General features: G+C 37.5%; 4 protein-coding genes across 4 annotated transcripts; all 4 read left to right on the top strand.

Annotated features, from left to right (window-relative positions):
• Window positions 1-3,496: 3,496 nt before the first annotated feature.
• On the top strand, window positions 3,497-5,678 carry LOC148594402 (protocadherin-23-like). The gene is made up of 2 exons (XM_088526488.1): window positions 3,497-3,625; window positions 4,770-5,678. The coding sequence occupies exons 1-2, from the start codon at window positions 3,560-3,562 to the stop codon at window positions 5,676-5,678; spliced, it is 975 nt and encodes a 324-aa protein (XP_088382614.1). The 5' UTR covers window positions 3,497-3,559.
• A 1,009-nt stretch (window positions 5,679-6,687) lies between these two features.
• Window positions 6,688-12,001, top strand: LOC148594401 (protocadherin-23-like). The gene is made up of 3 exons (XM_088526585.1): window positions 6,688-6,933; window positions 11,320-11,454; window positions 11,683-12,001. The coding sequence occupies exons 1-3, from the start codon at window positions 6,756-6,758 to the stop codon at window positions 11,898-11,900; spliced, it is 531 nt and encodes a 176-aa protein (XP_088382711.1). The 5' UTR covers window positions 6,688-6,755; the 3' UTR covers window positions 11,901-12,001.
• Window positions 12,002-13,118: 1,117 nt separating this feature from the next.
• LOC104566011 (protocadherin-23) lies at window positions 13,119-23,150 on the top strand. Its single transcript, XM_088526487.1, has 5 exons — window positions 13,119-13,989; window positions 19,169-19,279; window positions 20,770-20,981; window positions 22,485-22,636; window positions 23,147-23,150. The coding sequence occupies exons 1-5, from the start codon at window positions 13,119-13,121 to the stop codon at window positions 23,148-23,150; spliced, it is 1,350 nt and encodes a 449-aa protein (XP_088382613.1).
• Window positions 23,151-24,388: 1,238 nt separating this feature from the next.
• LOC148594400 (protocadherin-23-like) lies at window positions 24,389-32,804 on the top strand. Its single transcript, XM_088526486.1, has 5 exons — window positions 24,389-24,459; window positions 25,031-25,194; window positions 26,172-26,458; window positions 28,567-28,705; window positions 30,162-32,804. Exons 1-5 carry the CDS (start codon window positions 24,389-24,391, stop codon window positions 32,783-32,785), a joined length of 3,285 nt encoding a protein of 1,094 aa, XP_088382612.1. The 3' UTR covers window positions 32,786-32,804.
• Window positions 32,805-63,089: the final 30,285 nt, after the last annotated feature.

The following is a 63,089-nucleotide window of genomic DNA, read 5'->3' as shown; positions in this document are numbered from 1 at the left end:
TTCACTGTAGGGCCTCAGAGGGGCATAAGTAAGAGTTCAAATTATTAAATGAGTAGCTACTCAAAACATGACTGATGTTTTAAGTGGTGTCTCTAGAAAGGACAAAAGGATAAAAGCAAAAACAGCAGCGAAAGCTCTAAAAGAATGTTCCCAAACTCTGAATTAGATATTTTCCTGATAAACAAATCCAGAAACAGCTCAGCTTCTCTGACACTGATTGTTGTTGTTGTTGTTAGTTGGCTCACAGCCTTGAACATCTGGTCTTCTGTTTCATGGTGAAGTTCTTGCCTGGTTTATATTTAAATAATATTTTCCAGTCTTGGGATGTTGTTCAGTACTAAAACTTAAAGAAGAAATATGATCTGATTTACAGTCATATTTGTTAAACACAGACATCAGGTTAATTGGAGGGGTATATGCAGACCAGTGCCCTTTTCAACGATTCAGGGACTGCTGCAAGATCAAGAGCGAAGAGTATCAGTGTCAGCTGTTCAGCTTGTAAACGCCACAGGGACCTCAGTCACTGGGTAATTTTCAGTGTTCTCGAGACCTTAATGAGACTCCCAGATTAAAATATTAGGCTATTATTTAGGAGGCCTAATGATTATTGCCCCCAAATTATGTAAAGGAAACATCTGGGAAAGAACCCTGAGATTTACAAAAAAGATACATTTTAGCCTTCAAAGTAGAAGTGTTTTCTTCTAAATCCTCCTCCCGGTCCCAAGAAAATCAAAGCAAGTCATCCTTTTAACATTCTTGTGCATGAAGATTCTTGATCACATGGTCATACCTCTGCTTTATTATCATTGCTGAAGAATAACTGGAATCAGGAGGTAGTGAATCCCTCCCCGTATGTATTATCTCTTAATAATGCTGGTGATTTACTTGGCCTTCTTTACAATTGTCAGTAGGTTACTGCAACATTTATAGCAAAATTGAATCTGTATTCATAGTGCATCATAAACTATTGCTTCGTATGTTAAGGTTAGCAGTGGCAAAGTACAGACTTTTATAGTTATGTTTGAAATGGTCCTGTGGATGCATTAGAACTTGAAAGCCACCATGGCACGAGGAGAATAGTTTGCACTGCTGAGACACAGAAATTGGCCAGGGTTGTGTGCTTGTGGGTGGACAAGTAAAAAGCCAGTTTTTGTTCTCTAGAGTGATCTACAAGTATAAATTAAGGAAGATTACTAGATATGAAGAGGGCTGTATTTCTACAGCAGTCCTGTGATATTCAAACACTTTGAGAACCATGGAACTGTCTTCCTCTTTTTAATTAAAAAAAACACTTTTTTTTCTTTTCTTTTTTTTTTCTCCTCAGCATCATCAATTATATTTAACCTGAAAGGAGAACAAGATGACTAAGACTCTTAAGTATCTTGAAATATAGATAAGATATAGTCCTTCAGAAAATTAGTTAAAAATAGTTAACTAAAAATATCTGAGGCCACTGGTGTTTGGGAAAAATCTAGTGTTCATTTGTGTCTAGGTGTCTAGGTTTCTAAGATAGCCAGCCTGGATTATGGATCTCTGGAAGACTTGAATGGTTCCGCTGAGTTTCATGACCACAATGTGTGGTGTTTCTTAGGCCATCTTTTCATCTGAAATTACAGTTTATGTCATTGTGTTCTGAGTCTTTATGCTAAGACCTGCTACCTGTCCTCAGTCACTACTGAGGCAAGGGTGAATCTTTACAACCTGTGTCTCAGATTGCAGTTATATACTGGCAGTGTTTTTGCTTTCTATTTTATGGTTCAGTTTGGTAACTGCAACTGCATTTTAGTAGAAAAATAAAGGAAATGCTTTTCATGCAATCTATGCACTCCAGTTTATTTTTTTCTTGCTAGTTCTCAGTATTTCTTATTTTAAATGTTAGTTTTAGTAGAATGTTAAAAATACATTCATATAATTCATATTGTGTGTTCATGTCTCCTTTGATGTTTTGTTGAGCTGAGGATAGAAGCAGAACAAAATGCAGAACAAAATATCTGTGGCTGCTGTTGAGACCTAAAACAGAAAAGTAACCAAAAGCTATTTATAAAAACATTAATAAAGCAGCATTAATATTTTTATGCATTCATGAGAAAATGCAGAATAAGGGACTGTAATATTCAATACTTTTGTCTCTATATTTTGTTTTTAATTGTTGGCAATTTCCTTGTTATAATCCAGATTTCAAGAGTCAATCCAGAACGGACTTAAGGCATATGAAAAATCTATAGTCACTCAAAAATAATCAGAAACTATATTGGATAAAACTCCTATATGTTGATGGTGAAAACCCTGTTTTCTAACTAGCCTTCTCAATTTTGGATAACTTTTTCAGGTGCAGATTTTTTACTGAAACAATTAAAGTAATTGGTTATACAAATTAACACTTATATGTGCAGCTAACTAATTTACATGTGCAGATTTGGAGAACATAAACAGTGTCATGCTCACTTAGGTGCCTATGGAAATACAGTTCTTTATGGGTGTTTTGTGTACTACATATGTGTTGAATTTATTTTTACCACAGTGGTTTATTGGAATAGCAGCTGTTATGCTACATGACTTTATTTGACCCACTAGCACACCTTGTTAAAAATTCATGTGGCAAAAATCTCTTTGCACAGTATTTTAAGAGAGGAGTAGTTGTGACAATTTTTATTTTTTCAGTTTCTAATGGTGTATATTCGGTAACAGATTTTTGCCCATTTTACTGAAAATTGGGAAGTCACAAATAACACTTACTGTTCTGTAGTGTATTTTTTCTCTGCGGCTCTGGAATAAATGTGATATGATATGCCTGCTAGTTGTAATTTTAGTGAGTAGTAATTTTAGTTTTATTAACAGTGTGATCAATCCTTAGCACAAGATGAAAGCCTAGTTTCTAATATTCACACATTCACATCATCACAAGCTTTAACCCTTCCTCCAGTTAATTTCCTGTGCAGAACAAGTGCAGGGCTCCGTCACTGCAATTACACTGTGTTAAGAGTAGATCAGTTTTGTTGCTGTGTCCTAGTCTGGAAGGGTACTGAGCCAGGCTTGTCTCTAGAATAAATTACTTGTCTTTTCATACCAGTTTAAACATTAAGCCTTAATTCTCTCTCTGGCCCTTCCTGTCAACTCATGTTGGAGATAGAGGTAGGAGTCCTGCAGTGTCTTCTTCCCCGCCTTATGCACAGACCACCGATGTGAATAACTTGGTACCAAAGCAAGCAGCTGCCTTGGTGCTCTATAGATTTTTCCTCTATAGCTTTTTAATTCTACACTAAGCAGGTCATAATTATTAGGCACTGATGAAGGGAGAACAAGGGATCCAGATGAGCCTGAGAGCCAAATGAGTCGGTTTCTTTTCCTACTGGTCCTGCTCTTTTTTTGCTCATTAATAACAATAATGCCTCCATACTGTGGAGGCATTAGGCAAGCTTGAGATGCATTTGGCATCTCTAATAACTGATACCCATTTTTTCCCATAGAAGAGGGTACAGGGTACTTTGAGATTGACATAATCAGCGGAGAGCTAAGAACAACTCAATCCCTGTCATATGCTGAGAGATCAAATTACAGAATGGTGGTCACAGCCAAGGACCAAGGAATGCCTTCACTTCAAGGACATGCTGCTGTGTGCATCCAGGTATTTGTTTGTTTTGTGCAGATACAAAAATTATGGTAGATCCTTAGTTTCTTTAAAACACAAGCTGAAAGTAAGCTGAAGAAAGGAAATGTTGAAAAGTATAAGCATATCATGTCCTTATAATTTTCTTTAGCCACTTGTTTTAGTGAAAAAATCAGAGGGTAAACTCGGTTTTGATTTGTTTTGAATGCACAACAACGTTAGGGGTCATCCTGCAAATACACAATATTTGCACTTCTGTAGGAAGTGGTCATGAAAACTGGAAGAGAGGGAAAATATTAAAGTAGACGGAATGAAAAGCACATAGAGAGGGGCTGAAAATAGGAGAAAGAAGATAAAAAACACGGCTCTCAGAATAGATATTTTTTTCTCTACTACATAACTCCCTTTTTCTGAATTGCCTCTCTGTAAACCGCCATAAGGATATCTCATTCCTTGGTGCTGGTTTACATAGGGTTGCTGTGCATGTGAGTGTGAGATCCAGTGTGTGCTTTTTCTGCAGCCAGCCATCTGCTGTTCAGCACACTACAGTGGATCCATTTTGCTAAGGCCTTCTCTGTACACCTTTATTGCAGGCTTACTATCTCTGAAACTGCTACGTTCATATCACTGAATTTTAGGTAGTTTGGAAAAAGTGCTTATATCAACACAAGGCAAATGCAGTTCAAACTGAATAAGATTCAAATTAAAACATTCATTTAGAATGTTACAAATTATTTAATGATTAAAACAACCATCAACAAAATCAACTACTTGTTCAGTTTGGCTAATACAAATAATGTACCATAAATTCTGTGTTAAATCTCCTTCTATGAGCCCTGTGATGGTGTTGTATGCAAAAAAAAGAGTTGAAGAGAGATAGCACTGCTGGAGACTTCTGTCTGTGGATGCCTGAGATTCAGAGTGGGAGACAACTTCATACTTTTTTTTTTCTCTCTAATGTGGGAATAAAAGAATAATGAGTTTACTTGTTAATTCTTACAGAGCATGTTGAGTTTGTTTATTTGCTTTAAGATATAATTAGAATAGTTATTTAATCACAAATAAATAAATGATTGAAGCCTCAGTTAAGGGAAAATTATTTGCATTACAGTATTCCTAATAACAATGGGAAATCACTGCAGTCTTTGTGGTTTTGTTTCAGGTAATCCCACTTCTCAAAGGTGGATCTGCCTTCTCTCAAGACTTCAAGCACTTTGTCATACCTGAAAATTTTAAGCCAGCACAAGTACTGAGTTTTATAAAGTTGTCTGATAATCATCTGATAAACAATAAGAAACTGCATTATAGTATTGCTGAGGAAGATGATGTTCATTTTGAAATAGATAGCTTGACAGGAGATATTTTTCTTTCCAATGAACTTGACTATGAAACAGCTTCACACTTTCTTTTGCAAGTAACTATAAAGGATTATGAGAATACTCCTCCACAGAATACCACTGTTTTCCTAAGTATTGATGTAGAAGATCAAAATGACCATTCTCCACATTTTCAAGATGATTTTGTAGTGATTGGCATAGAGGAAAATGTACCTGTTGGCACTCTGGTGTACACATTCAACGCAAAAGATGGAGATGGCAGTTTTCTGAACAGTAAAATAAAATATTCCATGGAAACGAATAGCTTGGGTGAAAATCCATTTCTTATTCATCCTTCGTATGGCACGTTGATCACAGCATTTCCACTTGACAGAGAGATTACTTGCTCTGTGATTCTTACAGTGTCTGCAATAGACCAGGCAATAAATTTGACTGATCGCAAACTTGATTCCCTGACTGCAAAAATTGTTGTTTTAGATATCAATGACAACAGTCCTATTTTTACATCTTCCCCTCTTTCCTATGTCATGGAAAATGTGGAAGCAGGCTTCCTTGTTCACCGCATAGTTGCAAGGGATCCAGATGAAGGAAAAAACGGACAAGTAACATATCATATTCTTTCAGGCAATGAAAACGAAACATTTATATTGGATAAGGTCACAGGTACTGTAACTTCTACTCTCTATAATTTGTCATGCTACACTTACTATGGTAGTATCTGGAAGTGTGTATAATGCAGTATTGAATTGGGATATTTCATTAATATTTGTCTACTGTCCTCCAGATTAGTTATCTTGGGTAGCGTACTGTGTGCCCATGGCAGTGCTGCTTTCACTATGGAAGCTCAGTGAAAGTTAGCCCAGAAGTGTCTGCATGGCTCTGTACTGTGCAGTATAGATGTACTGAGGTGTCTTCCAATGGTGAAATAATGTGGGAGAAATGGGTGTGCTGCAAAATTGTTCCTTTTTTTTGCAGTATTTACTTAAAATATATATACACATTTATGTTAGCATATAGATATATGTATATATGCTAGGAAACACAAAATCAATATCAAAGGATTGTTTTGTCTGGAAACAAAATTGTCTGTGGAGATTCTAAGTGTTGATTAAATTTCATTCTTTAGGCCTCTCAAATTCCTTGACTCCTGATTGAGTTCGTTAGCTATTTTACCATCAGGACAAGAATGCAAATCTTTTTATAATATTTGCAATTTTATTTGGTTTTCTTTTAATTCCATTGTATGATACTGCTGTCTGTGGTTTGGTCTGTAGAGCTTCTAATTGTAAAACTGATTTCCAAAACAAGACCTATATTATTTCTCTAGTAATAAAGGTAAAAGTGTAAAACATCACGAATACCTCTTCCTGTAGATACAGATTCACAGCAAGAGTAGAGTGAGAGTATCTTCTACCTGTAGCAGATCATTTGACAACATTTGATTTGCAAGTGGGTATATTGTGAATCATTGCTCCATATTTGCAAAGTCCTCTGGGGAAAGAATTAAATAGAAAGAAATCTCTCTTAGAATTTAGCTTGTATGGTTCATGAATTCCAATTTCCCCTACTGTCAAAATGAATATTTCTTGGCTAATTAGGGAGGAAGAGGTAATGACTGATGCCAAGATGTGGAAGCCTTGTAGCAGCAGCACAATGTGCACCATGGTGCTTGGACCTGTGAATGCTGGAACACCTGGGATCCTAACCTTGAGTAGAATGCTTTGTTAATGCTCCCATTGTTTATAATAGGACTGCTATCTACGTCACTGCTTTTGGACCGTGAGACTCAAGAACGCTACAATTTGGCAATTATGGCTCTTGATGATGGCATCCCAGCTCTCTCCGCAACTCAGATTCTCACTGTAGTTGTTCTTGATGTGAATGATGAGAGACCAATATTTCTGAAGCAAATTTATGAAACTGCAGTTTGTGAAAACCAAGATCCAGGGGAGTTTGTCGTAATGGTAGAAGCTGTGGATAGAGATTCAGGTAATTTCAGTTCTTTTGCTGTTAACTTAATTATGGACATAATAGAACAATCAAGTCTTGCTGCCCTAATGTTCTAATATGCAGCCATTGGATTGTTCCTGAGGTAGTGTATGAGTCCAAGTTTCAAAACATGTCTCAGATTTTCAACTGTTTTTCAAAGCTTAGAGGTCTTCTGCCTTGTGCACTGCGTGCTTAGATGATGCAGAGCAGTACAGCATATTCTAGGTTTCATGTGAAAATACTCTCAATACTCTCATATTTAATGTAGCTACAATACTGTTGTTATAAACGAGCAAGCAATGTTCAGCTCATTGAAAGTTAGTATTTTAAATGTATTGTTTCTCTCAGTCAAAATATTTTATTTAAATAGTTTACTAGAGATCTGTGCTTTATGAGAGAATTTGCATATATGCAGTAATCTTTTCTGACCAGAGAGGGGCACTGTCATCCAAGGTTTTCTAGGTAGTTCAGCTGTAAAGGAATCCTAGAATCCACTCTCGCTTGTAAATATTGTTTTACATACGTTAAAAAGTGAATGCATTGTTTTTTCAAAGTTATGCAAAAGAGATGAGGAAGAAGCATGGTTCATATTTTCATTAAATCAGAGGTAATGTATAAACATTATACATTTTTATACATTTGTTATATAACAGAACGTTGCCTTCAGTTTTTCAATTACCTGTCCTTTTGAAATATCTAAAATACATATGGTGTTATAGGTAGTGTATGTATTGGAGAGGATCTTAACTTCAGTAATATTAAGCACAGTGTGTACAACTGGTGTAACATGAAACAGGTATATAGAATCTGTGGTCTGCAGTAATAATAAAAACTGAAAAGAGAATTGAGTATTAATACTTACTGTGATTGACACAAAATTTATCTCAGCTAAGTCAATGACTACCGTATGTACATTTTCTGCACATTTTTAGAATAGCTTAGGGCTGTGCTATCAAAAAAGTAGATCTTGTTAGGAAAATAATCTTCACTGTCCAGTAAAATTTCCTATTTTAATATACAGCTTGTATTGATTGCAAAAGACTGATATAGGATGCACAGCTCAACAGAGTTGCTACACAGAAAAGACATTTGCCCACAAATATGTAAAATATTTAGAAAATAAAAATGGGTGGGTAGCCCTGTCTGGGGCTGAGGCCTGAAAATCTTCATGACAGCTGAGCAGTGTTACTATTTACCCTTGTACCTCACTCTTCCAAGTATTTTCTTTCTTTTGTAGATCACATTATGACAAGGAAGGCAAAATATTTCATATAAAAATCTGCAGGTTGGTAGAGAGAAGAAATAAGAATTTGTTTGAATTCCTCTCCCTTCTTTCTCCATCCCTTGTATTTATTTATTACATATCTTGTGGGAAATACAGCAGAAAGGAAATTTTAGGAGCAATTAGGAGGAGAGAGCAGGAGTGACTTGGCAGGATAGAGAAGGGCATTCCAAGCATGAGAGGTGGCAGTGATTCTAGCCAGTGTGCGGCTCACTGAGCAGCCCCTTTGGGCTGGAATAGTATTGTGGCTGATAGTTCCTTCCTTTTCTCTCTTTTTTTCCCCCCTTATTTTTTTTTTCCTAATTTTGCCTACTTTTCTGTAACTGCAGTCGTTCTGTTCGAGCTTTTTCTCACATTTAAATGTTTTGGCCTGAGGTTGTATATAAATTACAGCAGTATTATTTTCAACAAATATTGAAAGTGATACATTTTAAGATGATGGGTGTTTATAGCAGACATATAAACATAATGCTACTCATATTTTTGAGAGTTTTTTTTTAATTAAGACACTCCTCTCATGCTGTTCTTATTTTTTCATCACAATTTTTACATTTTTTTTTAACTTTTTAAAATGCACTTTGGATCCCAGTAATATTTGCATGGTCTCAGTAGAGGGCTTTCTTCCCTTCATTGCCTTTTTTTTTTTTTTTTTCTCCTTATTTCTTGTGTTCCTTGACTGACCACAGGGAGGAATTATTTTTACTGACAGTTGCAGCCATCATCATCGTTTAATTTATTTGCCTACCATATGTATTTCCTATGAAGGGAAGAAGGAAGGCAAGCAGTTGTAATCTATTTTGCGTTTGAGCAAAGCGTTAAGATTGCTGCCACTTTAAAAGGTCTTCTGTAGAAATCGCTGCTATTCTTTCTGCCTGCAATGACTGACTTTCACACAGATATCCATGAAACATCCTGTTCCAATTGCTCCACCCACACCTTACTACAGTTGCACTTATTATAACTCTGCCTCGGCTTACTTTCAGTCTTCCAGCCATGGATGGGAGCTTTTCACCTGCCCAAAGGCAACTGTGCAATGCAAATCTATGCAAGTGTGTAACACAAGTAAACGCTGGGAACAAATATAAATAAAAAACAAAGGTATCCACGAAATATTTAAGTTAGGTCAAGGATCTGATTTGAGATGTCTCTTTGCAGAAGAGAATGAACGAAGCTTTTAAGCTGCGGCTGTTCTTGTTTCTCATTCTTTCTGGAGCATTATCTGTCATTCTGTCTGGAGCTGAATAGATAATTTAGAAGGGACTTATTTCAGCCCCCCAAAGGTAACTAGCACTATTTTTCAATAAACCAGCAGGCCAAATTAAGTGTAAACATGTTAGTTCCTATGCCAGACTCGTGGTTTGTGGAGTCATCCCTCTCCTCTCTTGGGCAGGGTAAGGTGTGCACTTCTTAGACATACACTCCTAGCAGCCGAATATGAGAAAGGAAGCAGTAAATGCTTGATAAATGTAATTAGTGTCACATAGCTGTGTGAATTAAGGGTTAAAAGGGTTAAAAGTTTTCACTTTAACACTGCGTGAATAGTCAAACTTTATGGCACCTGTGGGTTTGTTCAGCGCTGGCTGTAAAGTGCCCACTGTGAAATCTGCCAGTGGATGAACAAAGTTGAAGCTGTTCAGTGGCAGTAGATCAAAGGCTAGTAGGTAATCTCATCCCAACTTTCATGTATTTTTTTCTCCATGTGTAGCATATTGCTAGTTAAGGATAGGTATGTGCGTACAGAGCTGCCAAGATTTTTTTTTTTTTTTTAAGTGTAGTTGTGTGGTATCTAATATGGATGGATTGGGTGGAGTGTGTTAGTAACCTTAAATTTTGCAAATTGTTCTCCTTTATTGTCCTTGCTGCTATGATTTTTCTCCTTTCTTCTTGAAAGCTGGAAGGATTTCTGTAACTTATTTTCCTTTTCCTATGTATAAACATCTTTTTATGACTATTTTGTGAATATATCCTGCCCCTGAATTAGTTTAGACACAAAGGCATTTTTTAATCATATTTCAGTGTCACAGAGAACTGGTTAGCAGAATTATTCAAAAGGAAAACAAGGCAGTCATTGGCATTAAAAATTGTAGGGTCTCCTGCTTCTCTCATACTAATGTATCTCCATTGACTCTGTTGTAGATGGTCCTATTTTCCAGTGCAGTGAATGAGAACAGGCGTGCAGTGTTCAACTCCAAATAACAATTTGGGTATTACTGGGAGTGCTGTAGTTCACCAGGTGCACTAACTGTGCCTGCACTACTAAAAGGCTGATTGTTAGTTGAAAAAGCATAGAAAAGTGATTGAATGGAACTTAGGAAAATCTGTAAATGAGTGAGCACAATGGTACAAGATGAATGTTTGTCGCTCTTCAAGCATATGCGTAAATTCATTAAATTTAATAACATGAAAGTTCTTACTCTGTAACTTGTGATGGAGATGACATTATACTGTCCTCAGAGGGATATTGAAACTACCAGAAAGAGGGAAGAAATATCCATAATGTATAAGAATCGCAGAATAGTTGGGGCTGGAAGGGATTTCTGGAGATCTAGTCCAACTTCCCTGTTCAAGTAGGGTCCCCTAGAGTAGGTCTTCTCTTTTCCTAGAGTTCCAGCCCTAAATAGTCCTAGCCCTGTCAGCCTGTTCTCATATGAGAGATGCTCCAGTCCCTTCATCATGTTGGTAGCTCTTTGCTTTGTAGTTCCCTTTTTCAACTACACAAAGTTCCTCTCTGCTTGTTTCTCCAGCCTGTTGAGGTCCTTCTGAATAACGGCACAATCATCTGGTGTATCAGTCACTTCTAGTTTTGTATGATCTGTGAACTTGCTGAGGGGGCATTCAGGTCCAAAGAATCACATTTCTTGCCCAGCACAGGCAGACAGCTTTGAAAGAAAGATTTTAAGACTTCTCTTATTTCTTAGAGAGAAACAGAAGGACTAATAATCATGCACTGCATATAATTGATAATGAAGAGTTTGTTACAGCCGTAGAATAATTTCATCCATAATACATTTCCCAGGTAGAAAAAAAGAGAGCGAGACAAATATATATAATAGAATGTGAGGAGTTTGGCTATATTTCACGAAGACTTCCTTTCTGTTTTTAAGGACTGAATTCCTTGCTTCACTATGAAATCTTACCAGGAAGTGGTTATGGGAATTTCAGGATGAACTCGGACACTGGAAAGATTGTGACAACCATATCGCTGGACAGGGAAACTGAGGAGACTTTCTATATTAAAGGTAACAATATGAAATATCTTTAAAGGCCTGTAAATGGGAGGTGAGAATTGGTAGTGTCATTATCAATGTTGTCTTGGGGTCATCTCAGTTAGGTAGAAGTGGTGAATCTTTCAGTAATAGTGAGTACCTTTGTCCTTTTTGCGTTGCACAAACACTCTGATGTTATAAAGCATCATCGTTGTGCCCACAAGCATTGTATAAAATATGCTTTCTTTTTATTAATCCTAGTTTTGGTTCGAGATAGTGGAACTCCTTCACTTTCAAGCACAGTGACAGTTGTCTGCAAAGTACTGGATGAAAATGATTACTCTCCAAAATTTCTTTTTCCTGTCTCTGAGATTTATATTCTAGAGAATCAACAGCCTTCTATAGTTCACACTGCCTTGGCGGTAGATGAGGATAAGGGCAATAACGGAGCTCTAAGATACGAAATTATTGGTAAGTAATGTATCATTCTAGTTAATATAAATTAGGAAGTATGTAAACAGTTCCAAGATTTAAACTAGGCTTCATTTTACCTCACCCGACTGGCTGCCATCTTGTAGATCTGCTTTTCTTCGTTATGTGGAAGAAAAGAAAAAAAACTACAAAACTTTTACACCCTTCTCTCTACTAAGCACTTTCCAGGCATAATTTTGGTCTGTTTTCTGATTTACGACTAGTATGGAAAAGAAAAACAAAAACCATCAAATGCTAGAAAGAGGCAGTTATGAAAAGGGCATAATTTTGTCCCTTCTGTCATAGTGGTAGCAATTCTGGATGTAAAGGTACCTTCTGAAGCTTTTCAAATAAGCAGAAAAATGCATCTAAGTGGACTTTTTGTTTCATGAAAGCTTCTTTCACCCAGCAATTAGTAAAGTCAGACTTACTTCCCAAATTGCTAACCTCTCCCGATGTCTGCTATGCCAAGGTGAGCTCCACAGCTGTTCAAGGCTTCCTGCTGTATCTTTGCACAAATGCAAGCTGGCTGTGCTTGCTTTGGTTTGGGGCTGTCAGCAATAGTTCAAATGTAGGCAGATGGCTGATGTGGTAACAGTCAACTTTTTTTTTTCTTTGAAGAAGCAGTTATGAATTGCTTTGTTTCCCTGATTTTATTTTCATGATCTTTTATGGTCTTTAATTTGATGATCTTTCTAATGTTGTAAAGAATGTATGCCATTCACTGGTACTAAAAGCGCTGGCTTTTCTGAAGCAGCAGCTTCAGAGGTTTACCTTTGCCTATTTTTACTCTCCCAAATCAAGACCTCACACTATCATTTTCTTGCTAGAGACAGATCTGTAGAACAGAGCAAGGGGCAAGTGATTACATTTGTCAGTGATGCTTCATCGGTTTCTGGAATTTGTAACTAAGGTTGGAAAGAGGTCACTTAGTGCAGCAGCAGAGCTGCAGGAGATTTTATAAGGTGTGCTGCTTTGGGAGAAAAGACATGCATCTGGTGAAATAGCTGCTCTGTAAATTGATATGGCATTCTGTATTTACTATCTTTGTTGCTCACTGATTTAAATGAAATGCAGGCTTTAATCTTTATAAAGAAAAAAATATGCTAAAGGCATATGCCTGCACAGCGGTACTAGCAATTGGATCATTTCCTTGCAATTAATGTAGTGGTGGTCACAAGGGATTTCTTTTTCAATTGCAATTGTTTTTGATCATTTTATGTTCTATGTGTTTGAAAGGTGGAAACGCTGGAGAATACTTCACACTAAATAGTACTTCAGGAAAACTGTTGGCCGTTCGTAGCTTAGACAGAGAAGATATTAGCAATTTCACTCTTGTCATTGAGTGCCATGACCTGGGCAACCCTCCAAGAAGCTCTACTGCCCAGTTATATATAACAGTCTTGGATGAAAATGACAACAACCCGTTATTTGCAAAGCACCACTATCAAATCTCTGTGAGAGAAGATCTTCAAGAAGGTTCAGCTGTCATGGAACTTTTTGCTTCTGATGAAGATGATGGGCTGAATGGTCAAGTTATGTACTCTGTCATTGATGACACCTTTGGAGCATTTGCTATTGATAGTGTAACTGGTTCTATAGTTACTACTCAGATATTGGACCGGGAGACCAAATCAGTGTACACATTTAGGGTGGTGGCAAGTGACTGCAGCCCCCATTTACCAAGAAGCACCACTGTCAGCGTTCTGGTGCACGTTGAAGATGTAAATGACAATGATCCGGTGTTTTTACAGAATCCTATCAAAGTCTTTGTACCTGTTGAAACCTCTGTGAATGAGACAGTAGCCACTGTTAGAGCTGAGGACGTGGATCTGGGGCCGAACGGATCTATTGTTTTCAGTTTGATCGTACCAGGACCTCTATTTCAGATTGACAGGCATACAGGTGACATCATCCTTCAAGAGCCCTTGGTTTCCAAAGACTTCAGTACCCAGCTGCTAGTGATGGCTGTGGATCAAGGTATCTCCCCTCGAACAGCCACAGCTATGGTAGCTCTCTTCACAGAGGAAAAAGAGGAGGAGATTTCATTTAGTCAGAGCTTCTACGAAGCAAGCGTGCCTGAGAACAGTGCGGCAGGTAGGCATCAAAGCCTGACTGTATTCTTACAGTTGCTGGTTTTCTACCCTATGGGGTGATAATGTTGATGAATAATGTAGGGAAATCTTCCTTTGCAACATCTGAGAGAAGTTAGATTTGGATGAAGCAAACACTCTTCCACTGTTTCCCAGAGCCAAAAATAAGCATGGTCTGTTAGATGAAGGCACTGTCTGTCTCTTGGGTTTGCTGCATGTATGCAATGAATGTAACTCATGTTAAACAGAATGCTTCTGAATCAAAGGTGGTGCCTTTCCATCCCTTAGCTTGGAGGTCCCAGAACATCAGTAGATTCTCTCTTTAGCAAAACTACTTTAGTGGTGAATGGATGGATGGCATTTACTTGTTTCACTTGTCTTTCTCACACACAAGTTTAAATGAATGATGCGTACCAGTTTCAACAAGAGATACTTTATTTTAGCAGAATCCTTTGTGAACTTTAGTAGCATTCTAAAATATTTTAAGACCTTGCTTAGATTTTAGGCTTGTTAAAATAAGGTTATGGGGGGTACACCATCTCTAGATGGGAACCGGCATTATAGAATGTTACCTATAGACAAACAGTTCAAATCATAAGGTGCCTATGACTTTTTGTTCAGTATGATGAGGAGAATTGCTGCTGTACTTTTTGTCATCCACAGAACAGTTGTGGACTTGCATCCTGGCAATTGGATGTGATAAGAACCTATTCATGGTTCAGGGAGTGTGTTCACCATAATGAGGGGCAGAAAGGAGAGCCTCTCACAGTTTTCCACTGACAAATCCTGCTGTACAGTTGACCAAATGTATTTAAGTCTGACTTGTGCTACATCCTTGATCCAATTGCTGCCTTATGAGGTTCACCTTGATTTGTCTTCTTAATGGTTAAAATTTCCCTCTGTAAAATGAGAGCCTAAGGCTGTTGTGAGGCTAGGAATTCTTATATATTGAGCCTATATGATTAGGAATCAGTAGAAATAAAATGTGATAATTATTTTGAAAAAATGATCTATGACCTGTGGATAATTACAAAAAGAACAGAGAATTAAGGGTGAAGACAGCTGTAGCAGAAATTATTACTATATGGTTCAAATATTTTTTCCTTCGTGTCACTTTGGGACCACAAGCCACATTTTCAACTGTGTGTTTTAACACAGGTAGTACAGGTAGGTCTATGAGTATAACTGATGTTTCATTTAACTGACCAAGAAAGGCAATAATTCGAAAAAGATGGTTTTCAATTAATTGAAACTTTCCCATGAATTTGACCAGGATTTGTAAGCAGTTTTGAGTCCCATAAAAAAAAAATTCTCTGAAAGTGATTCACAGATGCTCAAAAGCCTCTTTTTAGAATCAGCATTGTACAGTAATTAGTAATCACTCCTCAGTGAGACTCTCTGCCTTCCTTCATTATGACTGGACAAGGCTAAATTTCCTTCAACCTTACTGATTTTTCTTACCTAGGTGTCAGGAATATTAAAATAAGAATATCAAAACAAGAGCTTTTCGGTAATAGTTAAGCTAGGATGATCCTATTTTCTTTATGTGTACATACTTCAGGGGTCAGGCTAGATGATCCAGCTCAAAGTTACAGAAATGTCCCGAGGAACTGTGCAAACAGAATATGATAGTCAGATGTTCTGCCATTCTATCCATAGAAAATATAGATAATATTCTATTTGTTTTGATTAGAGGAAGTTTAACAAAGCTTCAGGGTAAACTGGAAGGTTTCATCACAAAATTTTACTTTGTATATTTAATAAAAGGCAGTATGTTAGGAATATCAAATTCTTTAAAGAGTATGAGAGATTTTTATCAAATACTGATACTATTCTTGCTCTATTTGTTTGCAGTATTTTCTTGTTTATATAACCATAAGTACATGTCAAATATGTTTCAGGAAAAAAAAATATAGCTTCCTTAGAAGTTAGATTACTGCATATATATGATCCTTGGGCCTGTACAAGTATGAATAATGCTAGTGTAGTCAGTCCAAGGGAGGTTTATGTTACATACTGAGTATTTGTAGAACTGTTATTAATAAATTTGGCTTTTGCTCCTAATTTTATTTCTACATATCTAATAGGGTGGGAAAACCGTGAGTTTATTTTTAAAAGAATCAAAACTCAAAATAATCTAAACAATGAAAACCAAAGCCAAAAGTCCTTTAATTCATTCTGAACTTCCGTTTGGGTAACTACTTCAGGAATTGGACCATGTGGTCTAACTTTCTTCAAGTGTTCGAACTCCAAGTTTAATGACCTTCAGAAAACCCCATTCTTCTACTGTTTTGTTTAGTATTCAATATTTTCTGTCTTTAAATATTATAAACTTTGTTACAACAGGCACTTAGAAACCAATCAATAAATAATCAAGTCACTGCACTCTCCAGAGTGTAAGAAACTCTTTCATTATTCAGCTGAGTGGTAGTTTTCATAGCATTTCCTTAGAGACATTTGCCAGTAAAACTTGTTGATTTCTGCTGTTTTTGCAGAATATTTTTTCTAATAGATATAAAATATGTTGCCTTCTATTCTTCTGTAAGTCATCTCTTAATTCTTGTGCTCATTTAGCTTTTTTTTTTTTATTAGCAATTAAGAGTTCTCAAGAAGTCAAGGGCAAGGATGAATCAGATTGAAATGGGAAGGGAGGATCAAAACCAGACCACTATACTGAGTACAGATGTGAGAAGAAAAACAGTGATATAGATCATACAACAGCTTGCTTTGCTGGGTGGACAAATATTGTCCAAGCTGTCATTAGTTATAATGGAAGAGTTGATATTTGGGTTCAAGTAGCTTAGGGTACTTTCAGATAACATTGTTACCTCTGACTGACTTGAAAAATTAAATACAAAACATTTTAAGTCACTCTTGACTTCCTCTAATATTCTTTACTAATTTGGAAGCTGATAGCACAGTATTTAAAGCCAATCTGACTGTTTTCTGTTTCCTGATCTCTCTCCTCCTTTGCGCTGCCTTCAGTGTTGATCTGATCTTTTGCCGTGACATTTAAATGTGCTCAACAAGCAGAAAACATTCCGTGTTTCAGTTGGGTTAATTTACTGCCACTGAAAATCCTCAAAGAGTGTACTGAATGTCAGCTCCAAGGAGAGGAAAGGTTCAAATTTTGAAGCACTGGTGAAGGCAATATCATGTCAGTTAGAAATCACTTTGATTTAGGCTACTGCAAAACTGTAGGTTCAGTCTTGAATTTTGTGACCTCTGTTCGAAGCAATATTTTAGTCAACTATAGCTCAAATTTTAAGCCCCAGTGGATAGGAATTGCCTTATGCTGTGTATCTGTACAGGGCCTATTTGCACCTAGTAGAGACTTCAGTTTGGTCGCATCTTTTAAGATAACCAGAAGGCGTTAATCCAAAATGAAAACAATTAGGAAAATATGAAGCATACGAAAATATGAGAACATGAAAAGGATCTGAAAGCATCAGAATTTCATGACCCAGAGCAGCATTTTATTAACTTACTTAGTAGGAAAAGCAGGGATTTAAATGGAAATGCTATTGCATCCTTTATTTCTGATAGTTTTATTAAAAAGCAAAAATCAAACAAAAAGACTGCTGACAGGACTATAAGATAATGGAATATATAACCAGACCTTGAGTTTTTCTGCTATCTTTAGCGCTGGTCCGAGAATGTAATAAATGACTGTAGATTTCTGTATTAAGTCAAGCAATGAAAATTCAACCTAGAGTCATCCAGAAGGTGCCCATTTTAGGTCCTAAAACAACAGTGCAACTCTAGAATCTGTCTTTACCTACTGGAGGCTTTCATAGTAAATGGTTGTAGAAATATATTCGTTAGTACGGAAAACTCCTTCCATCACAGTCAGCATATTTTTGCTTTTGGTTGCTAGATTTTAGAAGTGAATGACAAACGATTTAAAACAATATTTCCTGATTTTCTTATTTAGTAGCTAATAGTACTTAGAAAAAAAAAACTACTAAAAAAAAGAGTTTCCTCTGATTTTTACACTGACGATAAAGTCCTTCCCTCCAGCATCCAGGACATTTTGTATGAAAAACATGTTCTTTGTAATGTAATAAATTAGTTAGTGTCTATAATGCTGTTCCAAAGAGAACAGATTGTGAAGTAGTCAGGTTGTAAAGTAACCTCATTCCATCACAGTTGGATGGAATCATTTGAGGTTAAATTAAACAATTAAAATCTGTTGAATCAATTGTCATATGTGCTGAATGATTTCATAACTAGCTTGAATATAATAATCCAAAAATTTGGAAACCTTAATATTGCTTTTTAAACTTGTCACAGTACCGTTAAATGTGATGATTCAGATCTGGATAACATATTCAGATCCATATTTTTCTCAAATGCTAATTCACGCTGGATTTTTCTTTTACATCTCTTGTACTCTATATTGAATTATTTATCTTTTCATTGAACTTTGATTCTGCTTCTATAACACATAACTATGTGTATAGTTATAGCTCTTCATTCTGACAGAAGAGAACTACATAAAATCTTTAAAAATAATTTAAAATATTTTTCAAATATCCAAACTGAGATTAGATAAATGAAGGGAAAATAAAGCAATCTCTTTATAGTCATTCAGAGTTAACATGCATGCTTATGACCCACAAAAATGGTTTCTTCTTTAAGAAGAATTCTTCTCTAAGAAGAATGTGTGAAAAGGTGAGATTAAAATGACCAAATACAAAACCTGAATAAAAAGAATACAGCCACTTATTCAGTCAACATTGGAAAGAGTGTTTCATAGCTGATGTCTTTTTTTTCTCCCTAAATACAATCAATGCCATCTCTGGCAGTGAGAAAAATTACTTAATATTTTATTGAAATATGACTTCACATTAAGAGGTAGTTCCAGTGGTATATGGAAGTCTTTGCTTGTAGGAAAAGTTACTGAAAGCTCATCATTTTATGAGTCAGATGATGAAGTTAAGATGAAATGACTAATGATTTATAGGGCAAGAGAGGATAGACAATGTCTTGCCTATGAAGTTGCAGTACAGTAAAAGTTGGAGGAGGAGTTGTTTTTATTGTCTACTATTTAAAATCATGAAGAGCTGATTGAGCTGGTACACAGATGTTTGGGCATGCATCTACTATTAATCGCCATAATGTAAAATTTAGAAAAAAAATTCTACAGTAAACATTTTGAAAATGTGTTATTGTTTCTGTAGGTACATCACTTGTAACTGTAGAAGCTTATGAACAGAAAATAACAGGAGAAAGCATAAAATACAGCATCTTCGGTGACAAAGAAAACATATTCTCTATACATCCCATCACAGGTACATTAATATATTTATTTAAATTTTTAAGTGTCTTTTGTTCCTTTAAAGTGTGTGGTCGGTCTGTGATGTATAGCAAGCTCCTACCACAATTTTGACATTTCTAGTGTGTATACACATAAAAATATGCCTTGTATACCATAAATTCAGACACCTTATAATATGTGACTCCCCTTAAAATGAGTAGAAATTAATAAAAACAGAGATGTGGAAAGACTGGCACTAGCGTAAACTTGATGTGGAAAGAAATTGCACAAGCGTATATACCTGTTTAAAATGCTCGGCTTTAATAAACTAGTGATCACTGGATTTGGAGGGGCTCTGAATAATCTGTCTCTTCATGTTTAGAAATGAAACTCTATCTTGTGTCTTATTAGAAAGCTGCAAAAAAAAAATCCCTCTTTAGTGCAAATAAACCTTCTGAACATACCTAACGAAGGAAGCACTGGACCCTTGTTGAGTTTAATGGTTCAGACCTTGAAAAGTCTGAAAAAGAAGTTCCTTGTTCTTTGAGCAGTTGCAACTTCTTCAAAATGCATATGTATCTGCAGTATCATCTCCCTCACCAACCCTGCCTTAAAAAGAGAGAGAAAAAAAAAAAGTAGAGGGATTTTTCTCTTTTAATAGGCCAGGCTGCACACTGGTTACAGGATGTTTTGCAAACATCATAAACATTTTCTTCACAAACATTAGTTGAATTCCCGTAGTACTGGATATCATGAATCGTCTTTTGAGACTTTTGAACTGTCGTGGTGAAGTATGGGTATCAACACTAGATGGCTTCTTATGCTATCACAGGTTCGGGCAGTTCATGACGATCACTGAAAAATTCATTACAAAACTGAATTTGGTTTCTCATGAAATCAGTGTGCAAATAAGCTATATTTAAAGCTGAGATATAACAAAGAATTTTGATTTATCACTATACTCCTTACAATGTTGAAACAGTGACCATAGATAGTTCTTAAAAAATTTTGTGCTTTTATGGAGATGGTGAGTTGTACCCATTCTCCATGGGTAAAAAGTGAAAGTTATTTCACTGATTCTTTTTGTTAGAATAATAGTTTTATTGGGAAAGAAGGAGTCTTAGTGTTTCAGGTGTTAGTCAGACAAATAGAGACTGATACAGCTCTTGCCTATTTGGATGTGGATGAGGTACTTGCCTTTTAAAGCCACTCTTCAAAGGAGGGCCAAGAGACTCCTGAGACACAGCTGTTTCACTGTCATACAGTCATGTCTCTTCCTCTCTGTCCCTCTAGGTGTAAATCTGTGTTAGGAAATTACCATGTGGTAACTAATGAGAGAAACTTAGGACACCCTGGATTGTTCAGTAATAGCACATGGAGGATGGTGCTAGATAGAAGTAAGGGAGACCTCATTATTTAGAAATTTTATAACTTGTGATATATATATATTATATATAAATTTATAATTTGTGGTTTTTTTTTCCTGACTACATATGTCACATCTCGGTTTCTTTTAATAACCAGGTGTGATCACAGTAAAAAAACCCAAGTTTCTTGATTATGAAGTTAAGAATAAAGTACATCTTTTAGTGTTGGCTGAAAATAATGGAAATTCAGTGCTCGGTGAAGTGATGGTTTGGATACAAGATGTGAATGACAATGCACCTAAATTTGAGCAAAGCTATTATAAAGCATCAGTATGGGAAGGACAAATTCCTAAAACAGATATCATACAGGTAAGAGGAAGTATGTCTTCACAAGCTTGTTTGTGTTTAGAAAAAAAAATTCTTTTGAAGGCTGCAGGCCTGCTTTGGACTGCCACTTTTTTAAGAAATCAAGATGGAGACTCCTGGTATTTCTGCTGCTTTGCTTGGATATCTAAACTAATTGTTGATTTTTTTTTCTATCTCAGATTTCAAGTCATTCATTAAATTCTATCAAGTTGAAGATTTTTTTTGTTCTCTTACTAGTTATGCAGCTTGGTTTTAAATTCAATTCTTTTATTTTTTGTTTATCTCTTCAAGTAATTGAATATTATTCCTCAAAGCTATGGTTCTGGTTACTGTGTAATTTGGGTCATACATTAGAGCATCTATTTGAAAGGCTGTAGCACTAAAAAGAATATTTTCAGCTAATCAGACTAGGAGTAGAAGCCTTGAGTCAAAACTGAGTGATCAATTCAAACTCTGGTGCTCCAGGAGCAGCTTGCCTCAATTTACAAGTGCAAACACTTCTTCCTCTGAATGGGTCTATTCTCTGAAAGTGTTTCCAGCTGGCCAAGTTAGAGCAAAAGAAGACATCAGCTGGACTAGAAGAACACAATTTTCTCAATACATGTTCTTGCATTGCAAGTCAGGTCATGGTGAGGGTCATATTAGGTACTGCATATATTTGTCCTCTAGAGAGCAAATAAATGGAAAGCTACGAATGCCTCAAGGGCAGAGTGATTAGGAAATGATGGACATTTTATTGAGAGAAACATATGTCTAGCAATCGGGAAAATCAAAAGGCAGTAAACCCAGATGTGCAGTCAAAAGTTTCTTATGGAATACATTCTATTATGTTCGTTATATTTATTGAATCTGACTAGTTACCTCTGCTATGATTTCATTCCCATAGTTATTATAATGCTTGTTCAGCAACCAGAAAAGATGTGAAGAAGCCTCTTCAAAGAGTCAGAAGAATCTGAGAAACGTGTTCACTGCTGCTGGAAGTTATTCTTTTATAACATCTTTCTATAAAGATGTTTTTATAATTTGCTTTGCCCCTTTTACATTTATTCATATTTTGAAAAGTAGTTGATGAACTATCACATGAAAGCTCTAAAAACTCTTGTAATTGGTTAATCTTATGCTTTATCTATTTGAATTGCAGCAATACTTAAGGGCTAGTCATGGATGTTTAATGCAGTGCATTTTTACATACTAAAGAGAGGCAGGATTGTATGAGCAACCGTAGCAGTGTAAACATGATCACATTGAAGAACAATCACTCCTACTGCTTTATGAAGCTGCATTTCAAATTATTCAAAAAGTAAATTATGTGCATACCATTTAAATTTATGAGCAGCTATAGTGCCCTCACATGACCTGACATGTTGGGGGCTTATATGATTACCCACTGAAATCTGTGCAGCCAAGAGGAAAGTAACCAGATATAGATGACTGTAGTATGAGGCTTCTCTTTCTGAAATTGCATTCTGTCTTGTTGAATTAAGTCCTAGTTTTATTTCCAAACAGGTATTTGCAACTGACCTTGACAGTGGGCTGAATGGAGAAACTGAATACTCAATTGTATCTGGTAATGAAAATGGAGCATTCCTAATTGATTCGTCACGAGGGATTTTAGCAACTAGTACAATCCTAGATTATGAAAACACTTCATCTTACAGGTTTGTTTGCAGAGTTCTTATAAAAAGTATGCTCCTTTTCTTTGTTCTTCTTAATTAGAAATAGCTCGTATTACACATTTTATAATTTTCAGTTGTTTTCATCAAACCGTAGATTCTGCATGCAAATCAGCCACCATCAAAAATAGCAATAAAGCTGTCCATTTGTGTCATGGATTCTTGGATGCTTCTCAAATTTAGGGGAAAAAGCATAGTTTTATTCCCTCAATTGCAGCACTTCTTGATAAATGTGATAAAACTGATTCATTATAGGGAAGATGACATTTCCTAGATTTTCATTTAGTAAGAACTATACAGCCATTCCCTACATAGAACTATTTTTTATAAGTATGTAAAGACAGAGAGAAATTGCTCAAACCACATGCTATATAGAGACATGTTCTATTCTTCAATTAAATTTTGAATTTTCTTCTCCATAATCTGATTCTTCCCTAAGCAGTTTCCGTCTATAAGCTGTTTTGTATTTGAAATTCGTTTTCTCTTGTTTTCCAGATAATTGTGAGTAAATACAATCAGGTGGACATGATTTTCTCTCTCTACAGCTCATACCAGAATTAGAAAGCTAACAAATTGTGACTTAATGAGAAAATAAAAGTATGCTGATTTTTTAATGTAAGCTTTTTGAATAATGTGATTTCTACAAAAAGTAAATTGCCATATATGCATTAGTAGAAATTGTGATTTTTTTCATATGGTTGTGGCATCAGTTAAAGCGTTTGCAGGTTTTCCTATCCTCTGGGGCCACAATTTTTTAATTATCCAATCAGAATTCTTATGAACCAGAATGATGTTTAGAAGAATACATCAAAAGGATCAACAGAATATGATTTTTTTAAAAATACTAGTGTAATTTGATAATAGTATCCTGAAAGAACTATTTTAACTTAATATCCAGATCACTTCATTTAAAGTTTATTTTTCATTGTTTCATTGATTCAAAAACTAGCTTTTAGTCATTTAAATAGCTTAACACATTTGATTTGTAAATAGTATTTTAAAACAATTTTAGAATAAATCCTCCAAAGAATAGATGTTCGCTGTTAACGAAGCACTGCACATCTTCATGCCTCTGCTTTAATTGGGAACTTGATTTGATTCAGTATTTATTTTGGAATTTTATCAGTTTTAATTAGAAGTTTGTTAGAGGAATCTGAAGCCTCATATCCCTTTTCTTTATTAGTGCTTTATTAATAAATCTGTATGCTACTATGTTAGGTGAAAAGAGAGAAAAGAAACTTTTAGATGTTTTTATGTTTAATTTCAAAATGATACTGTTGATCCTTGCAAATTTGAAAGGAGTTGTTTATTTTATCTAAATTAAACATTTTCATCCTCAGAAGTTCTAAGTCCTTTATAATAGGGGTTATAATAAAAGCGTTGACAGAACTTTAATTTTAATGCCTTGGCTGAGATGTTTTTATGAGTTTTTTTTTCCCCTGAAACCTTAGAAAGTGATTATTTTTAGTAAAATATTTCCATATGTACCTTACCAATATTCATTCTAGACAAAATACACTTTCTGTATGGAATTTTACATGGTCACCAATTGAATACTACTCTGTAATTCAAGTTATGTGTTCTGTTGATGTCAGAAACCACAGGGGCACCAAGAGCAGAGCTTGTGTGGTTCATGAATGGCAGAAGAATCCACAGCTGGAATTACAGCTTTGGTATTCCATATTGTCATGTGAATATGGAAAAAGTAGTATCTACTTGACATTTAGAGCAGAAACTATGACTTGGAAGAAGAAGCGAGAAACAAAGTACTCAAAAGATCTGCATGCAGGAAAGACCCAGAGAGTATTGTATGGCATGTACATAATTTTCAAAACACTTAATAAAGATAGGAGGTCTTGAACTGTATATACCTTCATGTAGTCTGACTTTTTCTTTTTTATCAGTTCCTTTTCTAAAGGACTTACTGAGTTAGATTCGATTTTTAGATTCTTGCTGAAGTTACTGTTTTGGAAGTTTTCATATTATCTAATTTCATCTTCTTAATGTCCCTTTATAATCAATGAAGAAAGAGAGGTTCCTTCAAAGAACAGTTCAGCACTTAATTCAATTCCTGCTCTGAACTGCCTTGTGGAGAAATTTCTTTATTTCCAAAAAAAAAAAAAAAAAAACTTGCTAGCTCATTTAAATACCTCTATTTGATATGAAATTGGGTGACATGAATACTTAGGAATACATACGTTTTTGCTGCAGAACCTCCTGGATGTTGTTCCAGCAAGACCTAAAAGAATAAAATCCCTGCCAATCATTCCTGTAGAAGTGAGGATACAAATCTAGGAAGAGCAATGTGAAGAAAAAGAGACTACCCTACTTTTTTCCCCCATTTGTATGTTTGGTGAATAGTTTTGTGGTTTCTGACAGATGGTGGCAATTACAGCTTCCTTCCATTTGTAGATTGGTGGTACAAGCTTCTGATAAAGGAAATCTTAGACTTTCTGGTACAAGCATTGTGTGGATACAAGTAGTGGATGTCAACGACAACGCTCCGATTGTCCAACCTCTCAGCAAAGTGGAAATTCCCGAAAGTAAGTGTAATTGTACAGTTAAATGTCACAGGATTAGATTTGTCAGACCACAGTACTGCTTTTGGTGACTCATGTAATCAAGAGTTTGTAGTAGAAAGCATAATTGATTCTGTTAGTTTTGAAATACGGAAGAAAATTATGATCTTTTTTATGATTTTATTGTGATTTTTGTTCTCAAAGGCATTCTTAATCTTTACACATTGTATACGTGTTTTGAACAGGAACAGTTCAGAACGAGACCGTAGGCAGTTTAGAAAGAGAAAAGCAAACTCCACAGAAATACATCTGAAATCTGGGCATTTTGGGCTCCAATGCCAGGTCCTTCAGAGGTCTTCCATATCTTTTGTTTGTTTGTTTGTTTTTTGTTTTTTGTTTTCTTAATTTAATAATGATGAGATTGAATGGGAACCACGGATGCAGAATAGCTCTGATATTACTGGCTACTTCCTTAGGTTTCAGCCTAAGTACTTTTGCTTTAGGACATGGCTGTATAGCACAATGTGTTTCAGGCTTCAAACTGCAAGACATCACCACAAAAATTGGTTTTGTTTCTGGTAGCTCTAGCCTTTGTTATATGATCACTGATAGAGGCAAGGTCAGTTTGCAATTTCTAGTACTGTCAGTCTGGCATGTGATAAAAGCTGCCTATATCCAATTTCTCAATCTCATAGGAGTACACTTGTTATCTTTAAGATTGTTGTGCCTGGCTGAATGTATCATTTCTAGTGGCCTTTTCTTGTTTTGAGAGGCTTTAGAAATGCAGTCAGAATTGGGATGAAGCGGGTGTATATGAAGAAATTCTCTACAGATTTCACAGCATGTCTAGATCTTGATTTTATTCTAAATGAATCCAAAATACACCCAAAAGTAATTAACACAGATTACATATATCTAAAATTTAGTATTTACAAAATTGATAAAATCTTCAAATACATAACATTTTTAGCTAAGACTTGTTTTGAAAATTATCATTTCAGATGTCCTGCCTGGTTTTACAGTGACTCGGGTCTCAGCAACAGATGCGGACTCAACGCCAGCACTTCAGTTTGGTTTTATTGAGGGTAATAGTCCTGGAATGAAGTTTGCTATTGATCAGTATACTGGTGTAATCACCGTGGTGGAACCACTGGATTTTGAAGAGACTGCGGTGTATAAGTTGGGAATCATAGTTTCAGATTCTGTACATCAAACGGAAGCAGAGCTCACTGTCCTTGTTTTGGATGTCAACGATAACCAGCCGGTGTTTACCCAGGATTCATATCAGGTAGGAGTGTGGACAAATGGACTACAAACATCTCTAACTTCTATATGTCTTTCTATATGTGATGATAAACAGTAGGAGTGCGAGTTTCTATGTATGCCTTAAAAATGTATTTATCACCACTGAGAAGGAAAGTCTCTGTAGCATGTAAATTGTCTTACAGCTGTGGTGCTCTTGTGGGAGGTGAGGGATATGAACGTCAATGGACCCAACATCATCTACCAGGCCGATTAGCTCACAAAGTGCAGCCTTTGCATTTCTGGACAGAAGTTTTAACTGCTAGACTGTTGTAAAAGTCAAGTTGTGCAAAAACGTTTTTGCAAACATTTTTCTGTGACTAAGGGCCAGTAAAATGACTTAAAGGGATGGGCGCATATGTCATGTGAGGCTCCTAAGAATAGAGATAGGCAGCCAAAAGACTTTCACCCTGTGGGCTTTTTCTAAGGCTCAGCACATGTAGTGACCTAGGGCCAGGATAAGTGTTGGAAGACAGACTAAGCCTAGACCTGTGGTTGGAGAGGGGCTGCAGAGGGAGTGCCAAAGGAAGGGTGAGGTTTTTGAAAGAATTGCTCCCCAAGGACTTATTCATGTGGGCTAGACTCCGGGGCTTGTGCCAAGGCCGATGCCCAAGAGAGCTTAGAGCATGGGTTGATTAGCCTGGAGAGGAGATGGACAGGCCTGTAAGTACCATATGGGGGGCAGTATGGGCTTTTCTTTGTGGTAGCAGGAAACTCAGAAAATTCAAATTCCGTTAGCAATGCTTCGATTGTAAATCGCAGACGGATTTAGTCAAGTCAAAACAGTCTGCTCAGTAGGTAAGTCACTACCTCTGAACATATGCAGGAGCAGGAGTAGAGTTAGATAACTGTGGGACAGGCTGTGTGCACCTGTGAAAGTTTCAGGTGCCAGAGTTGGCAGAAATTGTGTGAATCACCTGCATACGCTTTTAAGTGTAAATTCCATTAAAGTGCATTAAAAAAGCACTTTTAAATGCTCAAGTTTTTCCTTAGACTTGGCCTTAATTTTTTCTCAACCCTCATATATATCTGGGTTTTGAGAATAGTTTAGGGAAGCATTTGTTCATGCAAGTATTAGGAATTTTTTTGTAGATTGAAGGAGACCTTAGAGGCAGGATTATTAACTGATGTAAATCAGCATAGCTCTGTTGCCTATGCTAATGTAAACCAGCTGAGCTTCTGGCTCTGCAATCCTGTTTTTTCGTGCGTTGCTTGGACACTAAGATACACAGCTTATTTTTCATTCAGTGATAAGTAAAATTCCCTATTCACAGGCCTGTAATTTTTACCATGTTAGTATCCTTTCACAAGTTTTAATATTTATACTATATATGGATAAATATACATTAATCTTTGTAATGAAATGGTATAAACTAGCATTTGAAGCTATGACAAAGGCAGCTGCTGTATCATTAAGATTTGAAATTTAATTTATAAGGTGGGAGGCAATTTTGGTCACAGAAATACTTTATCTGGATTTCAAATAATGGAAGCTCTGAAGAAGGGAAAGGACTTTCTTGACATCCTAGAATTACGTGAAGAAGAAAGGGTACATTCTGAAAAACTAAATACAACAATAATCTAGCGAATATTAAGTGCTCTGATGATGGGATTTTCAGGGTATTTTTTTTAAGGTTCACTCACATACTCCAGAATGGATCTGCAAAGTGTATGTCATGTACTGAAATAAATATTTTCTGAAAGCATGGGGAAACACTAGTTACAGTTACAATACACTATTAAATATTCCTCCTGTTAATATATTATTAATAAGAAACACTCAGAGATTCATTTAACTTGTTGTAATAATGAAACCTGAAGTAGATAGAGATTTTAATAATGTTTAAAGCTTACTCTAAATTTTAACCCTATTGTACACATTGCTTTCAATATCTTAGATGTTTATAGGTTTGTCCACTGAAGAGAATAAGTAGGTGAAACTTTTTCCAAACCTGGGAACTGTGTTTTTTCCCCTTAGTCAAATCAAATTAAAGATAATGATTTTGTTATGTTCAAAAACTTCCATGAAGCTTTATCAAGACTGTTTTTTCTTATCCAGCTTTATCAAAACTGTCATTGTGCTCTGCCCTTTAGGTGAGCTTGCCAGAGCTCATTTCGGTGGATGTCGTTGTTCTGACAGTCTCTGCTGTGGATAGGGATTTGGAGTCTAATGGAATGATTTCCTACAAAATGCTTTCTTCCTCTGAGGGATTTGCTGTTGATCCTGAGAATGGTGAGTCTGTTAATGTGGTTTACTATTTCAGCTCACACAGTGTAAACTGAAAGTTCATATTCTACCTCCTAACCTATTGCCACTGATTACCTGAGTTTTGGAATCTTTGGACATAAATACACTGTACATTTATGGCTAAGTACGCTGTTACACCTGAAGAACTGATGGCATAAAACCGGAGTTCTCAGCTTATTCCTGCACTGTGTATAGAGCTAGTCACAATATCCTAGATATGCTATTCCTCTGACATGATTTAATAGAAATGTTGCTGTAAGTGTTGCATTGTTTTGTGAAATTTCAGCTCATGCATTGGATTTCATGAAATTTAAGTTCGTACATACTACTTCTCAGTACAGGCTGAAGCTATCATGATGGAACTTCTTTACAGCTTGGGCTGTATGTTTTTAAGATTTGGACTATCCACTAATCTTAAGTGGAATTTCAAAGTTTTCTAAGTTGAGAACATTCCAAAGTACATCATTTTCTTGAATAGTTAAGAAATGCATAAACATCCTGGCCTATCGTTGTAGTATTCTGGGATGTGGAAAACTCTGTGTGCATGTATTTGTCTTTCTCTGTGTATGTGTGTATGTATGTGTATATATATATATATATATATATATATATATATATATGTATACATAAGATTTTTGGTTATGCCTGTTTCGGAGATTGCAGAAATGTGCAGCCGTTGTTCAGTTTGAGCAAATTCATGTCACTTATTTGCTGTCCCCAAACATTGATATGAGAGGAATTTTTGAATACAATGTTTTTTGGATGATAGTAACTGCAAACACAGAATACACAGATGTTTTTTCACCCAATTAAAGATGTTTTCTTCTTTACCCATTCGTATTCTATGTTCACCAATTTGTCTTTATCTTTGGCTAGTGACTGTTTTTACCTATGATTAGAAAATTGTAACACACCATTATTCCTGCAAGTGTTTACCTGTAACACTACAACATTGGAGCAGAAGTGAATGATTCTGAACATGTTTAGATAAGCAAGTTGGATGAGACCTGTTTACCTAACTTATTGGCAAACCTGCCTAAATAACAAACATGTCTATAATGGACGGCAGGACAGGAAAACTAATAGCAGTCAGTACTGAACTTTCAGAGAACAGCAGCCTCTAGTAATGAGTCTGTATTTCCTTAGCCTTATTTTGCTATTTATTTTCTGCAGTTTACCTGTTTAATCTATTAAGAAGATATATTTTTGCTAGTCAAATGCAGCATGTATATTTTTACAGTACAGTATATGTGTCGTACCATTGTGGGTAGGCGCTTGGCTTTACAGAATTAACTATGGTTTCATAAAGTTACTTTAGCATATATGCAACCATTGCATTTTAACCATTTTCAAATATGACCAATTAGATTCAGCTCATGGAATCGCATTTGTTTGCCTTTGTAAGTGTGTTTGTTTTTTGTTAATTCTATTTTATTTTCAGGTTCAATATTCACGACTGAACCAGTGATACACCTGGGAAAGAATTCCACTTTTCGACTCCTTATAGAAGCTAAGGATAGTGGAAATCCTGCTTTAAGCACAGTTACATCTGTAGAGATACAAATAGATGATGTAAATGACCATGCCCCTAAGTTCACGACAGCAGTGTATAATCTCAGTGTGAGTGAGGATGCCTCAGTTGGAGAAAGAATCCTCACATTTTCAGCCATTGACTGTGACTGGGCACATGAAAATACACATATTGAATACTCTATTATTGATGGCAATGCTGATAATCTATTCTCTGTGGAAACAAGTCTTGTGGAATTAGAAACATCTTACAGACTTGTTGGCAATCTTGTTTTGAGCAATACCCTTGATAGGGAAACTGCTTCTTCTCACTATTTGGTCCTCCTTGCATCTGATCATGGATCACCTTCCTTAAATTCAACTGCTACTGTACTAATAACTGTACAGGATGTTAATGATAATCCACCACTATTTAACAACCTGGAGTACCATATTCACGTCAAAGAAAGCATTGCTATAGGTAGCCATATCACCGAAGTTTCAGCAAGTGACTGCGATGTAGGGGCTAATGCAGAGATCACTTATACTATCAGCTCTGGAAATGACAAGGGTCATTTTTGCTTGGATGAGAAAACAGGATCAGTGGATTTAATGAAAACTCTGGATTATGAAGATACTGTGAAGTTCACTTTGATTATCCAAGCCACAGATGGAGGAACTGATGTAAAAAATGTGGCTTTTTCTGTTGTTCTTGTTAGTGTCCTAGATGACAACGATTATGCCCCACTGTTTTTGTTTCCCAGCCTGAACTGTGTGGTCAGTGAGAATCTGCCTACCTTTTCTTTTGTGTGCACTGTTAAGGCACTGGATTTTGATAAAGGCTCCTATGGCCACATCACCTACTCCATCCAGTCTTCATGTTTTGCTCATCGTGATGCTCCTAGAGACCATGACACATTTTTCATTGACTCTTTGACAGGAGATATTCATACAAAACAAATGTTTGACTATGAAAGTCAGAATAGGTACTGTCTCATAATCCAAGCAAAAGACAAAGGTGACTTATTGGCTACAACTACAGTTCACATAGATATTGAGGGGAGAGATGAATTTGACCCAGTTTTTACTCAAGATCAGTATTTTTTTAATCTCCCTGAGAAAAATGAAGCAGGTCAGTTACTTGGCAAAGTGACAGCATCAGATAAGGATGGTGGGCTGGATGGAGTTGTACATTATTCCTTGCTGAAATCTTCTCCATTATTTTGTGTAAATCAAACCAGTGGTAATATTTATTTGACTCAAACTGTTCATAGAAAGAAAAATGGCAGCAAAAGGAAAGAAGATACCCTGGAGTTGTTGGTAAAAGCTCATAGTCCAAAAATTGACTCGAAGTTCACTGTGTGCACTGTTTTGGTAAATGTTTCTAATTCTCCTGAAAGTTATCCCATAGGGTCTGCATACAGCCTGATAGTTACCATTTTGGTCTCCTTCATAGTATTCCTATTGGTTGCTATCGGTCTTATTGCCCTTGTTCTGAGATATAAGCGAAAAGACATGACGAACTCTTGTGTGAGAAAAGCAGCAGCATCCTCATCGGCTGTTGATTTAAGTTTGGCTAGTGAAGATAAAGTCCCCAGGGACTGCCAGAAAATCCAGAGTACTGAGAGCAGTATGCTTCCCATGGGCACCATAGCAGAATGGCTGAACTTAGTAGGAATCAGAGAGGAGGAGGATGTTGGTAACCCCTTTAGGCATTCAGATTCCAGTGGCCATGGTTCAGCTGAAGGGGAAACAGCAGAAGATGAGGAAATCAAAAGGATCAATGAACATCCTTGCAGAAAGAGAAATGGTTCACCTTTAAGTGAGCGAGGCTCTCAGATGCCAGATTCAGGAATTCCCAGAGAATCTGGTCAACTATCCTGTCAGTCTGGAGAAACTGATGTTGTGGCTACCTGTCAAAGCTTGGAGAGCGTGCAGGCCCTTAAAGACGAAATTGGAGAAGAAGCCTGTGACACAAACTATGCACTTAACAAAATGTTATCTCAAATGCTTAGGAAAATTCAAACAAAAGAGAAAGACATAATAACAGACTTCACCAAAGAATATGTCTTGACCTCAAATATGCAGGACTGCCAACATGATTCCCTTGCAACTCTTGTCATCTATGATGAAGATCTCGAAGGGAGTTGTAACCAGGATTATTTTTTCAGTTGGGAACCCAGATTTCAACCTCTTGCTTCAGTGTTTTGTGATATTGCAGAACTGAAGGATGAAAATGTACACATTCTGAGCTCTCCTAAGGAGAAGAAATCTAATTTCCCTCCTCCCTTGATAACATCAGTAGCTCAACCTGGCATAAGGACTGTGCCACCACGGATGCCAAATATAACCTCAGGACAAGCATTTACAAAATATGCCCGTTCTCCCCTTACTCATGATCTTGGATACCCTTCACCAACCATGACTCCCAGTTTTTCTCCTTCTCTCTCTTTACTTACTGCGCAAACACCTGCCACTTCTCCAGTAATGTCTGATGGGAGAATGATAGGAACATGTCTCATTGGTCCAAACCATGAACTTGCAACAGGGGAATAAATTCATGTCTAGATATTAACTGCTGGTAGTTTGTGGAAAAGCAGATGGTTCAAAATGCGTTTTGCTGTTCTTTAACATGTAAAACAAGCCTCTCAGAGCTGTATCACCAGTAGTCTATTTCTGTGAGCTGAAAAGGTACCTGTATAACATAGCCACAGACTTTCTAACTCCTTTTCTTCTTCACAGAATGCACTGTAAGTCCATGAGGCCTCTCCTTTTTCATCTCTCCAAAACTACAGTTTCCAGTGTATCTAGCAGAGCCAGGTGTTTGATAACCAACTTGACAGATTTTACTGTTTTTTTTTCTCTTTTTTCATAACGTATGTCAATATCAATTTAATACTTCGCTGTGGAAAAATCTTCATTTGCATGCTGATGGGTTCTGACTTTTTCTGTGTTTGTATTGAAAGTGTGTACTAGAGGGATGTGTAAATATGACAGTGTTGAGGATGACCAAGAATAAAGAAGGGTTATCTAGCTGTAGCTGCCCAGGCTTCCCCCACTTCAACACCTGCATCCTATTAACCCGATGGGCCTGGTGCAGTTGCATCACCTACAGTGGCTCTCCAGTGGGATTTATTAGATATCTTCGTGTTGTGGAATCCAACTTGGAAATTTCTATGCATTTTTTTTTCAAGTGTTATGCTCGAGAGTCATAGTATTTGAATGATAACCGATCACTTAGAGGCCCTTGGAAAACAGAATAACCAATGGTAAGATAAAAGCAACCTTCCTTTTTATTATTAGATATATATTATATACCTGTTATCTTTCTGTCATGTTACAGCAGCAGGTCTGGTCCCCAGAGAGCTGCAGAGTAGGACAGTGTTACAGTTCTGAAAGGCTTGTATGCCACCATATCATTCTTTGGTCCTATACTGAGTATATCAGTGCAAGACCAGATAATCTGGCCTTGTTTGTTATACACATCAAGATACATACACATGCTTATACTGCTGTGTATGTATGTGTATCAACCAATAGAACACATAGAAAAATCATTTACAATAAATCTAATTTCTCTTCAGTGTATATTTGAAAGTCCTTGATGGTTCTTTTGCATCACATGTATTAAAGGTGGAGTGTAGGGAGAATCTAATGGGTGCCTGGGAATCGGTTACAGGTCAGATATGTACAGAGGTATGCATTGTACAGGTTGTAACGGGTAGAGAAATTGCACACAGTGCTGTTTGAGTGACTGACCTTGTGGGATCGATACCACGTGTGCAGTGGCAGATCTTTATTGGGTACAGCCTGAGGACTCGTAACCTATCTTTGAAAGATTCTGGTTTTGAGGCTGTGTCTGCACTGTACGAACATGTAGGAAAATCCATGCTGTTATGCAGGAGGGCTTCTTTTAAGCTGGCACATATTCTTTGTACTCCTGTGTGGTCCAAAAAGCAGACATAGCTTAGGAGCTCATAGGAGTCAGTGAGTGTTACTGAGGAAGGAGACAAGGGAAGAGTTTAATGAGCCAAAAACCTGTGTCAGAAAAGAAGAAAGCAGAGACACACTATTGCCAACTCATATCAGAACATGAGATCAGCTTCAGGCCTTTATTTACATGTGGATCGTTAGTTTGGCCACCTGAGGGCTGGGCGCTAAAGATCTTTGGACACGTATCTGGAGAAGGTAGAGCGTATTTTTACATTTTATGTTGATACAGGCTGCATACATTGTTAAAAAAATTGAAGGGTAATTCATTAACTTTCAAGTAACTTGTTCTGGTTTACTACTAATGTAATTATTTTTGCAACCGACTGGCCAATGTTAATTTTTGAAACGCAATTCAGTGAGAAATGTAGGCACCTAAAAAGCCACCACAATGTGATATCATAATATCAACATGTATAATTGTATAACTCAAATAATATAACAGTATTTTAAATTTTAATTTTGTATACGTTTTTCTATTATAAAATGCTGAAAGTTATCTACAGAATATACCTTTCATCTGTTAAAATTTTGATATTTATAGATTATTTGATTTTGGCTTTAGTGTTACATAAAATAATTTCTAAGAGATTGAGAGATGGTCTTTGTGATGTTACAGCTTCAGGGCATGTTTATGGTGCAAGAGCGTGTTTATGACGATACATTTTTAGGTAGGGTCAACTTTACTAATATGAGTTTAGTTTCAGGGAGTCACGGTCAAGTGAAAGATTCTGCTATGAGGAGGAACAATAAACACGTCCATGCTATTGTAATAACATTCATCCTTGCAATGGATGATCAGTGGAAGAATACATAGCAAAGCTGTTTGGTCTTTTGTATCGATTAATATGTATTAATAGCTGGGGCCTCGTGTCTATCATAGAGTCTAGACTAATGGAGGAATAGCTTTTTCTTCACTAATACTGCTGTTGCAACTGGAATAGTATTAGCATTAGGAATCATCAAAGCATTTAGTGCAAGATAAGGCCCTGAATATGCTTCTGTGTTTTGTAAGTCTGGACACTTTTCTGCCTGAAAAGTGAGCAAATCCTGTTCTCATTTGTATCTTGTTTTCTGCTTGAAATGTAGCTTGGTTTTGAGGCCTTTCTGAAAGGATTAAGTACAACTTACATCCTATTTATCAAGCATGTGAGATAACCACTACGTGATACTTTTTACTTCTCTGAAGTCTTGCAGTAATATTTTCTTTATCTTTCTATGTATCTGTTTATTTTGTATCAGACAGGAAACACCACTGAGCTGACATATTGTTGTTCTGTTCATAGTTGAGCTTAAAAATGTGACTAGTGAAACAAGTATCTGCAATGAATCATGTGTAGTTCTTTTAACCTTGACATTTTTTTCCCTAAGTAAACAGTATAATTTTTATAATTTGCTGTGAGTTTAATATTAGCTTGCCTCGAAGAGGCTATGTTACTTTGCAATTCTGCACACCAGTTTTAGCACTTTGGAGAAGGTACAGAACTTGTTAGTGGAAAATCATATTAAGCTCAAAATGCATAAGCTGTAAAATAAAAGACAGTTGTCTGTTCTGGAATTTTGGCTGCCTGCCTTCTGGATTTGCTTTTTGGCAGCCTTGAAAACGCTGGTGTAAATCAGTACCAAATGGATATCAAAATTCCATCTACCAGTAGTAATCATTAAATTGACATTCACGTAGATTCCTATTCAAAGACAAAAGAATTCATATTTTTAGGGAATCTATTGCTTAGAATCTTTTTAAAAAAGACTTCTATTTTAAAATGATTCTATAACTAATTACCTGCTTCCATATTTGGCCTATGGTTTATGTTCAGCTGAAGACAGGAATTATTCATAAAATAATTTTAGATAAAAATAGCTTGATAAAAATGATTCCATTTTTCTAAGCCTATTTTACTGCTGCTTCCTAATATCATTTATATTTGATTGCCATCAAGTCTTTGTTGTATGTCACTTGTTTTGACATGTAGCTTTCTGGAGAGTTATGTTTGATTCTTCTTCTTCACTGCTAATGCAACCATGTGCAAAACCAGTCTTTCGGAGAGCTGTATGTCAAAGATGTGCTGCCCTTACAAAAAATATTGCTATGTGCTTTTATAGCTCATGGAGCCAAGGTCAATTAATGACTTAGTTGACAGCTGTATGCAGGGGCACAAGAAATCAGGCTGCTGAGACAGTCTCCTCTTCCACAGCTCCTCATCCGTGCCAGCTACGGCTCCTTGAAAACTAGCCTGAAAGAATGTGGGGGAATCTTTACAGTGAGGGAGCGGGTGCTGATTTGATGGTGTTCCCTAAGATCCTGTACGAAATGCTAGTTGGCATAGGAGGCAAATGTGGCTCTGTGATTGAATATACTGTCGTAGGAGGATTATACTTAGATTTTGGCTTACTCTGCAAGTGAAATGGCTTTGCAGCTTCTTGCTCTTAGTTATGTTGTTGGCACAAAAAAAACCAGCTTGCTATGGCAAAATGTGGCTTAGTTCACTGCTGATGGTCTGGTTGGAATAACTAAGATGTTGCAACATCAAATTGTGTATACTTTTTGTGTGATGTTTTAAAAAAGCTGGAACAGATACGGATGCCTAGGCAAAGGAAGGGGTCTTATAGAAAGGAAAACTGAGAATGTAACACCTCCTGGTTTAGACTCACACTTTACATTGCTGCTAGGGCTATTCCTCATAAAATCTCAAATGTTTTTCTTCTAAAATGTATGAAACATAATAGAAGAGCATCTATAAAGAATACAGACATGCATCAGAGTAAGCTGGAATTGTGAAATGTGTTTTTTTATTTCTTGACACCAGTGATGTACTTGAGCAATGTAGAAAATACCAAAGCCTTTAGTAATAGTTGCAAGAAATTTCAAGAATCAAAGTTTCTGTCCCATTACTGTTATAAGTATTTGACTGACCCAAACATATCCTGATGAAGCATTAGATGGCAAATCATATGCCTGAAAATGCAGATGTCATGTAAAAGGACTGAAATGCCTTTCTGTGGTATTCAAATATTTTGTTGAAGAACTTATCACAGTTAGAAAATTCTAATTTCCAGAATATGAAATTCAAAATGGAGGATTACAGCACTGTATGTTTAAAGCTGGCAGCCTCGTTCATGTCACCTTAACTGTGTGAATCATATACCTGACACCTCTTTGGAGCTTAGGATTTTTCGTATAATCGGCAGGCAGCTGAGCTATAACTGATGTAAACCACACTTCAAAAAGGGTCAGGAATTTTAGAAAATGGAAGGTGAGTTGTAGATTATGAGGGATCCTCAACTAACTGCAGTTGTTATACCAAGAGCTACACTTGAGGATGACTGAAGTGAAATTATGCCCACTCCCAGTGAAAGTCTGAGTTAGACTGCAGTTGTTTGTTTATATGTCCACACATTTGGTTGAAAAGCTTCAAATCTGGAGTTCAGAAGAGTTTCTAAAATGGTGTTGCCAGTGGCATATCCAAAAGAAGCTAGTAGCAAGTCAAAGCGGCTTGCATTGAACTCAGAAACGCTTGTTTCAAGCCCAGTACAGCTGGGTGTAGACTGATTTCCAGCATCTTCCATTTAGCAAACTTTCAGGTTCATTTAATTTCAAAAGATTTGAAAATACTAGATTCAGATCCAACACCACTAGACTTTCACTGATTTCAGTGGGACTTGAATAAAAAATGCACCTGGAAGAAATGGACAACATATGTGTCTTCCTGGTACTGTAACCAGAGTCACTGGCAGCAGAGAGCAGGCTCCCTGAGGTGCAGGGGCTGTAAACCAGCAGGAAGGAGCATTAATAAATAAATAAATAAAAAGGAAATCAAGAGCCTGGAAAAGAGAGGAGAACCAGCATGGGGCAAAGGGAAGGAATTGGAGGGGAGGTTCCTTTATGTTTCATAGTGATTGTTTCAACCCTTGCTTTATATGCTTATTTTGGAGAGCGTTTTAGAGGAGTCTGAAAGGTTCTGCAAGAGAAGGATCATTTACCTTTTTTCCTTTTCTTTTTTTTTTAAACTTTTATGTAAACTGCAGTCTTTCCTGCACAGAATGATCATGCCTTCAAATACTAATTCTCCACTCATCGTTATCCTGTAAGCACTTTACCTGACATCAAGTGCTGAATAGAAGTAGTCTTCAAGATGATCTTAGGAACTGTAAGGACTATGCTAATAGAGACAAGTTGGGGGCTTGTTAGATTTATTTTTTCTTTTTTCTCTCTCTTTTTTTTTTTTTTTTTTTTTTTTTGTAGCAAGGGGTGATTGTTGTTGTTTTTGTTTTTTGGGTTTTTTTTTAGATTGTGTTTTTAAGCTGCGCACCACAGCTTTTGCATTCCACTGAGTTTTGGCATCTGTCTCACTGTAGTGGAGCATCTTGTGCCAACAACTGACCGCATATTCATTGGATGGAGATTGATTAGAAGTTTCAGCAGTCTGTTCAATTCACTGGCAGCAGATTTGCAGAAATCTAGGGGCCCTACATGCAACTCTGTTGCTGGAAACCATATAATGTACTTGATCAATGATATGTTTGAACTCCCCCACTTCTCCTCCAGATTTTTTCCATATCTAGCTAAAATGTTCCAGAGTGCACAATTTTCATCCCTCATATGTTTCTTGTAAGTTAGTTTTAATAACTGAAAATTGGGGATTCCAATCCTTAATCGGTTAAGGTGTGAAACCAAGATGTGAATGTTTTCTATTAAACGAATGTTGTATGTTCCATCATTACAATTAGATATAAATAAGGGTTTAGCAATACAAAGCCTTCTCTTATGAACAATTTCTGGATGAGGTTCAATGGGGGTTTTTTGGGATTTGAAATAAATTGAGTTAAATAGTGATATTTATGCTATACAGACAAAAAGCAACAGAGAAATGTGAATTCTCTAAGTAGTGTAAAGATGAAATGATGGAGGACATCATGATATTTGTATTTTAAAATGTTAAACTTGAGTAAAAACCATATCCAGTTCATCCACCTGCTTTAGATGTTAACAGATTGTGAGGATCTTGCAATAGTCAAGACTAATAGATAGTGTTTTAGGGAATGTACAAATCCTGTCAGCTTCAGCTTTTCAAATGCTTCAGAGATTGCTTGCAACAGCAGGTTTATCTGTTTTTTTTTTTTTTTTTTTTTTTTTTTTTCCCCAGAGATGTTAGTTTGATGATTAGATCAAACTAAGTTTCTCTTCTTCCTTCGCACTTTATCATGGAGTCTTTGGGTTTCTTCCCATTTATATGGGGAACTATCATAATGGCACACACTTACAGGTAATATATCTTTCAAGAATACTTACAGTGGCATTATAAGGACTACATTAGGGCTTCACTTGTGTCATACTGAAGAATGGAATATAATCATTAGCAAATATGGAGGACTCTCAGGTCTCTAAAGTTTTCTGATACCTATTTGTTTGAATTAAATGTTAATTCTTTAAGATTAGCAATGTGCCCTCTATTCTAAGAGCACATACGTACATTAAAAAATAAATACTTTATTTTTGGTTAAAGATTAAATGCCAGATATTGTGCCACATTATATTCAGGTTCTTAAATATGTTCTTTGCCTATCGATATATCTCTCAAATAGCTGAGGAATTTAAATGTTATAAATAGAAAGCATCCACAGTGTTCATTTGTAAATAAAAACAAAGTCTCATCATTAAATTCTGATTAGAATCTAAATAGTAATCTAATAATGCAGCTACAGAAAAAAAATGGTTTTAGAGGAAAAGCTTAGGAAATTGTTAATGCTATCTTTTTGTACATATTATGGCATTGTTAACATTGCACAATATTAAGGTGTAAAGGTCTTTGGCTTGTAATACAAAGCTGGTGAGGTGTTGTACATCTTATAGTGAGTACATCATTAGAATACATGAATGCAATATGTGAAGAGATGGTGGTAAAAACATCATTTTCTGTGATACACCAAAAATCTACACTGCTAGTAGGTTCAGTAAAGTGTTAGTATTGAGATATGTCAGATAAATAAGACGTACCATAAAGAGACTACCTTATAAAGCCTGCCTTTCTCAAACTGGTGTTAAATGAACCTACTGGTGACTTTGGACAAACGGTGCAAATAACTATGATATTTAGGGTACTGAGACTTGTACTGAATAAGATACATGCTACTGATACAAGTTGCATTTCTAAGCGTGCATCACGTGATGATAGAATGCTGGATAGCAAATTCTGTAGTGCAGACAAAATAGGGCATGGAGTGTTCTCCAGGGCGTGCGTTTTAGAGATGAAAGTGTAAGGATTGCGAGATATAGACTGAAGAAAGGTACAAGCTGCCAAGGATCGTCTGGTCATAAATGGAAGAAAATAAATAGGACCATGGAAAATGAAGCAGAGATTAAAGATAATCTCACATGGCTCAGAACTAAAGGAATGTATCACCATGATTTTCCATAAGGCTGGTGTTATTGTTGACCACGGGACAAAAGTGGCAGAGAGAATCATAAGGGTGGGAAAAGTGATAGAAGGTGAAAACATGCTTCAAAAATCTTAATGTGCTCAAATAGAGGGGAGAAGATAGTTCTTGTACCAAGATTGAGAACAACCGATGTGTGTGTGTGTGTAATTACACACTCAATAGCATGGGTTGAATCTGAATAGTTTTGTCAAAGATGGTATAAGAGCACACAGTTGGAAAATGCTGGAGTACTGCTGGTGAAGAAGGGGAAAATAAAATGATTCATGCAACTCTTGACTGTTTAATTACCTCTGTAGGTTTAAAATTAGCTCTGGATAAAATATCATGACATAGAGATCTAATAGTTTTGTTCACAGATTGCAAGGTAGATATGAGAAACCCTCTGACATCATTGAGGTGCTAACTGTCTTTGTAGACATAAAGCATTCAATAATGTTGATGCATATGAATTTCTGAAAGGTCTTTGACACCATGCCAACTAAGTTTATTGCAGATTTACAATGTTACAGACTTACTGAAGAGTATATTGTCAGTTACCTGAACGGTGCAGTAGACCCCACTACCAAAGAGACAACAAAGTCCAACTTTTGAAAGACAGAGAACAGAACTACAGGGAGGTCATTAGTGGAGATCCTCACAGATAGTTTTTTGGATTGTTTAATATTTTCCAATAGGAAATTTTTCCAGTGAGGGAAACAAGGCTGGTTAGGGCAGCTGTTCATCAGTTTATAAGGGAAAATCTTTTTTTTTTTTTTTCCCCCAAACTTCTAGTGATTAGTTCTTGCTATATCTTTCTCTGCTAGATTAAAGAGCATGTGAATTCTTGATAGGACAGCTCACTACAATCAAATCAGTTTTAATCTCTCTTCTCTTTTTTAACCTACTAAATGTGCTGAACTTTTCCAGGACTCACTCAATGAGTCATTTTCTCCAATACTTGAATAATTTTTATGACTTTCTTCTGTATGTAATTTTTCAGCATCTTGAAATAGACTGAATCCAGTTGTTATTCCAATATTTCTAGGATTCCAAGAACTACTAAAACTTAACATTAGTAGACCTAATGCATTTGCAACAAGTTCTTATTTGATGCTCGAATGCAAAATATTCAGTCTACTAAATTATTAATATTCATCTTCATATGTGTTCTTTAATCTTAGTAATATTATTGGAGCCCTCATTTATTAATGATCTGAAAAAAGCTTGTTAACCCTAAATAACAGGGTAGCATCTTTGTGTTTCTTCAAGAGTGTAAACCAGAAATATATAGAACATTTTTTAAAATTGATACTGTCTTACACAGTTGCATTGGAAGAAAAAAAATTACCTTGATTTGCATAGAAAAAGAAAATGCTATCATTTAAAAACGTTTGATAACTATAAAAGTGAAGGCGCCAAGATAGAGGTGCTCAAGATAGTGATTATTGGCACAGACTTCTATACTCTTAAAGAAATCTTAAGCCAGACTTCTGTTTAGTCCATTAGTCTATCTAGAATTGCTATTCCTTGATGTGAATTTTGGATCAATAGACAGGTTTTTAAATTTGTTCAGGCATTCAAATATTTTAAAATATTTTGCTTGAATTTTCATCAAGGTATTTTGAAATGTAATAGAGGTGATCACATATAATAAATAATGCAGGAAAATTCAAAGGCAGACATTTTATTTTAGCTTCCGATTTCATTAATCTACTTCTCTTTTTCTTCTGCTTTATCTGCCCCTCCCACCCCATCACCCTTCAATATCTCTTCCTGTGGGAAGACAGAGAGGGGAAGCAGACAACAACCAAGAGGCCCCACCATCTCTTCTCTGTCTAGGGTTTCTCTCCCTCCTCCTCCACCAAGGGGGTCTTCCCAGGTGATCCTTATATCCTCACCTCTCTACTTTTACCACAACCTTCCCAGGTGCTCCTTGTTAGCCTCTAATGGTTGGCCTCAGAAAATCCTTTTATCCATCAAGCAATCAGTATTATTATTTTCATCCCTGGCCACTCTTTCTTCCTATTCCTTCCAAAATTGTTTTGGGAATTCAACTCAGATTAGGGAGCTGTATTCAGATGACTGAAAGCACATTTCTTGGTTAAGTTACTGAAATCAACTCACTCCAATTTAGAGGTATGAAAAGAAGTAAGACATATACCTGGAATATATGTAAAGAATGTAAAGTTTCAGAATGTGGTCTGAAAAAGCTTAACAATATGTATTTGGCAGAAATGCACTGTCTTCCAGTGAGTTATGTAGGTCATCTCCAAAAAGTGACAATAAAGCCATCAAGAGTACCTTGTGCCACACTCTGTACAGAGCACACTCTGTAGAAGTTTAATATTTACAGCAGTTTTTTCTTAAACTGTTTTAGTAAGTTTTAAAGTTTTATTGCTTCTATTTTTGTCTCTGCCTGTAAGGCTAAGATACATTAATGCTACAATTCCAACTACTAAGAATTCTGGGAGAGGCGAGGAACATATAAATAATACATTTAGAAACCTCTAAAAAAGATTTGCACAACTTTTGACACAGTACTTAAAGATGAATATCACATGATAAGCCGCAGTGAGTTTTTTTTTTAACCATGGAAAGCTAGTTAGGAAGAGGATCCTGGCTTCTTAATTTGATTAAATCTCCTGTTTGCAGCCTAGGAGGGTCATTAGATGCTGAGCATTCAGATTATTAAGATTAGCTTTTATTACTTTGGAGGCGGATAATTTTAAATGGGAAACTCATTGTTTATTCGTGGAGAGAATAATACACTTTCTTTGACTGGATTTTTTTTTTAAGCAGCTGTTAGAAATCGCTGAACTGATTAGAATATTTAAAGTAACTCACTGCAGAAGGATTAAAAGATCATGTCGCAGATGAGACCATTTAAGGTACATAGTAAAATTCCATTTCATTCAATGTGTAAGCGCATTAGCTCAGCAAAGAAATCCTGCAGCCAACCCAGGCTGTCTGCATGTAGACCTCTATGTAGAAACTCTGTATTTCTGCATTCTATAAATGCATGGCCCTCCATGTCACATCATTTTCTTAACTGATTACACACAGATTAACTGTTGCAGTGAAATGTCACTAGAACTATTTTTGGTGAAAGGGAAAAGTAGGGAAAGTAGTATTCAAGGAGAAAGAGACACAAGTGCAAGGAGAACAAGCAGGAAAACAGCAAGAAACTCTCTTGTATTTCAATCCAGAGAATCCATGCTGGAAATTTGGTATTCCTAGAGGAAGTAGCATGCTGGGTCTGAGCCCTGCAAACCATGTGCAAAAGAATCTGCAGCTGGATTTCAAGTTCTCAGTAGCTGAAGGTCTAAAAACATGATCTGTGTCTTAAGTACTGAATTAGGTCATGGGAGGTTAGGTGCCTGTGTTTAAAATCTGAATGATTTTTTTGCCTTTTTGTGGCAATTTTGGAGTTGGAATTTGGAACTCCAAGTATAGCAATAGTATCACCTCCGCAGGAACTTGCCTTGCAGGCTTTGTTGTTGTTTTATATGGATTGTTGGTAGTGTTATTTTCTTTCTTTTTCCTTTTTCTTCCTTTATTTTTTTTTTCTATGGTTCTTCCTCCTGGTCAGAGTGCTACAATATGTTCCTAAAAAAAAAAAAAAAGATCCCTTCCTCAAATGGTGTTCAAGTCAAGGACCCATTTCTGTGATAGGACACAGAAAAGAGGAGTCTCACTATTTTTCTGATCACTCATAGCTTTTCAACTTCTTGGCATCATCCATAAGTTATCCCTATTCGCAATATTTGTAAATATGAAACTAAGCTTCAGCCATCTGGGAATAATTTAGTTGAGTCCAAATGTCCCCAAGGATTTCAGTAGGAATTCTCATACAGAATAGTTCTGTTACATACATAGAAAAGTACTGACAACATGAAAATTACATCATTTTATGCATCACTCTACAAAATTCATAGTCTTCATGATTTTCACAAAATTTATTAATCAGAAATCAAATAAGTCAGAAGCAACTTTAAAGAAAACACTCTAGCAGATGTAGAGGAACAAGAAGAGAAGAGGGAGCCTTCTTGTGGGCAGAAATTGCTAGTGTTTGAAATGCATTTGAAAGCCTGTGTATAAATCCTGTACATTTTCACATTTGGATCTAGAAGATCTAGCTTAATGTAGCTTGAAGAATTTCAAGAATTCTCTGCTGGCTTTAACTAAGGAAAAGTAAATCTTTAACTTCTTTTATTTCCTCCTCCTTGTTCTATTGTAGACATTTTGAATGCTTTTCTCACTTTTTCGTCTTCCGATTCCTCAGTTTTGAAATATTTCAACGCTATGAAAGCATTGTCAGTATTGAAGCTGTCCAAAAGAAAGGAGTGCTCTGTTACATTACCGTAAATGCTAAATAGTTCCTATAGTTTTCACAATGTATAGGCAAAACTGAATATGATTCAGGGAATAATTCTTTGCTTAATAGTGGCTGCGAAGAATAAACCTGGTGATCGAGAAGGGGAAAGAAAGCTGGAGACAAGACAACCAGATAAAATAGGAAGTGTGTGCTGAATGTTATCCCAAATTCTGTGGTTCTCAGATGGCTTGGCACGATGTTCATGTTTCTTTTTTTGGTAAAGTCCCTGAATTGTAGCTCAAACTTTTAAGCCAGGTCCTATAATTTCTGACTTTGGAATGTGCTTTGTTCTCTGCGCGGTTCCCACTGCTAGGACCAACTTGAAAGTTCTGTGGGCTCAAACTCAACCCATCAAAATGAGAGAAAGTGAGGATAACATTCTGTATCTTGTACTTACAACCCTACCCACTTACTGTAAAACTATTTAACACATGATCAAAGCCTTTTTATGGCAAATGATAAAAATTAAAAATTAAACTAATGGAATTAGGAACAAAAGGTAACTTAGGGTTTCTAGCAGAAAAAAAAATAGTTTATATTGCTGAAGGATTTAAAAACTAGCCTTTTCCACAACTTCTTTCTTGGCTATGCTGAGATACTTTAGAATATTCCAGTACTTCCTCCGTTGGTAGCTAGAGCTTGAGAAACCCAACATGAAAATATTTTGAGGATGTTTGGGAAAGAACACAAATGTTGCTCATGTTGTGCCAAATACTTACAATATTTCAGTCTGGAATATTGTTAAAATTAATATTGAAAATAGTTCTGCATGTTGAAAGGAATAGGACTTGTATTGTTTCTCTTTAGATTTATATCAACAGGTTTTGTTCAGTTACAGCTGCATCTTTGTAAAAAGACTGTAATTTGTAAAGGAGTCAAAAACTAAGATTTTATAGAATTTGGAGAATTTTCTTTTTCTACCTGATCTGCCCCACGTAATCTGAGATATCTTTTTGGGGAGTAAGAGTACTTCTAGCATCATGTTGGTGCATAATCTGCATAATCTCCGTTTGTATGATATTACCTGGCAACTTTTTTGTACATTTTTTTTTTCTCAAAGGGCTCAGAACATGTCATTGCATGCTTTGATGAAAGATAAAATAGATAAATGTATTAGATGAGTCCTTGAGGAAAAAATACAATAAACATAAATCATATAAATAATTTTTAGAAATCGTGTTCCAGTATTTCCTGCTGGATAATAGTGTTTCCTGGCAATACAGAAATTCAAAGTAGTGATCTGTCACACATCATCCAAATGCTATAAAGTATCTAAAAATAGGAAAAAGCACTATAATGCTTTCAGAGGAGTCACAGTGGTGTTATCTTTCTTCACACTTGCATTTATAAACACTGTCAAATAAAGGATGCTGTTGTAATTAGTTTTGCAAGGAAATTATTCCAAGAATAAAAACCTTATCTTAAAGACCTGTAAAATGACATGGTGGAAACCACTTCATATGAACCTCATATGAATGTCGGAACTGAAACCCTTCAGAGAGGGCAGGAACCATTACTTATGGAAAGAAAATGAAGATACGTGAATGAGCGGTACCGAGGTATAAAAGGATATCTCACATAACTCTCAGGAGTGTTGTCAGGTGAAATCTGCCCTGTTCTTTGTTGCTTTGCTGTGTGTGGTCTTCCGTAATTTCTTAAGTTGTTTCAAGCACAGCCAAGCCCTAAAAATGATTAGATGTGGCCATCGTTAAAGGGAGTATTCACTATTCCAAATAGCCTAATTTAGGCATTGTTTTATCAATTTTTAAGCCTTTGGCCCCTACTGAAGTTCTTGCCTGGTCTAAGCTGTCTGCACTGTGAATTCCTTACAGAGGCAATAGGTGCCTTTGAAGAAGTACAGGTGGACAACCAGCTCTTTAACTGTGTTGTTGTTTCTTATTGACTTCATAAAGAATCTAGCTATGTTCAAAAGAATGATTGGAGTCATTCATTTAAGGCCCCACTTAGTGCACAGAGAACCAATAGAAAACTTTAATTGCTTTTGCGCAGTCAGGATTAATTCTGTTCGCTTGATCGCTGCTAGTGATAAGAAATAGTTAAAACAGTAACCTAAGAAATGAGAGATATTAAGTGTTAACTTAAGAAGTCTTAAATCACAACAATTTTTATCTCAAGAAACTTCTTACCTGGCTGACCATCAGGTAGCCAGAGGGAGGACACTCCTTACCCCATGACATTAAGCTGCTGCCAGGCCAGAGAGCCTTGGCTTTCCAAAGGAAAGAGTCAGAAATTGTTTCTTTCAGACTCTGTGGTGCTCTTGGAAAAGTTAACTACTGCATCTCTCCATTCCTTCCATTTTAGCTCTGCTACTCTAATCCATACTGCAGTAATTTGATGCATGCAAATAGACCCCTCTGTGGGCCTTCTCACATCTAATAGAGCTTGGAGGAGGTTCAAGGGTTGTGTTATCTCATCTCTTGCAAAAGCAAGCACTGGATGATATTTTTTTGAAAATCATACCGAGAAAAGGGAATTTATACTTGTATGTGTCGACTTTGGTCAGTGCCAGGTTCTGCAACAAGATAGGGTAGGAATACTTTTGAAATCAGTACATAAACGCTCAGTGACCCTTTGAGTATGTCCACCTGTAGGCAACATTTTACCCAACGGTACACAGCATGCTGTTTTTTAAAAGCCACGACTTTTCTAAATGAAAGCCAATTCTTTCTGAAGCATGCAAGTGCACTAATTTTCATTGATTACTCTGTCCTGGCCAAGTTTCAAACTTCATCTGTTTTTACTGTAGCTCTTCTGGAAAAAGTTTTGTTAGAATCACTCTCCCATAACCTAAAAATGGTTGCAGGGGTTTTGCTTTGACTTTAAGGGGATAAGAAAAAGAAAATCCTTTAGGCATGGAAAATTTCAGTCTGAACAATGAATGTGTCAGAAAACTGTGGCTGTGAGAAAATGGGCTTTTAATGGATTTCATTTTATTTATGCATCTATCCAGATCCTATCAAAAACCGTCTATAATATTTTATTTGCCAGCGATATCGAATCTCCTTTACAGTAATGTGTCTATGGTGGCTAGGTGAAAACAACAGAAGCAGCATGAAAATAAACATGCTGTGAGAAGAATGAATGTTACCGGTGCTATGTCCTGTGTTTCCTGGAGGAAGCCCGCCACGGCTGCTGTTTGTTGCACCTGTACTTTTAGCATGATGCTCTGGGGTTGGACCAGTGTGCCAGGTTTTGCGTTTGGTTGACAGGAGTTTGCTGTTGGTGAACTCCTCAACACGACAGGTAAGAGAAGGATCATAGTTTCCTGTGTCTGGGTGAAGATGATGAGGCAGCTCTCAGGTTTGCAGGTGTCTTTGATGACTTTGAGCTTTGAATCCATCTGGATTAGCCACAGCAGATGAAGCTAAGCAGAAAGACTTAATAAGGAAGTTAATGTCAAGCAGACATTTGAGCTGACAAAGACCAAGGAGCTTTAGTCACATAAACAGTCTTGTGCGGGTGATAACAGACCCATCTCCAGAAAAATCATGGTACACATACAGGTTTGTAACATTATGCTCATGTTCATATACTCTCTGCTTTGCCTGATGGCACTCCTGTTGTGTACCAGCTGGCTTAAGGAATGTTAATACATTGTCACAAGAAGTCCCAGTAGGAAAGCATTGCTAAATGCAGTAAATAGGACAAATAATCATCCTTGACTGTCTGGAGGGTGGACAGTAATCTTTTGTTTTTGCTAGACAACTCCCAAGATCAGGGGAAGAGGTGAAGAGGATTCAGTGAATTGAATCATTGTAAAATCATCATCAATGCCCAAAACTGAATTTAAGTGAGAGCTGAGTAAAAGCATTTTTATTGTTGAGAAGCTCTTAGTAGAGCAGGAAGCAATTCAGATCATTTTAATGAAAAATCAAAACATTTAAGAGATGTTTGAAGGTTTATTTTTTTGGGCCAAAAATATCAGCCAAATCATAGAGATTTTTGGTTGACTTAAACGCTTTTCAGAGGAAAAACCTCTCTTCCAAAGAAATGTCACCCTTCTTTAGTCAACAGAGCACTATAAACAAGCCAAGCAAGATCATTAATCTGTTATGCAAAACTATGGAAAGACCCCACCAAAGAATGATATTCCCCCTTGGGTATCTGCTCCATCTGATCAAAAGTCTGAGAAAGGACTTAGGTATGATAACAAACTGCAGAGCTGAAGGCTAGTATTTCCCCACATCTCCCCCCCAAAATTAAGTTAGGCAGTTTTAATCCAAGTAGTCTCATTTTCAAAGGTTCAGAGCACTTCTATCGATCTGCAAAGTCTGCCTTTTCCCTCTGTTTTTGTTTGTTACCCTGGAGCCTAACAGACTATTTAGATATATGACCATTAAACAGATTATTTAGGATTACAGTATGTGGCTGCTTGCCTTCTCCATGTTGCAAGCACACTGGGCCTTGTTCAAGTCCTTCAACTGGCTCCTAGCTTCAGATGCCAGGTTAAGGCTTTGGCTGTAATCTTCCCAGCCATTAATCAGTCAAGTCCCAGCTATGTTAAGGCCTGGATTTCAATCCATGCGTCACCACAACAGCTGCGACAGCAAAGACCAGCAGGCCCAAAGGGATGGCGCGATGGCTCCATTGTGGGGCTTGGCTAGGATGCAAGGTCCCAGGAGGTTTAGGCAAGCGTGGAGAGTGGCTTTCTTTCAGAAACATGGCAAAACCACCTTCTTTTTTTTTTTTCTTTTTTCTCTTTTTTTTTAACCTCAGGACCTCCCATCAACTGTACCTTGTCTCCTTCCCATTCCCCTCTCTTCTCTGCATCTCCAGCTCCAGCTCCGCTCAGCTGAGATTTCCTCAAAAAAGAAACAAACCAGAGATTGTAGAAAGGCCCCGTGGACTTTAATAGCTTAAATAAAGGATGCTCAGGTTGTATTTGATGAAGGGCAGCATTAGAAAGCTCAAGGTTAGTTTGAGGTAGACTGAAGAGTTTGGGAAAACATACAGAGGAAATTAAAACAATATTTTAAAAAGCGACAGGCTATTTCACAATAAAAATGTCATCTTTGGAAATATATTTCTTTTTATTATATAGAGAGTTAAAGGAGAAGGTAGAGCCCAATGTCTGGCATTTCAGGATGAAGGTATTAGGTTAAGAAAGAAGAGCAAAAAGAAATATTACATGCCCAGTCTGCTGTTTCTTCAGATGTGGCTGCAGCTTCAGCACAGAGACATCTCTTAAGGAACTGCCAGATTCATCAATGTCTCTGCAAAAGTTAACAAAATGGAACTGTCAGTTATTTAAAAATGTAGATGCAGCAACCAGTGAGCAGCTTGCTGTGTCTGGCATTCCTCAGGAAGAGGGGTGCCAGAAATTTACTGGCAAAACACTTCAGCTAAGTGATCTCAGATGAAAAAATGACAGCTTCTCCTAATGAACAGTCAGTGCTACGAATATAAACATTCATCAATAGTCCCGGAGAGGCGCAGCAGTGCTGCCTGGTACCTGGCTGTGCATAGACACTACTTTTCCCTGCATGCCCCGTCCCAGTGCACTAGTCTGTAGTAGTCCTGGGATGGGGCATGCACTGCCAGAGAAGAAAGCAAAGGGCATCTGCTCCCCTTGTGCAAGCCCAAATGCTGTAACAGCTCTTCAGACAGCGCCAAGTTTGTGAGGAGCAACCAAGGAGGTGTCCTCTGTTCCACCCCAACCATGGCCCCAGGAAAGGCTAGGGATAAGGGTGCCCAAGCCCATTTGTCACCAAAGAGTTTGTCACTATCCTGGCCATGACACTTGGGAAGCACATGTTGGGTAGGCAGTGTGTTGTGTTGTTTAGCAGTTGTGGTGTTCAATGGCCATGGGGCTAACCTGCTTCCTCCTGGTTGACCCGATCTCAAACTCTGTCATACTCATGGTTTCCACAGGGTGATGGGAAAGGATTTCACCATTTAATTATACCCCATGTGGGAAAGGGCCATCCTTTCACTTCATAGCATTCAAAATGAATTGTTTGGGGTAATTTGGGTGTTTTCAAATATTTCTGTGTAACCGCAAATGAATTATTAAGACCGATAGAAGTGTCAACTTGATTTAAAAGCTAAAACATTGGATCAGCAGTTTATCCACTGCAGACACTAGCAAACTCTTAGGGTCAAAGGTTTTAAAGAAAGAAGGCAGCTGTGGCCATGGTGCTAAGGTTTGGTGTCTTTATTTGTGGGAAGCACATGTTAACTGACACAAATAATATCCTGATGTTGCCAAAAGGGGCCTTGCAATGCCTTTCCCTCACCTCCAGAGGGGAATTGTTATTTTTGCAGTGACAAACCCATGATAAGTGACTCATTTGCAGACTGAACGCAAACCGGAGAGCGACATAGTGTTTGCAGAAGGATTCTCTGCAGCATTTGAGGGAAACAGCTAGGAACTGTACATGTCAGCTTGATGCAAGAAAGCTTGGGAAAATGTGCATTTTGAGAAAATACAGGAGGGGGGTGGCTGGTCTTGCTGCTGCAACATAGGCTGTTGGCATGGGTGGCCAGGATCACATGTTCTTGTGACTTCTTACCAGCCCTATACAGAACTTCCTCAGGAAACTCGAAGTGTAATTCTTTGAAGGTGGTAGAAAAATATATTCAAAATAATATGTTAAGGGTATTTAAAAAGAGTAGCATCAAGAAGAGACTTTTCATTCTTTCCTTGAAAGGACGGATTAAACCAGGGTAGCTTATCAGACAGGAATACATGCTAAGGCTCATGAAAGAGTTCATGGCAGCAGCCAGGAAAATAATGTCTGCCCACTCCCACCAGAAGGAAGTTACATTCACTGCATTCTCATTTTAAGCTGCTAGTGTCTGTCCCCCAAGCTGATTTTACTAGAGGAGACTGTAGCTAAGAAGACAATAGAGTGCTAATTTAGCTAGACAAAGCAACTGTATTTTTATCATTAAACATTTTCCCCCTTCATTTTTAGCCATTTGGGCTTTATTTCATTGATGCAAGGACGGCTTTCCCTTTCACTTTTGAGCTGGGGGGCAGGATGGAAGCCCGTTTGCTGTGGGATGCAGTTCTGCATGGGTAGCTTCGTCTCTGCTGTGCTCCAGCCACTGCCAAGGTGGGGAACATTAGTAAATAACAGTCCCAGAGGACAGCTGCAGAGTCGTACTGTAGTCATATCAAATTTTCAGGACAGTGATAATGAAATGTTGTTTCTCCCATACATTTTTGTCAACCTGGCAATAAATTGATTTAGCCTTACTCGCTGCCCGTGACCAAACGTAGAGCTTGCACAAGCGGATATGTATCTATGTATCAGTGTCTCTATATGGAGGCACCAGTGTACGCCATCCTCCCATGGGTCTTGATTATATCAGTAAAAATACACATTTTGAAGCTTCATAAATTATATTAGGCAAGACAGTCATTAACGCATATTTTTTCTTGTAGAGATCTTTGGCATATCAAGGATGGAATGTTTCCTCTCTTTTTTATTCAGACCAAGAATATTTTCCAGGTTCAGAGAGCTCAAACTTTCCCCAAACTTTTATTTTCTCCAAGCAACCCAATCCCCTAACTCGAATTTGCCATGTATGACGTGCACAGCCATCTTGAGGAAGAACTGGGAAAATATCCTTGTTTACCATATCTTGGGCGAGAGTTTCTTGGTCCTATCTGCAAATTGAAAGGTTTTTGCAAGTTCTTGTCCCAGGAACATTTGGGAGTATCCTAAACAAGATCATAGCACATGGATGTAAGCAAAAACACACATCAAGAAAGCAAGAAAGCACCCCACCTCCAAATGCAGTAATGCACCCGAAGAATGAGTTTTTTTCCAAGGGACCTGGGCTCATTCCCCTGCCCACTGAGATGGACAGCGTAAAATGAACAGACTATGAGTTAATAAATAATATTTTATCAGTCTTATGGGCTTTTTCCTTTACTGATGTTTAAATAAAAATGTTTTATAATCCTTGCTAGATTTCTGGTTTTATTTACTCACGACCATCTGTTCTTTGTCTCTTTTCTCTTCTTCCAGGATTTGATTCCCCTCCGCCTGCTTGTTTATGTGTGGGGCAGCCCCTTCCCCACCAGCCGCTTCTTCTCTCCCAACTTGCTTTTCTTCCCTTACATTTTTGTGATCTGCTATTTTTCCCCAGCATGTTTTACATCTATGGGGATATTTATTCTGTAGGTTTTCCTCTCATATTCTATGAGTGTTCTTCTTTCTCTGTGGCTTCGGGTTCATCTTGCACTAGCTCGGTCTTGCAGCCCGATCGAGCTTGGCCCTTCTGGAGGACAGGACAGAGGCACAAGTTGCTTAGTGGGTGAACCATGAAAACAGGTCGACACACAGAGTGCCCACCTGTGTCCACCTCACCTCTGAAGACACCACAGAGTGTCGTTCTTGCTGTCGTGTCCTTCACATATGGGCTGGGGCATGTCCACAAGAAAAACTCATCGGAGAAGACCATTACACATCGAAATCAGTCCCTTAGCCATTTAAAGGGCAATACTTCTAATCAGTGTGCCTGAGAAAAAGACTATAGGCAGTTTTCCTCACATCCGTCACTTGCAAAGCTATGTTTTCAAAGTAAATGTTAAACACAGAAGATTGATCTGAGCTGTCCGAGGTGATCCATTGCATCTTTTCTATAGCTATCAATTAATAGCATGGAAGTTATTTTTTGTTCTCTCACAGCCAACTAAGTCGCAATTAATTGGCCATATACAGGACAGCTACTCCCGACTTAGGAAGATCTCAGGAAAATCACTGGGATGAAGAAAAATAGGGGTTGAGTGTTATTGAAAATAAACCTAGTTTTTAGACAATGAAAACATTTTATTCTCTAAGCTAAACCAGAGTGCATGCAGCCTGTTTCTAATTTCTGTTGCCCATGAAATTGAAGCAATGTATTCATCTTGATTTTCATGCTCATTGTCCCTATTAAAAAATTCTCTACATCAATTGCTCATTATTTGCTCAAGTTGTTTACTGTTAAGTTTGTATATGATTGCAAATTAAACAAGCACATTGAAACTCCATCTGCTAACACATGGTCACTATTCATTTCTGGCAAGGGCTGTTTTTCTCATTGAGCATTAAGAAACAACCTCAAGTATAACACTTGATATTGGAAAAGTGCTGTGCTTCAAATCTTCTTTTGGACGTAAAGTAAAGAGAGAAATTGTTCTTTTATTTTTCCAATAGAAAAAAAAAAACATAAAAACAAAATTAAAAAAACGGTTTTAAGCTAAAACAAAAATTAAGATCCATTTTATGAAATTGATTAAATAATAGTGTTAGCTTAACAAAGGTAGGAAAGTAAGAACATCATTGACAACTGTATGTACAAATAGCCATGTGAATTTGATTATAATTAAATTATAGGTATGCCAAAATTATCATGGTATGAGTCTAGATTACACACACATATATATATATATATAAAACAATCATTAGAAAGGATCTGTTTTTGGAAGATTACTGCCTGATGCTTTCTGAAGACCTGACTCTGTCAGGGTGTCTCATTTTGAGCTGAGGGGTAAATCCTGCTGTTAATGAAGAAAACATCCTTCACTCAATGAAGTGAAGCTGTCCTTGGCCTGGGGTGTCTAAAACTCATCCTCGCCAGCTGATAAATGTGCTGGGTCTTCGTTGGGGAGGACCCACTGCAGCAACTGGCCCTAGCATGGGACATGCCCATGCCACAGCCACCCTGAATTGCCAGTGAAGGTAAATTCCCTTTGAGGAGCTCCCCTATGAACAGGATTACCTGGGGCAAGACATGGCATCATGCACTGCCAGGGCTGACAGAACAGTGCGGGCAGGTGAGACGGCTGAGGGCATCTCGCTGAAAACAAATTTGCTTAAAACACTGGTGCAAACCCAGCACAAGTACCGCTGAGGAAAGGGGAAGTGTTAATATTTCAAGCCACTATAAAAATCCAGTGTTTTTTTTAATGAATTTCTCATTCAGCAGCGTCAAAAATTACTTTTGCTAATCCATAAAATATGAACAAGGCCAAATTTCTTGTCATAAACACAGCCAAAACCATGGGCAGTTTTTGCCTCGTGTAGACAGGAATGGTTACCATAGTAGAAAGTCAGTGTCCTGAGGGTGGTTAAGAAAATGAAGCATCATGAACTCCTGAATTCATATTACTGCCTGTTATTTTGACAGTTTATTTATAAATGTGACTTATATGAAGGAATACATTAAGGAAGTAACTTGCAAATATTCAAGAGTTTTTGAAAATGCTTCAACGGTTAGTTTATTAGAAATTAAAAACAAAAAGAGAAGTGTTCTTTCTGAAGCCGGTCAGTAAATAGCTGACCATACATCAGTGTTCCCTTTCAGAATAGTTTCAAAACCTTACTGAAATTAAAAAAAAAAAAGGGAGGAAGTGATGGTATGTGTGTGAATAAGGCTGAGAGAAGCAGAGATCACACTGATTATGACTAATAAGTTCCTCTATTAAAGGTCTTGACCAAAGGCTGTGATGGCATAAATTGGTGCTATAATTAAAAAAATATTTTAAGTAGACAGGATTTTCTTGATAGAAAAAATGCATTTTGGCTGAAGTCTTTTAAAAGTCATATCGATCTTGACTGAAGTGCAAGCTCTTCCCAAAATTAATCTTGAAAGTGATTGCTTGGGACCATTTTAGAGTTTTGCATCAGAATTTGCACTGTTAATTTTATCTAGTATAGTTAATTTTATTTTGTAGATTTTTTCATCTTCATGTTAATATGATTTTACTATTTCTTCTTTGAAAAAACTGTACTGCTAACATTAGCAAGTCATGTTGCCAACATGCAAAATGCCCTGCTATAAAATAAATTGGAGAAACATGGTTTCCAGGGAGAATAACTTGTAAATTAGTCCTAAGATGCCATCCATTAATTTAAAAATACAACTCCAGTCATCAGCTCATCTCCCAGCACGACATGCGAATAAGAAAAATGGGGGGCCATGTGTTACCTGGTCACATGGATACAGGATGGGAAATGGATGAGAATATAGGATGGGAAATCCTGCTTCAGAGTCAGGGCAAGTTCCGGAGACGTTCATTGCCATTCCAATGCATCTGGCCCTGGAGAAGGAAATTTCTTGCCACATTTTTCTTTCTGGCACAGAGCAAGCTCTGTTGTAATATTTTGCCTCTGTTGCCCAGCTGTGGGTCATGCCTGGCTGCAGTTTGGGGGGAAGAAGGCTTTGGGCATAGGAAGGAAAGGCAGTGTCCCCATAGTCTTTGGTGTGGACTGTCACCAGTTTCAAGGTGGGTGGCATGGGCTCCAGCAGCGCTGAAAACCAGATGGGACTGCAGAAGAAGCAGACATTAGGGGAAGGATGGACATGAAGGACCTGTTTTCTATGGAGAGGGAGGCTACAGCAGTGCATGGAGAACACAGCCCATCATCCCAGAGGGATGAGAAGTGCATGTTGCCTTCCCAGCACAGTGCCAGCATGTTCCAGGCCATGAGCCATGTGGTGGAGGGAGATTTCCACCCGAGCTTCCCTTGACAAGGGGTAAAGCTTCTCTAGAAGTGAAAGTAAATTACCCGCACGTCAGGACTTTCCCAAAAGGAAGACAAACCTCACGAAAAAAAAAAAAAAAAGCCCCAAAATGACATCTATCCCCTTCCAAAGAAAACAGCCCTCATCCTGAACCTCTAATTAAAATATGAAGATTTGGTGTGGAGACCAGCAGAAGGCTTCGTTGTTATGAGTCAGCTCGTGGGGAAGACGTCCAGCATTTCAACAGAAGAGCAACAAACTATCGATTACTGGCTTCCAGCTAGGAGAAAGCACTGTGCAATGTCCCCTGGGCCACACTTCGATGCTTTGACACTCAGGAACATCAGCACCAGCCGGGCAGCTCTCCAAGCATTGCTGGTGGCCAGACTGCGGCTTCCTTGTCACGGGGACAAACCCCGAGCCACCTCACCATGGGACACCCTAGTGCTGCTGAGAGGGAAGTGTGGATGGGACGGAGGTTGGGTCCCCACGCTGGGGCTGGCAGCGGCTGCTGGCACCTCCTGAACCTGCCCCTGCCCCAACAGTGGCACTCTGACCTGCCCAGAGATGCTCATCCAGCTTCTGCATGAGAACTTCCCTCTTCATTTCTAAGCATCTCTGGCTGCAAGCTGTCCACTTCTTATCTCACCCCCCACAAGCCATCTACTCTCTTTGCAGACATGCACTTGTTCCAGCTGGACCATGGCCTCTACTCTTGCAGATCATCTTTCAAATCAGGCAAGAGAACATTATTCTTACATTTTCCTTCTTCAATATCCATCTTTTACAGAAGCTGCTGTACCAGGTGCTTGGTTCCTGCTGGTATCCAGCTGAAGATAAAATTTCTCCATTAAAAAGCAACAACAAAACCAGTGTTTTCTGAAAGCAGAGCTCTTGTACTGTACCTCATATGCTCAGAGCTCACAGTTTCCAGGAACAAACGCTGGAGTGTATGAGTACACCTTTCCGTGCAGCACTACACAGAAAGTACTGGTTTTAGTACTGTTTTGGTTTTTTTTTTTCTGTTCTACGCTACAGACACATGCAGTGGCGAATTCAAAGGACAAGCCTGCCTTTTATTTTTCAGTGAAATTCAATTTTATGCCAGTTGGCCCAGGCACTGTATATTGTCAAACAAGCAATGGATGCTGGGCACCCGAGCGCATATATATATAAATGAAGTCAGTAACCTTGTCTTCTTTTTATGCTATAGTTGGCTCTATTTTGGCATAGTTTTATGCTATGACATAAAGTTAACGACCTGTTCTAGATAAAAATAGAGCCTCAGAGCCACTGAATTTACTTGTAAATTCATACAAATACCATGAATACTACTTGTGAGAAAAAAAAAGCAGAAAAACAAAAATCCAGCATTTGCTAAGAGAATTAAAAAGAATACCTATGTCTTCACCTTGAAATTAGCTAAATTTTGATTCACATAAAACCTATTCGTTGAAGTAACATAGAAGAGGAAAGTATCCTGCTGCTGAAATAAACAAGTGCAATTTGAAATTTGCATCAGCCCCAAAGGATTTCCTGTCTTCTCTTGATTTGGATGGAGAGTTGAGAGGAGTTATTTGCACGACTTCCAGTGCCGGTCCATGCAGGGATGGACGAATCTTGTGCCCTTGGTCTGAGATCACAGAAGCCCAAGCCTCAATCACCAAGGACATTTAAGCATAGGACTCCAACTCCAAACACAAATAAAAATATACCTTTGTGGAAACCCAGTGAGAAGATAATTAGTTGCATAACATGGATGCTTATGGCCAAACCTTCCTTAAAATACCACCCAGGTAAATCAGCTTCCTAGGCAATACATGAAGAATACTGCCATTTAACTGCCCTGAAGCAGCCAGCAAAAAAATGCTGGAGCAGACTGCCAAAGACCTAGATGTGCTGATGGAAAAAATTAGCCTCAGTACATTGGCATCTGGAGCCTGCAACTGCCATCCAAAAAGAAAAGGGACTAGTGCTGTGGAATTGGTAATTGCACTCCAGCAGTCTACCGCAAGTCTGCTGTGGCTTTGTCGTTAAAAAAAAATTAAGTGTTTTTAATTAAAATATGAGGCTTTGAAAGTACAAAAAATAAGATGTTAGGGAAAGACTCACAATTTACAGGATGAAAGGAATTGCAGTTTCTGTGTGTGTGTTTCCGAGGCTAATAAGCAGACACACACATACACGAGTGTGTGTGCCTGAGCCTTGCTGCTTTTGTGAATATTTGTTTCTGCGTTAGCTCTGTGTCCATTTCACAAGGAATTATACACTCCATTTACTCAAGATTCCAATGTATATTACTTGGAAAAATAAAAGCAGTTTCAGAGCAGAGACCATGTTTTAGCAGTTATATTCCCTTTTTTCTATTTTCCCACCTTTTCTGTTTTCCTTTTTTTTTTTTTTTTTTTGGAGGGGAGTGGGAGAAGGGTTTAGATGCAAATAACCCTATTAGGATCCCCCAAATAGGATTGTAGCTTAAACAACAAGGATGGGGCAGCCAATAAAGACCAGCCAGATTTTGGAAATGTGCATAGTCATAAAAGAAATCAGGATACGTAAGCACTAGCATTGCAGTTATCTGCATGCTCTGAGGTTGCTTTCCTCCTGATGGCCAGGTTGGGACACATCCTTTTCAAGATTTTGCCCTCAGGCCTTCAGAAGTCCTTTCCCTCAGTTTAGCAATGTCATTTGCTTCTCAGCTCATGTGGCGAAGATTCAGGAATATCCACATTTTTTTTTCATATAAGTAAAAGAATCATTGCATTTCTGGTACACCAAGGGCGGGTATAGGTTAAAAACATCAGGCTTGGCAGGTATCTAGTTCTCAATGAGGAATATGCTCATCACTAAGCTAACTATTTTGAAGAATTCAAGAGGTTATCGAAGGCAGACAGGAGCCTAACACGTGGTGCTCCCTATACTCTGTTATTCCAATTATCCATGAATCTACTAAAAAATGAAATCTCTTCTCCCCCGTGCGCTACTGAGGCAGTGTGAGCGAGCATATTGTTTTATTGTTTGTCCTAGAAGTCGATGGGACTCCTCATGCGCCTAAGGTTACGGGAGCGCTTAAGTGCTTTGCTGGACGATGTCCTAATGGACCATATGTGCCGCCACAGCTCCTTGGGAGCGGGATGAGCGGGAAGCAGCACACATGCCGTGCAACTCGGCCACGCTGCATTCCCAGCTGGCCCTCCGTGCTGTTTGTGTCTATGTGATATGATATCAGCTTCGCCTTCTGTAAACAGATGAGCAAGCTGGAGATCATTTCCATGCCACCATGGAGTAATCACTGAAGGAGGCAGGTAGCTCGACCTCCTGGAGCTTTTTAGATGGGATGCGAGCGATAAGGCAGCAAGCGCTAATCTTTAGAGTCAATTTTTGTAGGCTTTTTAAACTGCAGATGAGAAAACGTTCATGATAACTCTCAAAACTGGCTCACCTGTTTCTAGAAAACTAACTCAAACATAATATGGGGCACCAACAAAATGTGTTCGATTAAGATTGAGCTGATAAACGTGCACTGGAAAAAAGGCAAAGGTTTATCTCAGGAGAAGCACTGATTTAGATACCACCTTCCTCAGAAAAGCACTTGGACAGGTAGAGAAGGTAAAGCAGGTACCTGGCTGCTTTGCTGAATCATAACCATGACTGTGGAGCACTTCATTTACTCTCAGCTATGTCTGTAGGTCTCGGGATTACTTTTGCTTTCACAGAGTAATCGCTTTTCTGCATCAGCCAGAAGGTATTACCAGTCCCACTGCTGAGATTGCGAATTAATTTCTGTAACAAAAGCAAATTCCTTTTCCCTCATCTTGTTTTTTGAAGCGCCCTGGATGTTTTATTTCACCTTTCAAACTTGTATTGAGTGCTTTGGCTTTCTGGCCCACTGGAGGTAATTTGTCAAATAAAAAAAAAAAAACTTCTATTGGGATGCAGAATGCTCAGTAACAGCAACCTTCTTGCAAAGACAGGGAATCCCTAACTCACTGATTTGCGTTTCAACAGCAAAATTTACCTTCAGCAAGAAATTAATAGAAAGTATAAGCGTAAGCTGTAGAGGGGAAAAAAAAAAAGCAAGAAACAAAAAACAAGCCTCATATCCCCCAAATCATTAATTTCCAACCTTCTAGTGAAGCAAAGTCATGTTTGTCCTGAGGACAGAAAAAGAAACCACACTAAGTTTATATAAAGCTACATGTGGAAACCTCCCATGGTAACAAAATGAGTAATAAAAATCAACTATCGATGAAAGTCCAAACATTCATCTTTAAAATCCTCAAATGGCAAATTGCACATCACAGGCCTCCTCAACCTTCTGGCCAGAGCTCTGCACATGGAAACTGCCGCATGCAAACTAAAACCAACGTGTTTGTTTAATTCTGCAGTCAGGGCAAGCCTTTTTTTTTTTTTTTTTTGGTAAATCAGGCTTTTTTTATCACATGCTTTCGTCCACCATTACCTATGAAGGTTTTAATCATTGAGGATGGTGGAATTAAGACAGCAAATTCCTTCTTCCCTTGTATGTAAAGAAGAGAACTCTGCAATATTCCTTTAAATAAGCCAACAAACTAATATAACAATACCAACAATAAATAAGCCAAAACTCAGGACATCCCTCCCTGCTTTTCCCGCCTGGCAAGGCCAGGGCAAGACAAAGCCAACGAGGTGGGATTGACAGGCCTTGGGGGTTTTGGTAGCATTTCTGCCTCCCTGATCTCCTTGTTTGATGCTCTGGCGATGGGAATGTCTGCAGCGCCCGGCCTTGGCACTGGCAAACAATCAGTGTCTCACTGAGCAGTTTTATTAAAGAAAGACATCAGCAAGACCTTGACATAACTCTATCTGTTTATTGATTTGCCATCAGGCAGCAAGTCAACTGATGTTTTATGGAGTCATGCACAGACTGTCTTGCTATGAGGAGCAGCAGAAGGGGTTTGCCAGGCATCAGAACTTTTTTAGCAGTTCTCTTCTCAATCTGTTTTGAGGTGGTGGTAATTTGGGTCTTTCCCCTGACCCACTTTGGTAAGCAGTGGTGAAACCATGTGAAATGGCCATTTTTGGTAGCCTTTAATTGTGCATTTCTGCACAAGACATTTTGAAGTTTCAGTCGAGTTAAAGACTGAAGTTAAAGATCGATCATGAACCCTTTCTTTTAAACAAGCCATTACAATTTCCCATTATATTGTTGCAGTGGACTGAACATAGCAGCAAACCAAATCCTAAATCCATAAAAGCAGTAAATTAAATGTGGCTCCAGTGGTTTTGGAGCTTGACCAACAAGTTATCTTTATTAATGCATTCAGGGAAAAGGTCTCATTTTATTACATTATTTTCTTAATGATAAAGGCAGTAATGGAATCTCAGCACAACACACCAAAGGAATCTCAGTTTGCTGGCAACTGGGTCAAATTTTTGTGCATGTGTGCTTGGTACAGGGTTAAGACTTGGCAGTGTCCAACTCACTGACTTCTGTCTTGAAAAGCACAGTCTTTTGCTGCTTCTCTGTGCTTGCAAGCTGACATTTTCTTGGCCTCAAATGAAATTTTGACACATAAATCCCACATGTCAAATGATATTGTAAAACAAGCATCCAAGTGTCAGCACATAGCCCAATAGTCTAGGGAGTAGAGAACAGAATAAGGAACACCTTTATGGAGGCTTTCATCTGCATCCAGCCATCTGCAAGTAATTTGAAACCAGTTTCGAATGGAGCTAGGTTGTTTGGCCTCTTAGCACACACAAAGCCAAAGCAGAAGTTTGGAGTCTTCATGGCTTTTATTGACTTGCTAATAAGTAGATAAAGCTTTTGTTTTCCAAAACTGTTTTCTCTCAGATAGACCACTCCAAAGAAAGCCTAATTGAAATTACAGAAATCTCTTGCAGAGGGCCACAGATTCCATTTCCAAATAGCCTGCTGATCCTGAAAGCCCTCATGAAGATCCTTTAATTTGCAAAGCAGGACCTGTGGCTTCGGTACTGATGAGCTGTTTTGTTTGACTTTGGGAGACACTAATGGTACCAAGCTCCTACAAAACATCCCTAACAAAAGAGTGTGGATTTACATGATGAAGGGCTGGCCCAAGACTCACCATTAAATAGTGTAGGGGTCTTCATGCAGCTGCTTGCTGCAATGGGTACTTTGCAATACCTACTTTTTTTCTGTACTACTATTGGAAAAACAGAAATGCAGGAAAGGCACAGTTTAATGGGGGTCTCAAGGGCCTTCACCTGTGGCAGACTTGGATTTAGCAGAAATAAGCTGTAGATTCAATGCAATATTTTGGATATGAAATCTGTTATGAATTTTAGACAACACAAAACCTGGACCTTAAAGCTTTAAAAAAGAGCAGGATTCATCTGTGTTCCCAATAGTAAAGGGTCTGGAATCTCAATATGTTGCAACTATCAGTGCAACTGAGGAAGTGTAAAATTGGGTATAGTGAAACACAATTGAGGTTTAGAAATTTCCCCTAAAATATAACTGGTGTGAAGAGGTGAAAAAGGCAGCAGATTAGAAGTAACACTACGCTTAAATGCAACCAGCTACATCTATCTATCAATCAATCAGCCAAATATAAACTATTTATATAC

The sequence above is a fragment of the Tinamus guttatus genome, unplaced genomic scaffold (assembly GCF_059628265.1).
Source record: "Tinamus guttatus ecotype Peru unplaced genomic scaffold, ASM5962826v1 Tinamus_guttatus_pri_ptg000247l, whole genome shotgun sequence".
Lineage (NCBI taxonomy): Eukaryota > Metazoa > Chordata > Aves > Tinamiformes > Tinamidae > Tinamus > Tinamus guttatus.
The sequence above is the reverse complement of the archived record's forward strand: the minus strand, read 5'-3'. Positions and strand labels throughout refer to the sequence as shown.

Excerpts from the sequence above, each read along its gene's own strand:
- LOC148594402 (XM_088526488.1), top strand. The coding sequence starts at position 3,560 with ATGGTGGTCACAGCCAAGGACCAAGGAATGCCTTCACTTCAAGGACAT. Across the intron at positions 3,626-4,769 it reads ATGCTGCTGTGTGCATCCAG|GTAATCCCACTTCTCAAAGG; the intron begins GTATTTGTTTGT and ends GTTTTGTTTCAG.
- LOC148594401 (XM_088526585.1), top strand. The coding sequence starts at position 6,756 with ATGGCTCTTGATGATGGCATCCCAGCTCTCTCCGCAACTCAGATTCTC. Across the intron at positions 6,934-11,319 it reads AGCTGTGGATAGAGATTCAG|GACTGAATTCCTTGCTTCAC; the intron begins GTAATTTCAGTT and ends TCTGTTTTTAAG. Across the intron at positions 11,455-11,682 it reads GGAGACTTTCTATATTAAAG|TTTTGGTTCGAGATAGTGGA; the intron begins GTAACAATATGA and ends TATTAATCCTAG.
- LOC104566011 (XM_088526487.1), top strand. The coding sequence starts at position 13,119 with ATGTGTTTGAAAGGTGGAAACGCTGGAGAATACTTCACACTAAATAGT. Across the intron at positions 13,990-19,168 it reads GCCTGAGAACAGTGCGGCAG|GTACATCACTTGTAACTGTA; the intron begins GTAGGCATCAAA and ends TTGTTTCTGTAG. Across the intron at positions 19,280-20,769 it reads CTCTATACATCCCATCACAG|GTGTGATCACAGTAAAAAAA; the intron begins GTACATTAATAT and ends TTTAATAACCAG.
- LOC148594400 (XM_088526486.1), top strand. The coding sequence starts at position 24,389 with ATGACTTGGAAGAAGAAGCGAGAAACAAAGTACTCAAAAGATCTGCAT. Across the intron at positions 26,459-28,566 it reads TTACCCAGGATTCATATCAG|GTGAGCTTGCCAGAGCTCAT; the intron begins GTAGGAGTGTGG and ends TCTGCCCTTTAG. Across the intron at positions 28,706-30,161 it reads TGCTGTTGATCCTGAGAATG|GTTCAATATTCACGACTGAA; the intron begins GTGAGTCTGTTA and ends TTTTATTTTCAG.